Raw genomic sequence first — 72,089 nt, 5'->3', positions numbered from 1 at the left:
ACAAGAGCTTTTAATCATTTTAAATATAATCTATTAATAAGATTAATCACTTTTTTATGTATATATTTTAATAAGTAGAGGTCAGAATGCGATATCATTTTAATGGTATGCATTTGTAACATTTAATGGCATTATATTTTAATTTATTTATTTTATTTAAAGTGATTTGAAACAGAGTTTGCTTGCAATTAATGTTTTCTAAAATATATTTCAAATGTTAATTAAAATTAAAGAGAAAATAACAAAATAAAACATTTAAAATACATTAACTAAAAAGATTAAACTAAAATTATTACATTAAAACAAGTAAAATAACTACACTTTTGTAAAAAGAGATGTATCGTCTTTAACACTTTTTTTGTCTGTGCTGTGTGTAGTTAAATAATAAAAAAGTAAAAAATGGATTTAAATTTCATTTGCAAATAATTATAAATTAATATTTTATTCATCATTCAAACCTTTCTATCAAAAAAGTACAAAAAAGAGGGAAATAATTAGTTATATATACCACACCATAGAAAAATATAATTTCAAATAATTCAAATTGGTACAATTCATAGATTATTATTATTATTAATAATAATAATAATAATAATAATAATAATAATTTATTGTGACAAATAATAATCCCAATAAATTTGATTTGACACAATACTTTTAATACAATTTATACATTTATGACTTTTTCAAAGTTGCTTCTGCGATAATAAAACATGCAAAAACGTGCGGACCCCGGATCAGCTTCTTGACCTAATCAGCTTTGACTCTCCGACTATAAGAACTTCAACATGAGCCTGGAGCACCATCACTAATGCCAAGCCAAATGTTTGCAGCTAAAGTAACACATTTCATGTGTGTTTGCAGTTAGATAGGGTCGGAGGAGCATTCTGGGGATTTTTTTTTGAGGGGGGTTGAGTAAAACAGGCTGGAATGAATGCAGTTTGCTGGATGCCTGTGCACAGACCACTAATATGTGATTAAAGAGGCTAAACTAACTGACAATAGAGAATGTTAGGGTAAATTGTAATAAACTATCAGTTAATGAACAGTTTCCATATTGTGTGATTCACATGTGTTTATTTACTATTGTGAATTGCATTATGGGAGTTTGATCTCTGCACTGTCGACTTTTGGTGTTGAAAAATCAACTCAAAGTGAAACTTTTAATGATATTTTAGTAGTTTTAAATAGTATAATGGATAAGAAATAATATAGAGAGAAATAAGTCTGTGGAATATAACAGAACATGTACTGGCAGTTTATTACAACATTGCACTGTAATATACAACACCAACCCAGACAATATATCAGTTTAAACGATTAAAAATGTTAATAAAACTCTTTTTTTTTTTTTTTTTTTTTTTTTTACTTTTCAGGGTTAAAAAGTTGTTTGCAGAAAGATCAAGCTCATCATTGACAGTAATAATAATAATAATAATAATGATGATAATCTTTACATCATGTTTTTGCAGACTGATTTTTTAATAAAGGAACACTATTTACTCATGCTCAAGTTTTACTTTATGAGTTTCTTTCTTCTGTCAAACACAAAAGAAATGCTGAAAACTTGTAACTTGTAAAACTCAATGGTTTCCAACATTTTTCAAAATATCTTCTTTTGTATTTAACAGACCAAAGACACAAATTTAGCTTTGAAGTCAAGAGTAAGTGCATAATGACAGAATTAGACATTTTTGTGTGAACTACCCCTTTAAGCTCACTTGCTGAAGTTGATATGTGATGGCAACAAAAGGCAACAAAATATGAATATTTAAGGAATGAATTGATGAATGTTTACCCAAAATAGATTGTGAAGTATTAAGTATTTGACCACTTACATTTTAAAGGTTAGTATGGAGATTTATAAAACAGACATTTACAAAAAGGATTTTAGATAAAAGCAAAGCAAGAAACGTGTCCATATTAGTGTTGCAAAAATAATCTTTGAAAATAAAATGGCAATTAAAAAACATTATTAATAAAACTTATTCTATAGACACCATAACAGATAAATTAATGAAAAGAATAAAATATATATAGTATATATTGCTAGCCTGTACCCTATAAAACGTATTAGGGGGGTTGGTATGGGGGTATTTCATTTATAACTTAACTTTTGCATATGTGTATGCAAATGCATGCTATTACTTAATCACCTGATGATGACAATAATATTTATTTATTTATTTACATACATTTAACCATTATAATTAATATTTATTCATTCATTCATTTTTCTTTGGTCTAGTCCCTTATTTATCAAGGGTTGCCACAGCGGAATGAAACACTGAAATAAATTTTATATATTAAATAAATAAATATTATAAACACATTTATTTATTGGAAAGAAAGAAAGGTATAATGCAACATTCTTTGAATTTTTTGCCATTATTTATACAGTTATACATATTATTGGCTCTACATAATTTATAGTAATATTAATAAATATCAATTTTAAGAAATTTTACATGCATTATAGTAGATTTTCGTATATGCGCTCACTATAAAACCCTCACTATAACAAGGCCTCTTTTAAAATATAAATGCCCTTTATACAGCTGCACGCTGATCACAAAGCAATTTACATGACTCCTATTCCCTATAGAATTTCCTGTATCTCAGGCTAGAAACACACCAAGCTGCAACGCTTTTATGCATTAGCAAGCACATCAAACCTGACGCCGCTATATCATCTCTCCACCCTGCAGGTTCACAGCGGTTTCTTCCATCTCTGTGGTTTTGTGTTTCTCTCTCCACTGCATTCTCAGGCATGGCTCTCATGCATCAGATAGATGGATGTTTGGATTGCACTGTCCTTCAGTACCTGTGGTCAGTTCCTGTTGCAGGAGCTCTGTGCGCTGCTCATGGGAGTGAGCGAAACCACACTGCCACCTACAGTCCTTCTTCTCCTCCATCACGTTCCCTGAACCAGACTGAAGCTCAAATCCTGAAATGAAAAAGAGATGTATTTCACAGCTTCGTAAGCATGTTATCTTTAATGAAGTAAACTGAAGAATTCAATAATTAGTTCAAAAATACTGTATACCACACCATAATAAAATATATAACTTGATACAGTTCAATTTGATGCAAGAAATATATAATATATAAATGCAAATAATACCAAGCATTCATTCATTCATTTTCTTGTCGGCTTAGTCCCTTTATTAATCCAGGGTCGCCACAGCGGAATGAACCGCCAACATATCCAGCACATTTTTACACAGCGGATGCCCTTCCAGCCGCAAACCATCTCTGGGAAACATCCACACTCACATCCACACTCATACACTACGGACAATTTAGCCTACCTAATTCACCTGTACCGCATGTCTATGGACAGTGGGGGTAATCGTAGCACCCGGAGGAAACCCACGCAAACGCAGGAAGAACATGCAAACTCCAACTGAGCCAAGGATCGAACCTGCGACCTTCTTGCTGTGAGGCGACAGCACTACCTACTGCGCCACTGCGTCGCCTAATACCAAGCAACAATGTAGAAAACCTCTCACAGAGTTAAACGAGCAACTGCTAATGGTGACTGTCTAGTGCCAAAAGTGTAAGACCTCCTTTGGTCAATCTGTCTTCTCTGTAAAGGGAGCCAAACTGTGGAATGATTTACCAGGTAGCTTAAAATCAAAAGGTAATCTAAATATTTTTAGTAGTGTTCTCAAAAAGGGGATAAAAACAAAACAGCAGTGTTTGCACAAATAGTCTACTGTTAGTTTGTTGGATCATGTCGCCTTTGCTTTTGCCTTCAGTAATTTTATGTAAAGAATTGTAATGCTGTGTATGTGTATTTATTATATTTCCATTTTGCCAATTTTTAAGCCTCCTGTGGACATGTGTTGAGAATTAGCAAGTTTGCTAAAACACTTAAACAAATGCTCTTTTGGTTGTCCAGTTTCATAGATAATGAAAAGCTAGGGCGAGGCAGTGGCGCAGTAGGTAGTGCTGTCGCCTCACAGCAAGAAGGTCGCTGGTTCGAACCTCGGCTCAGTTGGCGTTTCGGTGTGGAGTTTGCATGTTCTCCCTGCCTTCGCGTAGGTTTCCTCCGGGTACTCCGGTTTCCCCCACAGTCCAAAGACATGCGGTACAGGTGAATTGGGTAGGCTAAATTGTCCGTAGTGTATGAGTGTGTAAATGTTTGTGTGTATGTTTCCCAGAGATGGGTTGTGGCTGGAAGGGCATCCGCTGCGTAAAAACTTGCTGGATAAGTTGGCGGTTCATTCCGCTGTGGCGACCCCGGATTAATAAAGGGGCTAAGCCGACAAGAAAATGAATGAATGAATGAATGAAAAGCTAGGGAGGAAAAAAGAGTGGAGGGGGGTCTTTAACTTAGAAACGTAATCACCTGATGATAAAATTTTAATTCCATAATAAGAAGAAATGGAAAACACTAGAGGCCCTATCATACTCCAGGCGCAATAAGGCTCAAGACGTGTTTTGCACGATTTGTTGGTATTTTCAGACTAACGCAACAGTAATTTTCATGTTTTACGCCACATTGTTTAATTAGCAAATCCATTTTGCACCACTTTGTGGGCTCATGGTTGTTGGGGTTTATAAAGGCACATTGTTGATGAATTGTTGGCGCATTGTTGGCTATTGAAATAGACCGCGCAATTGACCTACTAAAAGCTGCTCTAAAGTGCAGCGCAGGGCAGAGTGCATTAGTTATGCGCCTTTGCTGGTCCAAACGCTTCCACATTGCTTAATACACACAGGATGTACATCAATACACAAATATCTTTACATATGAACAAAAATTAAGGATAAAAATGTTACAAAAATGATTATTTACTACATACAAATGCTTTTTTTAGTCTATTCATGACAATTTACATTAGTATAATGTTATTATTATTATCAGTATTGTTTATTATATGCATATTAATATTTGTTTCAATAAAATCGAAGTTAGATTTAGAGTTTGGAGACGTCTGCATCAACATATGGGGCATATGAATAGGACGTGTGTTTAGAATGACCACATTTCATTAGTATTTATTTGTTTGCTGGAAATTACAACTGAATTTAGAGATAGTTTTGAAACAAATCTTGGCGCTTAACAAACTAAATTAATGGATGTCTTGTTTCTTAATCCACGAAAGTAACAGAGTAAGGTAAAGAGTAAAGTAAAGAGAAAGTAAAGAGGCCGAATGGAGGAGACTCGTTCTTTATCCTCACTAAGATGCTCTGTATAATTGTTTTCTCTCAAGTGAATTGTTCAGTTTTTCCACTTACAAAGACCGCCATGTAAATAGCCATGTCGCCATGGCGCGACACAACTGACTCTTAAAGGGAATGGGAGATGAGACTCTGATTGGTTTAATGCACAATATGCTCAAAACACCAACGAAATGAAAGTACAAAGACTGCCACCTGGTGGTGTAAAGCGAAAACGTATTGATATGAACTTTTTAAATCGCTTTAGTACAATTAGTGTATATAAAAATATACATGCACAATATGTGACTTTTTTTAAAAAGCAATAATAAATTTATGATTTGATGCTTTACAAAAGTTGCAGACGCCTTAACTAATATCAAAATGCTTTTGTAAACATCCAGTTATTCTTTACACTGATTAAAAACCAGGCTGCAATAATACTACTATAAAAAGGAAAATTCGCTCTAACTATAAAACTAAATAAATTGCTCTTGACACATGAAAGTGTAAAGCTTGCAGCCCACAACAAGGTAAAAAGTTATTGCGTATCATATTTAACAAACCGTTTACTACTAATTTGATGTAATTTTGCTCACATGGATAATTGAATATTAATCAGATGATGTCATTACGCTGCTGTGCCGTCACCCAATCGTTGCATTGCTGATCATGATTGTCCTTCACAACACACGCAGCGATCTCAGATCAGTTCATCCAGACATTTTAATCTATTTCACGAACTTGTTTGAAGAACCAAATTAGCCAGAGATCAGTTATCAAGATTAAAAGATCCAGGATCTGCCAAATCATCTTAGGTTATTTCAGCCAGCTACGAATAACAGACCCCTGAACTGTAAAATTATAAACACAGCATTTTAATGTTCTGATTGCGCTTCCTACTGTATGTAGAACCACTTCCTGCCCTCCAGTCTCGCACGTCATGTGAAAACGTATCGTAGGAACGATATAACAGATTTTTTTTTGGCAGTTTTAAAACCTTGACTTTTCCAAACTGCAGTAAACCTTGAAACCGGTTATTGTCCCATGCCTACTCCAGGCCTATTTCATACAGCACTAATCTAAGTCCAAACAAGACTTCGGTCCTCACGTTTACGTAGGCAAGTTTTGACAGCTCTGACAACAATATTTAGGCAGCTTAAAAGACTTTCCCGACATGAGTTTATCCAGCGCAACAGCTGACACGTGCTGCATAAGGACTTACTGTTGTTTTCTTTAACATCACCAGCTAACTGCTTACAATAACTTTCCTTAACCCCTAACACACACACACTCTCTCTCTCTCTCTCTCTCTCTCTCTCCCTGGACCAGCTGAGATCTCAGTACGATCTGCCGACGTGCATTGCTTGGGGCTCCACAAATCTCTTACGGTCCTTCCTGAGCAGAGAGACATCAATCTCTTCCTAATTCCATCATGTGTGAAAGGGCCCTTATGCGAGTGCGCCGGGGACACGCCAGCTCTTTTGTAGGCCGTAGAGATGGGCCGCACCATCACAATGCCCCTGCCCTGGACCCACCGTGATCCTGACAGCAGAGCAGATGGCGTCGGCACTAACCCAACAAAGGAGATCTAATTAGAGGAACAATGGAGGCGAGTCGCGCGGGACGACGGAACAGCGGATCAAGGCTTTCTGGCTTTGACGGAGGGATGGATAGGTGGGAGAAAAAGAAAAAGGAGAGCAGTCAGCCAGCCTTACTATCCCCCCCTGGCACTAATATAGGGGACTATGACTTTATTACCCCTCATTAACACAAATTAGGGCACTCAAAGCCCTCTGAATGAAGGTGACAAACTGAATTAAGCATGTGAAAACAATCCCACCCCCACCTCGCGCCAGGCTGTGAGCATATTGCGTTTACATTCATGGGGGTCCCTCTACAAAAGCCGGGACTGCTCTCGTGGGATTACTCCGTGGAAATGCAAAGGGAGAATTCCTGGAGAAAACAAGGGGTTATTTGGTCAAACACTGATTTTAGGATTTAAAAGTAGATACAAGTGAAGTTTTTGTATTAATTCTGTTGGGTTTTTGGGTTTAGAATTGAGTTTTAAAGTATTTGCTATTATTAAATAGTAACATTTTTACTCCTGGAACTTTTGGTAATACCGCACAGAAACCATAGATCCGGTGATCATACTTTCAGTGCTCATTTGTAGGAAAGGCTTGTGTTTTGTTGTTAAAAACATGATTTGTCTAGCCCCATTACTTTGTTCATTATTTGGCCAAAACCAAAAAAGTGTTACTTTGTGCCCCGCTCTCCCCTACATAAATTTATAGTGTGTATTTAAAAAATAAATACGTATAATAGGTATATATTAAATATGTGTAAAAAGAGTTGACTACTGAGCAATTCCAGCATTTATGGAAGTGACATTTGCAGTAAAAATTCAAAATATAAATTCACAGAGAGAGTATATGTTAATTATATTGAAACATCTGTTTATATTTAACTACTAACCACAGTTATGGGATCAGAAAAAATATATCTGTAAACATTTTATTTAGATTTTAAATGAGGGAAATCGTTGTGATGAAAAAAGTTAGCGATTTTACAGAACTTTGTAGAAATTGTGTGAATTAAATTGCACGACCCAAATGAAATAATGCTCATCAAAAGGATAAGAGTTGGCTCACTATAGAACAAAAAATGATTGACTGAGATTTATTTATTTGTTTTTTGAGGAACTACTTTCTTCCGCGTTGGATTGAAATTATAAGCTGACAGTTAAACAGTTGAGCAAGCATCTTTTAAACTTTAGATCTGTAGTGTCTGCTTTTTGCTGGCTGTATGTGGGCGGAGTAATACACAAAGGGTAAAGAGGCTGTAGGGGTGCTGATATTACTTAAATATATCACGGCTATCAGCCAATCAGATTCGAGAACCAGACAAAACTGTTGTATATATATATATATATATATATATATATATATATATATATATATATATATATATATATATATATATATATATATATATATTTTTTTTTTTTTTTTTTAATTTATTTATTTATTTATTTTTATTAACATCTATTCAGATATTTGGAAATATTCAGACTATAAAAAAGTGAAACTTAACTGAATTGAGTAAAACCCAACAAATCATATGCACTCAAATGAATGGCTTTAAACCAATCAGCTAGCAACATGCATTTAATAAAGTAATATAACATACCAATATCTGTTTGTTGGCAATGACACTATACCTATACTGGCATGTCCCCACTTTTCAGAATAAATACTGTAAATATATCAATCAATCATTCTCTTCAACTTTTATCAATGGTTAATTGTCAGAAACATTTATAAAACGGCTTTAAATCCTAATAGAATATTTAACACGATTTACAAAACTATACCTGACATCTGAAGGTGTATTTTTGTGTTTTACAGATGCATACTCCCAATACATTCTGAAGCAAAGCACAGTGGGAGTCTGGAATGTCCAAACCCATTTAATGCTGCATTTAATTCCATTAACTAAACCGAACAAATTATTTTCAGTAATTTTTCTCCAAATTCCGTAATATTTATAAAATTCATAATTCAGTAACAATTTCAAAAACAAAATTAACCAAGTTTAAGCAAAAAATTATACAAATATCTACTGTAAATAATAAATGCAAGCTGCTTTCAGTCAGAGGCAAAGGGAATATTTACTCCCTGATTTAAAATGCTATATTACAGTGACATTTATGTATGCTGAATACTTAATCTGCTGTAATTGTAGACAGCTTGTGTCCTGTTTCATAAACACACACATTCCAGAGAATTAATAAAATAATTTAAATAGTTTGCAATACCTGGGTTAATCTCTGAATAGGTCCAGACTGAAACATCTATTTTTTAATTCCAAAAAATAAAGCTCCTAACTGCACCTATATGTGCTAGTTTGGTTACTTAGTGTATGGATCAAATTATACTGTACCTATATACATTGTTTTGTTCAACACTGGATGATTTAAAATGTGCTCTATAAATAATCCGTAAATGAACTGAATGAATAAAATTATTCAGCCTGTAAAAGTCATCAGAGCTATAGCGATTATCGCTATAAATGTCCTAAACATAAATAAATATTCACAAACAACCCATATTTGATTGTAAATTAAGCATCCATCTTCATAAAGAACCCAGAAGGAATCGATTGATTGTATGAGGTGTCACTTAATCTTCCTTTAGTTATCAAAATTAGACAAGTTTCAGTGATAGATCGTGTTTTTCTCTTAGTAAAAATGGCCCATGTAACTTTTCATGTTTTCTTGACATGATGATATTACGTTAATACCTTGAATTAGCTTTGTCCTTAGGTGAAATGACTCATAAATTGCATATGTAGTAGGTCTATGAATTTTTAGGCTATTTTTTTTTCGCGCCAATTGTGAACAAATATGTCTGACGTCAAGTCGCGAGGTAACCTTCTACTCGGCGTTTTGGGTCTAGAATTGCTGTAAAATGGTAAAATCCGTTTAAGAGTACTTGTTTAAGCAAGGTAAGCATGGTTAATTTATCCATGTTTTCTTTTTCTCTTTACCTGCTTAACCAACATTTCCATATTTCAGGTTAGGCTGACTTCACCACCTCGGTTTTGCTGCTCGACCGGCGCTTGAGGACGCTATCCTGGCCGTATGTATTTATTTGCATTTATTCTCTAAACTCATTATGACCCTTTAATGCTAGTCCACTATTTAGACATTGGCTGATGTATACGTGCAATACTATCAGTCCGAATGAGAAGCGGTATTTCAGAGGATATGTTTTAGACTTAAGACCTTTACTTGCGCAACAGTGACATCTGCTGTTATTTGCGTTGACGTACAGTCTGTCTTGAATGGACTGAAATGTACTGAACGGCTTGAACCAATTGGGAATCTCTCTAGAATGCATCCTTTCTTCATATTTGCTGTAGTCAAATTTATGGTTCACCTCAAAATGAAAATTCTGTCATAATTTACTCAGGGTTTGCTTGTTCCAAACTAGTTTTAAGTAGCCTATTTTTTTCTTCTGTTGAACAAAACAGAAGGTAGGCTACACTCTAAAAGTATTGTTTAGACAAAACAAACAAAAATAAATAAATAAATAAATAACGCAACAGTTTGCATGATATATTGAAGTTAAGACAACATCTAACAAAATGAAGTTCAGACAACAAACTTTACTATGTTAGCTAAATATTTTCCTCTTCAATCAGAGGCATTTTCACATAGCAAAAACCTCAAATCTGTAAGTTGAGTACTCAAAAATGTTGTTTCAATTAGTTTTTTTATCTTAAAATTGAAAACAAATACAGTGTTATGTACTTAATTACATGCACATTTTCAAGTTTTAAACCCTAAATAAATTAAGTAGCCGAAATTGTTCCTTTTTTTGTTTGTTTTCAAATTTAGTGTGCTTGTAAGAAATACATTTAACAATAACATTTTTGTTTTTTTTGGGTGGTTTTTTTATTTGTATTAAACCACAGGTTTTCATTGATTTACAAAACAAAAACATGTACTGTACCATATTATCAGTGTAAAAATAACAAAAAACGTTAGTGTGTGGACTTAAAAATACAAAACAACTCCATTAGTGTGAGCTATCAACCCTGTATCTTTGGGTTGCTACAAGTTAAATACTGTTTTAAAGCAACTGACAGATATATTTACCTTTAAATTAGCTGCATTTTTAAATTGATGTAATTATCAATATTTTCCTGTTTTGAAAACTTAATAGAATTATTCTGGCAACTTAAAAGATTTAATCTAATCAGCATTTTAGAATTTTTAAGATACAATAATGTATCAAACTATGTAGTAGTAACAGACCTCTTGAGTTATTTTTTAGAGTGTACTTTGAAGAATCATTCATCTATAGGAAAAACAAATGCTATGGAAGTCACCAGTTTCAAAACACTTTTCAAAATATCTTCTTTTGTGTTCAATTGAACAAAACAAAACGATTTAAATAAAATGTAAGTGGTTTGGAGTAAGTAAGGGGTTGAGTAAATGATGATAGAATTTTCATTTTTGGGCGAGCTATATTATTTGATGAAATTGAAAAAAATTGCATTTATTTGAAAGAGAAAGATTACAAACATCTTGCCGTCACTTTTTAAACAATTTAATGTATTCTTTCTGAATTAAAGTACATGAAATAAACGGAGCTGTCAAATGATCAATCGCGATTAATTTCAACCGGATAAAAGTTTGTATTTATATAATATGTACAGCGTGTACTGTGTATATTTATGCATATATGTTATAAATACACACACGTACTGTACATTAAATACAAAAATATACAAAGATACACAATATGCACAAATATATTTTGCATATAGTTTTTTTTCCCTGATGCAATTAATATCGATAAATCTTTTCACAGGACTAGAAGTAAAAAAATAAGTAAAAAAAATGCTACTGTGTAACTGACCCCAGTCTTGCCCAGAATGCCATAATTTTAACATCTAATTAGAATAGCATTAAAATTGAATTTGTATTTGCTTAGATAATCAGTTCATTTAACTGCAAACATATTTTGTTTTACTGTCTTTACAGGCTTGGATCAAATAAATGAGGACTTTGTGAGAAGAAACGTTTTTTTAAAAACATTTAAAAAATAAAAGATTTAACAGAAAAATATTGACAAAAAATATTTTCTAATAATAACAAAAATATGTACACTGAAAAAATGATGTCTGCAAAATTGTTGCAAACAGTTTATATGAATTGAATTTAAACAAACAAAGTGAAGTTTCATAAACTAATTTCGAGAGGAGCACGTGATATGATTGTGCACCGCTGGCCACTCATCCGTAATCAGTAATAATCCAATCAGAATGATCCTAGCTTAGTATAAATGGATCACTTTCTCCTCATTGCACTATCTTCATTTTGGAAGAATGCTTCCCGCTACAAACGCTCCAGCATTTAAACTACGCTTCAGCATCATTCAACCTTCTGGCATGGAAGAACAAACAATCAACAACAACAACAACAACTTCTCCAACCAGAACCCCGCTCTCCTCAAAACTCCAGCAGCTGCCTCGCCAGCAATCGAGCCAGAATCCCCGCTAGAAGCCGGCATATCAACTCTTCCATCTTCTACTTCATCTGCCCCTCACTACACAAGCCACAACCTCGTCTAAACTTATGACGCCGGCGATTCAAGCCACCGGAATGAAGCCGAACTCACTGATCACCTAACGTTAGCGGTCCACTTTCGGTAACGTGCATGCTTTAAAGGGAAGTCTGGTGAGAACAGCGTGAATAGAACGCTTTAAATGAAGAACTCACCTCTCGGCCTCCCGCTGGTCAGCAGATCCATAACATTCCGACAGCTGAAATAGTTCGAACTTCGAAGCCAAATGACCAGGCAATCTCATCCATAAACATATGTCCACAACACCTTCATTCGTCGATATACATCCATGAAAAGGTGTACTGATATCCAAACCAGCTGCTGGCGAGAGTGGAGCCATACTTTCACGCATAAACATTATAGCGATCTGATCTACAAAATGGCCGCCGGCCTTTGCACTCTGAACTCTTGACCGTGACTCCAAGGAGCCAATAGCTTAAAGGAGAAGTATCACCATCTAATGAGCTTTCCAAAACTGGTGATGGTCCCACCTTCTCTCCCGACAAATTCATGAATGGACTGCGTGCAGAGACTTTGATCCCGGCCAAATAAGCTTAAGATTTCCAATCATGTTGAGTGAATACATGTTACATTGAATACATGTTACTTATCATGGATGGATGATAAACATTACATTCACACAGTTCCTATTAAGTGGCAACATCGTTTTTAAGTTTCATGTAGGCAGTTGATATATTTACATTTTATTAATAATTATATATATACATATTAAAAAAAAAAAAAAAAAAAAAAAAAAAAATTGTAAATAAAATTCTGAAATGAGTATTACCCAGGAAGTGATAGACAATCTACACATCAAGCAGTAACCCTTTTGTATCACACCAATTGTGACTCTTATATCAATACACCTGAACATCAGTCAGTTTTGACAGTAAGAATCAATTTCCTGCTTGACTGCAACAAACAAGAGGAGGACATTTCTGGCCATGGAGTAGCCTTTCATACTTATACTTTGTGTTAAATACATTCGAGTTTCAAAAACTTCTATATCAGTAAGGGGTATAAACTCCACTCCATCATCATCTCACCAGCTCTCCAAGAGGTTTCCAGGACTTCCAGCATAGAAACGCCCCATACGCTCAGTTCTCCTTCTAATTACCACCCTGCAGGAGGACAAATGCCCACTTCTACAACCCTGGCACATTGACATTAAGTATTGGAACATGCATTAACAAAGGAGCTTCCATTCACAATCATCCATACGCTTATGAAGACTCCTCCCACGAATATCAGCCAATACAATTAATCATGTCTGCTGTACACGTGCCATGTTGCTAAGATTTCATTTCTAATTCTCTCTTGTTTTCCATTTTAGAGTTCAAGACTGCCAGCTCCGGCTCCTGAAACTGCCCTCATTCAACCCATCACACTCTTCATCCATTCCTAATGCATTTACACTCTTCGCAAAGAAACCTCCCGCCCATACAGGCCACACCCTTGATACCATATTCATATATCCCCCCCCCCCCCCCATTTACTCCTCATATCACTATTGACAATATTTAGCACTCATAACGCTCCAATGCTGACTATCATTTGTACTTCCGCTGTAGCAGAGTCGCTCCGCCGAGCCTCATTCTCCCTCTGCAAACCCCCGCCCCTTCCTCTTCTTCCCATTTATAGATGACACAACCGCCCTGTCACACGATTCTGATTTAGAGACGCTTATAGCAGTTCTTTGCTCCACAGGTTTCCCCCAGATCAACTCCCAGTCACTCTTACACAGGGTGTCTCCGGAGTATCAGAAGGTGTTGGGGGCCGATAAGTCAATATAGAGGAGTTTGAGGGCTTAAAGTATTAGAAAGTCTTAGATTCCTTTACAAGGTAATACATTTATTGTTGTACAAGGTATCATCGTATGCTAAAGTTTGACTGTAATCAAGCCGTGAATATCAGGATACTAGGTAGTTACGTAATCAGTAAAATCCTACTATGTTTGACAGCTTGCTACTTGGTTACTGCAACACTATCAGTCTGCAGCTCTATAGTTGACAACCTGTCGAATCGGCTAGATTTTAATATACATGTTTCTGTATTCAAATGTTTAGTTGGATTCATTTATTTTAATATTTAGTAAATATTCCGTAAGATAAATCTCGCCAGCATTTGATTGAAAGTGGTGATAAGGTCTTTAAATGTGTGGGAAAAGTATTAAAGGTGTTGAATTACTTCTCTTATTCCTGTATACTATGTTTCAGAATATGAGCAGCCATCACAGAAGTACAAAGGGCAGCAACAAATCCAGATCCTAGGAAGGTGGTCACCTGATGCCTTCAAGACATGTGTCCTAGCCACTGGCCCCCCAAAGAAGCCCAGATGGCTCTTGTCAGCCATAATCCCACATCCACTCAGGGGCGAGGGCATGACCCAGCCACCTTACCTTCTTCTTTTTCTTCCTTCTAGCCTGAGTAACACTCAGTTTCCTTCCCCAGCCACATAGGTAATTGGAGTTTCATCCAAGCCCCCCGTCACCCCGCCACCCTGGCCGTTTCCGCTGGAGTCTTCACAGCCCCCTCCCATTTCCCGACTCCTGCCGGACCCCGCCCCCACTAAAGCTCTGACTTCCGCAGAAGTGTTACCCCGAGCTACGACCCCCGCAGGGGTCGTCTCACCGTCCCTTCCAGGCCTTAGCAATCTTTATTTATATATATATATATATATATATATATATATATATATATATCTATATACACCTGTACATAGATATATATATCTATAATAGCGCTGTCACTCCCCCGCTCCATCTCCTAACGGAGTGTTCCCGGAGCACCTAACTCATCCCGTCACCCTCTAACAGGAGTCTTCACCGTCCAAATCCCCTTTCCCAGACTCCTGCTAGAGTAGGCCAGCTTGCCCTGTTCCCCGGGCGCCGACCCCCGCAGGGGTCAGTCACTGCCCCCCCCAGGCCACTGAAACTCATTATATATGTATATCTATGGACTTTCGTTTATAGATATATATTTATATAGAGCGCTGTCACTCCCCGCTCTATCTCCAGTCAGAGTGTTCCACGAGCATTGACTCCAGCAAGAGTCTGGCCAAACTTGCCACTCACCCTCTAGCAGAAATCACCACCGCCCAAATCACACTTCACAATTTCTGCTAGAGATGGCAAAATAAAATAAAAAATTGCTGCACCCAACTCCCGCAGCGCCCATTCTGACTCACAGAAGTCTCCTGATCACCCCCTCCAGGCCTTAGATTACCCCATTATATATATATATATTTATATACTCTCTCATATATACATATATATTTATATATAGCGCTGCCACTTCCCTGCTCTATCTCCATTTGGAGTGTTCCTCGAGCATATTTTTGACTCTTAATGAGCCAACCCCGCCCACCCCTTATGGCCCCCCTTCACTAGTCTCCACCCAACCCCCTCCCCCGCTCTGGCTTCCACAGAAGTCAGTTTCAAACTTTGCTCCAACTGGAGCCCCCTACTCTTTCTTCATTCCTTAATTACTATATCCAGCAGCCGGATATAGTAAAAACTTTCTAGCTTTTTGGGGGAAATTCTTTGAAATACTCGGCTGCTGTCCCGAGCTAGAGGCATTTTTTGGGGAGCGATCGAGACCTACCTGATCTCGGTTCTCCTGATATGCTTCTAGACCGGGCGGGAGCCCTGGGCTCAAATATCTCCGAGCTCAGGGTTCTCTCCCGGGACAGCATGCCAAACCTGCTATAAGTGCCAAGCATATCTAAGTGGGAACTCTTGAAGTGAAGTTTCATAAACTAATTTCGAGAGGAGCACGTGATATGATTGTGCACCGCTGGCCACTCATCCGTAATCAGTAATAATCCAATCAGAATGATCCTAGCTTAGTATAAATGGATCACTTTCTCCTCATTGCACTATCTTCATTTTGGAAGAATCCCCCCTTCCACCCCATCTCCTCCTTTTTCTCCCCTTCTAAAGGGGGAGCGATCGAGACCTACCTGATCTCGGTTCTCCTGATATGCTTCTAGACCGGGCGGGAGCCCTGGGCTCAAATATCTCCGAGCTCAGGGTTCTCTCCCGGGACAGCATGCCAAACCTGCTATAAGTGCCAAGCATATCTAAGTGGGAACTCTTGAATTAAATTTAGTAATGGTTAACTTCATTTGTTTGTTTAAATTCAACCCAAATAAATTGGGCTATGTGTAATTACATATGTTTTAAGCTGATATTTATATAAACAGTCAAGCCTGAGATTATTATTTATACCCCATGGTAAATTCTTTATTCTTTACCCAAAGTTACTTTTATTCAACCAGAAAATCTTTTTTTTTTTTTTTGTGACCTGATATGACACAGGCCTATCCTAAAATATAATGAGATAATATACAGCAGTGATCATTGTGGTTAAAAAATAAATAAATAAAAATAAATATTATATATATATATATATATATATATATATATATATATATATATATATATATATATATATATATATATATATATATATATATGTGTGTGTGTGTGTGTGTATGTGTGTGTATCTATCTATCTATCTATCTATCTATCTATCTATCTATCTATCTATCTATCTATCTATCTATCTATCTATCTATCTATCTATCTATCTATCTATCTATCTATCTATCTATCTATCTATCTATCTATCTATCTATCTATCTATCTATCTATATATATGTGTGTGTGTGTGTGTGTGTGTGTGTGTGTGTGTGTATGTATGTATGTATGTATGTATGTATGTAAAAGCATAGTAAAGTGTATTAAAAGTACAGCTTCTGAGTGTTCCTTCTTCATAGATACATTAGATATAACATACGTGCTCTTTGCTGGGGGCATAAATAATTTCTGGATTTATTTTATTTTTTTCCTGCTCCTATGACTTTTTATCGGCGTGACCAGTGGGGTCTTTGCTGCATGTATTTTGTCATTCATCATAAGTCCCACTAGAGGACAGCAAAGCTTCGCTTTAAATTAAGATTCCACAAATCTCCAAAAGCCCCTCAAGTCAAGCGTAAGAACTGGTCATTGGTAAGACAGCATATTCAACAATATTCAATAGCAATATTCAACAGCATATTTCCTGCTGATTTATTTAGTGAGAGGATGGATGGACTGTTAGATTGACATTACAAATTTGAGTTGGTTAATTTTTCACTCTGTATTTTGAAGCCTGTATTATTACACTTTATTCATTCATTTTTCTTCGGCTTAGTTCCTTTTTTATCAGGGGTCGCCACAGCGGAATGAACCACCAACTATTCCAGCATATGTTTTACACAGCGGATTTCAGCCTCTACCCAGTACTGGGAAACACCCATACACACTCACATTCACACACTATGGCCAATTTAGTTCATCCAGTACACCTATAGCATGTCTTTGGACTGTGGAGGAAACTGGAGCACCTGGAGAACACAGGCGAACATACAAACTCCTCACAGAAACGGCAACTAACCCAACCGGGACTCGAACAATCGACCTTCTTGCTGTGAGGCGACAGTGCTAACCACTGAGCCACCATGCCGTTAGCTTCCTGTTATAGTTCTTCAATAGTTAGTTAATATGATTTGTGTTTTTTATCCTTTGCTGCATTAATAAGAACATTAATGCAAATGTATTCATGCTAATTATTTTACGCAAGGAGCAGTACCAAAGTAGAACATTATAAAACCAATTATCATAACTTTTGAATTGCTAGAGAAGTGTGTGCGTGTGTGTGTGTCTGTGTGTGGTTGTCTGACTGAACGCACAATAAGAAAGGTGTTTTTTTTGCTGGTATCAGTGCATGTGTTTTACTCACGCAGGCCACACAGGGTACAATTATGTGGGAAGTGTGTGTTTCCGCACTGTGAGCTACTGTTTGTGTGCACACTTCAAGGTTGTTCTTTACAGTTACGTTGGATGTGTGTGTGTCTGTGTGTGGTTTGTGTGCTGTTCTTGAAGACTTTATTTAACTTAGACATAAACTATATTTATTATCGTGTGTTTGCATGCATATGTGTGGGTATGTGTGTGTGTGTGTACCTGGTGGCACCATATTACAGGAAGCTGCAGTAATTTCCTCCATTCTGCATCACCAGCGCTCACGGTCAACCCAGAGCCCAAACCACAACCACATGGATCACAGCAAACACACACACACACACACACACACACGCACACACACACACACACACACACACACACACACACACGCTCTCTCTCTCTCTTTCTCAATTCAATTCAATAATTGTTTTTATTGGCATGAAAAATATTACAAATGTATTGCCAAAGCATTTATAAAGTTTACAATAAAATAACATACCTGTATATTAAAAACACAGTAAACACAGTAAACAGTAGTAATAGTAAAAAAAATACATAAATAAATAAATAAATAAGGGCGGTGCGGTGGCTCAGTGGGTTAGCGCTGTCGCCTCACAGCAAGGTCGCTGGTTGGAGCCTGTGGAGTTTGCATGTTCTCCCCGTGTTGGTGTGGGTTTCCTCCGGTTTCACCAGACAGTCCAAAGACATGCGCTATAGGTGAATTGGGTGAGCTAAATTGTCTGTAATGTATCTTTGTGAATGAGAGTGTGTAAATGTTTCCCTTTGATGGGTTGCGGCTGGAAGGGCATCCGATGTGTAAAACATATGCTGGATAAGTTGTTGGTTCATTCTGCTGTGGCGACCCCAGATTAATAAAGGAACTAAGCCGAAAAGAAAATGAATGAATGAATAAATAAACCAATAAATAAAATAAAAATATAATTATATTAATAATAATAACAATCATTAAATTAAAATACACAAATAAAAATATATATGCTACTAATAAATCCGAATAAACTGTACATTTACTAATCAACATTTATGAATAAAACAGTAATGACAGATAATAATTATGAGTAAATTTACTATAATTAATTTATATTCATTTAGTGAGTGATTGTGTGTGTTTGTGTGCGTGTGTGTGTGTGCGTATAGCACATCACTGATGTTTTTATTGATCTCCTCTCTCTTTTTATGACAAGCGTTAATGTATTGTGCTGCTAGAAGGAGACAGTCAGTTTTTTCCCTTAGTAAATATTGAAGTTGTGTGTTAATGTCTAACTCTGTGAATGGGTTATATGCACAGCTAGTGTTTTTCAGCCAATGATGAACTTCAGTGAAAGCTTTATGAGACTATTTTCAATTTCATAAGGTTCCTTTTACTGCATCGATGTTGTGATGTAATTCAAATATCATCAGCTAAATAGACTTAATCATCCATTTGGTTGTTAAAGCGTAAAGAGAGACGAAAGACTGTTTAAACACAGGTGCCAACATTAGCAGCAGGCTAGCGCGAATACTCCATGAAAAATACTGGGATAAATTAATTTCCTTATTTTAAAGACATAAAGCGGAAAAACATAATTTATTGCAGTGCTTCTTGTTTGGTCTGATATCCACTTTATATCGTATCTCAGCCAGGCAGTGAAGATCACTGTTTTTTTTAAAAGTAATCAGACCTTAAATGCAGCGATTTTGTATGGGATGTCCATTCACAGGAAGTCCTGGTACGATACGAACTGGATTTTTAAAATTATGTTGATTTTTAATGGCGTAAAGGCCCTTCTTTCTCATTTACAGCCAAATTTAGTTTTCCATTAGCGCTTATTTTCAACCCAAGTTATGTGTAGTTTGTGGCAGGTTCATATCAAGGGTGAAACTGTGTGTCTTTCCCTAATATCTGGGTTTTTTTCTGGAATATTAGCGTTTTGGTTTTCTTTGGGTTAATGGTCAGGGCCCAGGTCTCACAGAAGCTGTACAGGATATCCAGTAGACCCTCTTCTGTTGGCGACAACAGCACCAGAACTTTTTACTGGAGTCTGTAGTGTGAGAATCTCTCTCACTCTCCCTCTCTCTCTCTCTCTCTCTCTCTCTCTCTCAGTGGGAACATTCCAGAATTTAAAAACCATAATAACACTCAGTCCAGCTAAAGAACCTCAACTTCTATTTTAAGGCATATTCTGGATTCAACACAAGTCAATAAATACAAGTTACATGGTTGAGAGTTGTGGAAGTGAACAAGGCCAAAAACAAAGGAATGTTAAACTTTTGCTCTTATAAAAGCAGTAAGTCCATGCTAAAAGTTGAGTATTATTGAGGCTATTCTTTTGAAAAAAAATAGTGTTTTAATGATTATGGATGAGTGAGAATTTACAATTTGAGAGTCCGTGTGTACTGGAAGTTGCTGACCCTTTTATTTTAGTATGCTGATGTATTTTTAACCTGAAATGGAATATTGATTAGGAGGGCAGGACTTTCTTTTGTGCATCATTCCCTTGTAGAAAACTGACAATATAAAGGTGTGTTGAGGATATTGATACACGCTTACTGTGGAAGCCCTCAGGCTGATGTCAACCAAAGTCCCTTGAGGGCCATCTTTGAAAAGCTTTTTGCAGTTTTTGTTTTCGTGAGGCTCCTGTGTACGCTTTTTGAGATATCAAACTTTCTCTTGCAAGCGCCATTTGTGCCTGCTGTTCTCACATAAATCCACCAGAGGCCACTGTCGACTGACTGACTGACTGAACCCCTCGCCCCCCTCCTTCCCTAAACCCAACCGATAGTGTTTTCAAAAGCACTGATTGACCCGCTCACCCACTTCTCTAAACCCAACCAACAGTGTTTCTAAAAAAAACACACAAAAAAAGCAAAGCGCTGTAGCCTGATTTTTACCACATTTTCAAATTTTACCACATTATACCCCGTCATTTAATTGTTTGTTTTATTTTTTGCCTTTTGTTGTTGTCTTACTTGCTTTCTGGAACTGTTCTTTGCCGCACTCGAACCCTGTTGGCATGGTCAACTCCGCTCTGCATTTCAAATCTTCCGACATACAGGCGAGCCACTGGACAAACTAGTAACAGTGGAAAAGTCGTCCGCACGGAGGTAATCAATCAGCTGGAAATCGCAAAAAGGAACTGCGTCATATCATCCCATAGCGTTCAATTTAAAGATAAAATGCACACTTACTTCTGGCTACATAATTTGCGATCTCCAAAAATGTATATGGGGCTATGTTTTCAGAATGAGCCTATATTGAGTCTATTAGCGGTCGATGATTAGCTCTTGTACTAGAAGGCAGGGCTTCATTCGCCAAATTGACAATGAAACTTTTCCACATTCAAAACTATATGAGTGACGCATTGAGTATTGAATTGTCTTTGGGTGCTTTCACATCTGTAGTTCGCTTCATTTGGTCCGGACCAAGCATAATAAATGAAACATTGTTGCATCTTCTGCCGACTTTGGGTCGTTTTCACACCACACTGCTGGCTTTGGTCCGAACCAGTTGAAACGAACCAAAATGCAGTCATCTGACAAAATCCACATCTTTCATTGGCCAGATGTTGTTAAACATATTTCCTAAACTGCTTATTGATTGGTCAGAATTCACGTGCGGAAAAATGCCAATGAACTCCCGCAGGTAAACAAAACCTTTAACTCTGGAGGGACGACTGCGCTGGCTGATTGTATCCCTGCTTTAGACAAACTATACATTATGAAAATGAATTAATTTAGCTAAACTACAACATGGTCATCTTGCGGAAATATTACCAACGATCCATCAGGTAATGTTTTCCCCTCTCTCTCTGTTGGTAAAGTGCTGTCAACAAATATTTTTCCTCCATATCCTATAATGCACAGCGCATCGGCCTACGGCAGCTGAATTAGTCCAAAACGCGCAGTACTTTTTGCGGTTGGACCTGTTTTAGTACGAATCTTATTCTCACCACAAACTAACTGCTCCAGGGTTCGTTTAAAAGCGTACCGAGACCACCTCTTCAAGCAGGTCTCGGTACGCTTATTTGGTCCGCTTTTGGTGCGCACTCGAGTACGATTGCTGCATTCTCACCTGCCCAAACGAACCGTACCAAAAGGGAAAACGAACTCTAGAGCGATTCAATCAAACTAAATAAGAGAGGTGTGAAAGCACCCTTTGTGTCAACAGAAGTACCGCCAGAATAAAAGTGGAAGCAGATGGTTAGACTTGGATTTAAGATTACCGAATCAAACATTTTTTTTTTCAGTGAATTAGATTAATCATTCATCATATCATTTAAGTATCATATCGTATCATAAAAATATACAGCCATGATATCAAAACCTGAAAGATTTTCCTGCTGCTTTCTTCAAGATTTTCCTATGGGTTTTTGTAATTGTGAGTTTTCAGTTCATGAGGTTAAAGAGAAAATTTACCCCCCAAAAATAAACAAATAAAATGTACTCAGCCTCAAGTGGTTCAGCTTTCTTCAAAATATTTTCTCTCGTGTTCAACAGAAGAAAGAAACACAAACAGGTTTTGAACAAGTGAAGGGTGAGTAAATGATGACAGAATTTGTAGTTTTGGGTGAACTAACCCTGTGACCGAATGTGACATGATGAATAATATTTGTCTTGTGAAAATGTGCCCTGTAGCATCACATGCCACTTTGTATCCACACTGGTTGCTTTTATAACTTGATGAAATAAATGCTTGTTTAAAATGAGGACGCCTTTAGCTATGAGACTTGGAGGATGTTTTTAATGGTACAAAGACCTCCAACATGTCAAATTATCAAGACAAATTTGATGACCTGGTGGCACGGGGGGCACAAATATGTTGATGCCAGAGGTCAGAGGAGATTAGCCAGACTGGTTTGAGCTGATAGAAAGGCAACAGTAACTCAAATATCCACTTGTTACAACTAAGGTATGCAGGAGAGCATCTCTGAACACATCCAACCTTGAGGCAGATGGGCTACAGCAGCAGAAGACCCCACTAGGTGCCATTCCTATCAGCTAAGAACAGAAATCTGAGGGTACAATTTGCTCAGACTAACCAAAATTGGACAATAGAAGATTGGAAAAACGTTGCCTGGTCTGATGAGTCTAGATTTCTGCTGCGACATTTGGATGGTAGGGTCAGAATTTGGCATCAACAACATGAAAGCGTGGATCCATCCTTTCTTGCATCAACAGTTCAGGCTGGTGGTGGTGGTGTAATGGTGTGGGGGATAGTTTCTTGTAGCCCATCAGTACCAATTGAGCATCATGCCAACGCCACAGCCTACCTGAGTATTGTAGCTGACCATGTCCATCTATTTTTGACCACATTGTACCTATCTTCTACTTCCAGCTGTTCACTGTACTCAAAACGCCTCACCAGATCTCAATCCAATAGAGCACCTATGGGATGTTGTGGAATGGGAGATTCGCATCTTGGATGTGCAGCTGACAAATCTGCAGCTACTGCATGATGCTATCATGTCAATATAGACCGAAATCTCTGGGGAATTTTTCCAGTACCTTGTTGAGTCTATGCCACAAGGGATTAAGGCAGTTCTGAAGGCAAAAGGGGGTTCAACCTGGTACTAGTAAGGTGTAACTAACAACGTGGCAGGTGAGTGTATTTTACATCTTGTAATTATGGGAACAATTGGTTCACTTTAAGATATACGGCAAATGATTCAGCATTACAGGCTCATAACTTGTCTCTGTTAAAGCTTAAATTCTGTGGCTTTTATTCTGCACAAGTGTGTTATTACTTTTCCGAGTGACCAGAGCAGAGCAGATTTTGGCCTGCTGGATGATAACTCTAACATTTATAGACTTGAGCCAAACCGTAGAGTTAAAAGGAACCAGACAATAGGGACAGAGTCATTTCCGCTTCTCACATACATCATTAGTGAGTCTGATGGCAGTCGTGTGATATTTAGGCTTTCTGTTTGATAATGATCCTGGAAAGCATCTGATTACGCTGGAACAACGTGTTCGAGTCGGGGCTCTTTGTAGCCAAAACATCAAAGCGGAGATATGTATTTACCGCTGATTCCTCTGATCTCACGGTGTAGGCCACAGCTGATTGGAATCAAAAGCAGAGCTACATGAAGGGAAGAGTTTACTACGGTATTCACGCATGGATACAAGCTTCTGATCTCCATCCCCATTTATTCCGATTGACTGCACAAAATAAAATGATAAAACACCTATATGGTTGGTGTTTTCCCCTCCTGCAATTTCAGCTGTCTAAAATGGGGTTTTGGCAGCGTGCCAATATTCTAAGACAGGGGTGTCAAACTCAATTCCTGGAGGGCCGAAGCCCTGCACAGTTTAGTTCCAACCCTGCTCCAACACAATTACCTGTAGGTTTCAAACAAGCCTGAAGGACTCAATTAGTTTGATCAGGTGTGTTTAATTAGGGTTGGAACTAAACTGTGCAGAGCTGCGGCCCTTTTGGAAATGAGTTTGACACCTGTGTTCTAAGAGATACAGGTCACCCCCTGCAGGGCTAATGCAGTACTGCTACTAATAAATTAGATGTAGATACTGTAGTAGACAATGTTGCAATTAGTTACATCAATTAAACTACTTTTTCACTGAAATTATAAAGGAAGAGATTACTTTTCACTTACTCAGGCTGCTTTTGAAATCACCTACTACCTAGCAGGTACTGCATTTGAATTTCTGAATGTGCTACTCGACTGTTTTTACAGTATGAGTGTGAGTAGTAGGAATGGAACTCAGATGTACTACATCTGCTGTTTTGTCACAATCACGTGACCTACCCACGTCAGTTGCGTCGCTTCACTCCCATTTATAAATTCTCTTGCGGTGCATCATGTGATACCATAGCATCCATCAGATGCACACTTCTGAATCTCGCCAGAAGTAGTAGTTCATCCGGGTACACACTGTTTTTCGAATTCTACGAATTCAGACATACTACTCGACTCGACATACTGTTTTTAGCATACTGTAGCGGAATATGTGATTTGGGACACAGCCTCACTCACTGTTTATCAGGGGTCGCCACTACGGAATGAACCGCCAATTACTCTGGCATATGCGTTATGCGAAGGATGCCCTTCCAGCTGCAAGGGATTAATTACTTTTCATTTTTAGGTCATTTCATTACAGTTACTCACAGTACATACATTTTACAGTGTTGCATAAATCAATTCAGAGTATTTTTGTGCTAATTTATTTTCAATTCAATTCAATTCAGCTTTATTTGTATAGCGCTTTTACAATGTAGATTGTGTCAAAGCAGCTTCACATAAATGGTCATAGTAACTGGAACAGTGTGGTTCAGTAACTGGAACAGTGTGGTTCAGGTTTGACCACAGTATTTTGCACAATAAATGTTTTTCAATTAACGTAGGCTAAATTTATCAAGAAAATTATACATGAATTTTATCAGAAATTTGTTTATGGCAATATATATATATATATATATATATATAAGTCGCTTTATTTATCTGGGGTCACCACAGTGCAATGAATCGCCAACTGATGCCCTTCCAGCTGCAACCCAGTACCGGAGGCACTATAATTTTCACACATTAATTAAAACATTTCATGTTTTGGTACATTTATTCATTCATTCATTTTCTTTTTGGCTTAGTCCCTTTATTTATCGGGGGCACAGCAGAATGAACCGCCAAATTATCCAGCATATGTTTTACGCAGCGGTTGCCCTTCCAGAAACACCCCCACACACACATTTACACAAATACTCTACGGCCAATTTAGTTTATTCAATTCACCTATCGCGCATGTCTTTGCTCTAGGACTGGAGGACCCGGAGGAAACCCACGCGAACACAGGGAGAACATGCAAACTTTACACAGAAATGCCATCTGGCCCAGCCAGGACTCAAACCAGCGATCTTCTTACTATGAGGCAACAGTGCTAACCACTAAGCCATCATATCTCCCAGGGTGAGCATTAAACAACATAATTAAAATTTATGGGTGAACTAATCCTCCTAAATATTCTTTGCTATTGTTTAAAAAAAAAAAAACATTTTAATCTAAAGAACCATTAGTGGAATCTATTTATTACTGTTTTGGATATTAAAGGCTCGTCATAGAACCATTGTCAATGAAGGACCTTTATTTTTGATAGTGCTTTTCCACAAAAAAAGACTACTCTTTAGATTTTTGTTGTTAATTCTTATTATTCCTCCTGTGTTTTTTCAACCCATCAGGCAATCTTTTGATTAAGAAGAGGAGTGACCACAAGACCCACGTGATGTACTTCACTCCACCCTTATCCTGGTGAAAAACAACATGCAAAAATCACAGGTACATGTAAAATCAGTTTCAGTTTCTTATTAAAGGGAAAGTTCACCCAAAACAGAAAATGCTGTCATCCTTAACTCATCCTTTACTTATTTCAAAACTTGTTTCTTGATCTACACTTAATGTTCTTAATGTTTTTTTTGTTTTGTTTATGTGTGTGTGTGTGTAAGTTACACAGTATTTAACTGTAATAGGAATTGTATTTCACTGTAGGACAGTTATGCGGTATGTTACTGTATTTTAAAGTTGCATTGGTAACATTACTGTATATTTTACAGTTAAGATATACAATACTGTAAATACATCTAGAGCAAGATAAATGGTGCTGTTAATGTAAATACAGTATTTCTGCTGTAATTGATTTACAGTAAGTTCCTGTAAATTCTAAAGGAAATTGTTAACAGCTTTGAATGAAAAAATAGTATTTTGTATTTAGTATTTAAAAAGTATTTTGTAGAAAGTTTTAAAACTGACTTTGAAGTTTTTTCCTTTAATGGTCACCGTTTTTGAACATTCTTCAAAACATCTTTTTTTTGTGTGTTCAACAGAATAAAGAAACGTATTAAGGTTTAGGACCACTTCAGGATGAGAAAATAGTAAGTACAATAAATTCTGTGTGAACTATCCATTTAATTCCGAGAACCAATCACACACCAATGCTGTTTGTTGAACATTTTTTTTTATAAAACACTAAAACATTAGGACAATTGTAAACCTCGTCTCTGAAGAGGTGTTTCTCGCAATAGAGACAGTATTCATTGGCTCCACGGATCACGGGTCAGTTCATTTTGTTTTGTATTTGTGACCGCAGAGTGAAACTAAGACTCATGGGAAATCATTTGGCGGCCACCGAGAGGAAAAACTCATTTTAGTTACTTAAGAGTTCAAGCTAAAGCATTCAGACTTAAAGACTGCAGAGACCTTTCCTTCTGAAAAGAAAGAAAGAAAGAAAAAATTCCTGTTATTGTGTTGTAGCGTACAGCGCAACACATCAGCTCAGTGGCTTCTGGAATAGCTTATGACAGCTTCCATCTCCGAGAATGCAGATGAAAGTCTAGTTAACCCCGAAAACCTCTTGAGAAAACCATTGCTCGCCCACCCAAACTAATTCTTGGAGCGAGATCTCGAACTTGATCCAAAACATTAGACCACAGAAGCACGAGCGGTCATGTGATCGTGCCCATATGTTTCCATTCTGTTAAAAAAAAGACGTTTTTCCGTTCAACAGGATTCAGAGGTGCATCTGGCTGGCCCTCAGCCAAGTCTTGAAGGGCCGGATACCATGCAGACAGAGCCGGTTAGCTTGGAGGTTGCACCCCTGATTAGCATGTGCACTTCCACTGGGTTAGGAGGTCCCATCAAGCCTGCTTTTGTATGAAATGCACCTTTCCTTTTCAGAGTTGTCCCTTGTAAATGGGGTCACTTCACATCCTTTTTTACTGAATTGTGGGTTGAAAGTCTTGCTGTGACAGATACCGTCCCATCTGTCTCATATCGACCCTGCTGACTACTTTATATTCTGAAATAGTGACTGTAAGAGTTTGTTTCATAATGTACGGACAGCAATGGAAAAAGTTGAAAGTAAACAAATTATGACTTGGCGACATGGTGGCTAAGTGGTTAGCACTGTCACAGCAAGAAGGTGGCTGGTTTGAGTCCTGGCTGGGTTAGTTGGCATTTCTGTGAAGTTTGCATGTTCTCCCCGTATTGGCGTGGGTTTCCTCCGGGTGCTCCGGTTTCCCCAACAGTCCAAAGACATGTGGTATAAGGGAATTGAATAAATTCAATTGGCCATAGTGCATGATTGTGCATGAGTGTTTATGGGTGTTTCCTAGTACTCGGTTGCAGCTAGAAGAGCATCCACTACGTAAAACAGATGCTGAATAAGTTGGCGGTTCATTCCACTGGGGTGACTCCTGATGAATAAAGAAAATAAGCTAAAGGAAACAATAGTATCTGGATGCAGCCTTTATGATGCAAGCTGAGACTGCATCACTCAGCGATGCAATGTCAGACACAATGCACTCAAATGGAGCTAGTGACGTCACTGTGACGGGTAGGGTTAGGGGTGGGGTTAGGTAAGCCCATTAAAAAGCATTGGTGCAGCCCAGATTGCACTGCACCAGGTCTGCATCCAGACCCCTCTCAAAGGAAAATGAATGAATGACTTTTCATTAAAGTGACAGTGTGCCTAAAATTGTAAATTTGCTCACTAATTTATTGCTCACTATTTATTCATTCTAAATTGGTTTTAAGTCTTTATGGATGTTTTCTTTTCTGTTCAACACAAAGTACGATATTTTGAAGAGAGCTGAAAACCAGTAACCATTGCAACATAGGCTCATTCTGAAAACGCATATCTCTAAATGCTCCTGAGACCCAAAGAAAATTTGTTTATCTTTTTTCTGTAATTTCCAACATCCTTTGGGTTAAAATAAATATTCTACAAATTTAGAGTTTTTCCATTTTGTTTTGATTTTTAATTTTACAGCATGCTTACTGTAGTGGACCACAGGACCATTTTAGTTTGAAATGACTGCTAAAATCAGACAACAAAACTGTACAGGATATGGCTGTAAAGGGATATTAATCCAACATTTATGTGACAAAAACTTAACAAAAGCCATCTTTTCCTTTTGTATTAAAATTCCTGAAACAGATTAGTCTGAAAGAGAGCTGAACCCCCATAAAAAAAAAGAAAAAAAAAGAAGTGATGTTAATAAAAAAAAAAAAAAAAACTGAACGTAAAAGCGATTTAAAACTGATTGTCATTCTCTAATTGTCTCTAATTTTCTAATAGTCAGACTCTAAACCAGAGTCTCCCTCAACTGTCTTATATAGAATCCTCTCTGCTTCAGTTCTGCCTCCTACAACATGCAGTCATTAATTACATTAAGATGGTCCTGGTGTCCAATAAAGTGGACATTTAAAAAAGGATTTTGAAACATAAACAAGTTAACAGCTTTGAAAGCTAAATGTATTGTTCCTGACACTTTAATAAACAAATATATATATATATATATATATATATATATATATATATATATATATATATATATATATATATATATATATGTAATAATAATAATAGTAAAAAACATTTAAAAGCTCAATTTTGCATCTCTCCTTCCCATAAAATGTACTTTTTTTGTATGCTGGCAATTTTGGATGCAGTGTAAAGCCTAGTTCACACTACAGGATTTTAAACATCAGCAGATCGCTGTGCTGTTCACACTACATGACTTGACTTTGTGTCTTTTAATCTCTGTGGTGTTCACACTACGCAACACTCCGTGAACGATCCACAAGAGGGGGGTCACACACTTCATGATCTGACAACATCTCATTCCCCATCAGCTCATTCAAGCTACCAAACCACAGCCAATGAAAATTTGAGGGAGGAGTCGTCAGAAAAAAACTGAACACTATTGGCTGCTTGTGTGCTGATGACATCACTGACAGCTTTTCAAGCTTTGGAGAAAGCATTTAAAAACATCGTCAAATCAGCTGATTTATCAGCGCATTAATCACTCATCTGCAAGGTTTGAGTGGATAGATACACAGAGAGTTTTTAATTTTTGTAATTTTATAACTCTTTGAAATAAAACTAACATATTTATAACACCCTGCCGTTTTCTAACTATCAGTGTATTTCTTTCTGATATTGTTATTTTTTTTTTATTACAAAACAGTAAAGAACTGAGCATTTCTGCCTTAAATTACCATATTGGTCAACATGACTGCATGCATGTCTGATACTTTTCGCTGTGGCTTTAAATATGTGTGCATTTTCTTGCCTGGCAACTTCCTGCTAACATAAACAAAACTTTCTGATGGCAAAAACATCAATTTACTTCAGATATCTTTCAAAACTGCATATTCTGTGCTGTTAAATAGCTCCTGTTTGAAAGTGAAAATGAAAGCCAAGACCTTTAAGTGTTTTAGTATCTTAACTACATATTTATAGGCTGTATTACCAAAAAAATATTATATTTTTAGGGTAATGGTGTCATTAAATATGATGGCAGACATTCAAAGCTTAATTTTAATATCTCAATAATAGCTTTGAATGTAAATATGTTGTGACAGTATGGCGTTTTATATGAGAACGGTCAGAATGAGCAGTATGGTAATTCTAATAGTTACAGAATTCTAGTTCCACTGTTAATATATCCTACTCTCATGTCTGTGCTAACGCAGAATGAAGCGAGTGCACTGATGCCCATTCTGACCAATCACAGATGTTTCTGCTGAGCTCCTGAACACACAGGCACGCGGCTCATGCTGATATGCTCTCTCATTGGCTGCAGCTCGTCACTACATCTGACCACACGTGGGGTTGAGTCGGCCGACTGCTCTGGAATATTTAGCATGCTGAATGTTGGATTTCCGTCTGCGAGGTGTCGGCGACGCGTCAGCGAGCCTCGTTGATGCGTTGCTCAGTAGTTCACACATAAAGAGCGGCGAGCGCCGAGCACCCGCAGATTTCTTCCCGATCACAGCCCGATCTGTCGGCGAGCTCGTTAACTTTCAAATCGGGCTCAAATCAGGCTTAAAATCCTCTAGTGTGAACCAGGCATAAGAAGTAGTTCCTAGCATTCCAGCCAGTCAAATGACATATCACTAGAAAGCAAGCGGCAACCTCCCGCTGTCCCTCGTGAAGCCAATACGGAAGTAACTAAAACTGCAATTCATCGACTCGCCTTGGGGGGCTGGCTCCAGGAAGTGCAGGTCATTTCTGACTGCAATGGGAAATTAGCCATTTTTACAGCTGATAAAAACATGTTTAAAGCCTGGTACATTTGATGGTTTTAGTGCATATAGCTAGCGTTACCCTTCATGACAACTCTGAGGGGGGTGAATTTTTTTATAACTTATTCGTTTGGTTTATATTAATGATTTTTTCTTTTGCATAATTAAGGGAGTGGTCACTTGAGTGACAGCCGTGATTGACAGTTTGTCAGCTGCAGCTAGCCCGCGTGGTCGCGTCACGTCTGCTAATTCCGTCTAATGAATATGGCTTCTGCAGTGTTTGTGCTTTAGTTGTACATGGTTTTATGCAGTCTGTTCAATTTGTTGGTTTTATTTCTTACATTTATCAAATAATATGGCTTGTTGTGCAGTTAATTGTACTAACAGACCGTCCAAGACGGGGCTCCATTTTTTCCGGTGAGTGATATTCTAGTACAATGTTATACATAAATGCATGCAATGATGTCTTAAATAATTAATTATTTAGAACTTTATTTTAAAATTTACTGGATTAAATCCTTCATATTGTGAGTAATGTTAGCTGCAGGCTTAAACCAGAAGATATCTGAAACGATAACGGTAATATGCGCCTGCTTTTCAAAAAATAAGTTGGCTTAATGATTACTAATATTGTACAAACGTGATATTATATTGTACAAACGTGATATTATATTGTAAGAACGTGAAAAGTATATTGTACAAACGTGATATTATATTGTACAAACGTGATATTATATTGTACAAACGTGATATTATATTGTAAGAACGTGAAAAGTATATTGTACAAACGTGATATTATATTGTACAAACGTGATATTATATTGTAAGAACGTGAAAAGTATATTGTACAAACGTGATATTATATTGTACAAACGTGATATTATATTGTAAGAACGTGAAAAGTATATTGTACAAACGTGATATTATATTGTACAAACGTGATATTATATTGTAAGAACGTGAAAAGTATATTGTACAAACGTGATATTATATTGTACAAACGTGATATTATATTGTACAAACGTGATATTATATTGTAAGAACGTGAAAAGTATATTGTACAAACGTGATATTATATTGTAAGAACGTGAAAAGTATATTGTACAAACGTGATATTATATTGTAAGAACGTGAAAAGTATATTGTACAAACGTGATATTATATTGTAAGAACGTGAAACGTATATTGTACATACGTGATATTATATTGTACAAACGTGATATTATATTGTAAAAACGTGAAAAGTATATTGTACAAACGTGATATTATATTGTACAAACGTGATATTATATTGTACAAACATGATATTATATTGTAAGAACGTGAAAAGTATATTGTACAAACGTGATATTATATTGTACAAACGTGATATTATATTGTAGAAACGTGAAACTATATTGTACAAACGTGATATTATTGTAAGAACGTGAAAAGTATATTGTACAAACGTGATAAAGCTCATATTTTTTTTACCTGGGTGGCAGCTCTACGCTTCTGTAATATCATAATATGTTATATTGAAAGTATTTTTTTAATTATTGAAATGTGTGCGCCCAGAATACCAACGCCCCGCGTTTTTAAAAATGGTTAAGTGTTACAGAAAGCTGATATAAGAAAATGCAATAAATATTTGAATTGGCCTGTCACAATAATTAATATATCTTCGTAATACTTGGATATAAGCTCAATAATTTTTGTCATTGCAATATATATATATATATATATATATATATATATATATATATATATATATATACATACATACATGTATATATATATATATATATATATATATATATATATATATATATATATATATATATATATATATATATATATACACATACATACATACATACATATATATATATATATATATATATATATATATATATATTTACAAATTCACAAATACCATTCAAGCCATTTTACAGTGACATTTACATTCTACCTCACTGTTGTCAGTTTATAATTGTTATTTATTTACTTAATATGATTTTATTTGTATGTATACATGGACATTTACACATTTTAACATAAATTATAGAATTCAAGCAAAGTATTGTAAAGTGTTTATCTCTTTGCATTATTTTGCAGTTATATAATCATTATATAATCCGTAGCATAAACTGATCATAATAATAATAATAATAATAATAATAATATCACAATAATATCACTTATTGCAACAATTTCTGACAATATACCGCACAACAAAAATTCCTTATTGTGACAGTTGAATTAACACAATGGTGTTTTTAAAGAGTAACATAAGAATTTGTGGCTTTTCCTTCATCAATATTTATACACACAAATTTAATTCATCTAATGATATATAAAAAACAGACTTTGTAGAATGTTTTTAGAATTTGCAATTGTAAATTAATTTGACAGTTTAAAAAGCTATTTGTTACACTTTGTAAGTAAAATAAAATATGTATATCCAAAATATTTTAAATGGGACCAACTACATGAAAAACAGAAGCAAAACACATTTATTATGTCCTTTAAGTTGTATTATTTGCATGTAAAGTAGTCTGTGAAAGAAGTAACTATTTGTCTGTGTAAAGTTTTCCTCTAGGTGATTATGCCAGACTGGACCAGTGGATGCTCAACATCAAACGACAGAACTGGACTCCTAACAAGACTTCTCGCTTGTGCAGTGAACACTTTGAGAGTCACAACTTCACCACTGACCCCAGGGTACAGAAACCTTGTTTCATACTTTACTGTAAAAAAATGAGACAGCCTGAATATATTGATATATATATATATATATATATATATATATATATATATATATATATATATATATATATATATATATATATATATATATATATTCAATATAATGAATATATACAGTTACAATATTTATTTTAATGTGTAATTTGTACATTCATACTAAAAAGTTACATTCACACATTAATGTTAAATAACATAAAAACATCTCTTTTATTAAAAACAACTGTTTACCTAGCAGTAATGTTTTTTTTAATGTTTTTGTCATTTTATTAGGGAAGGACTTGCCTGAAGGACACTGCCGTGCCAACCATTTTCAGTTTAGAAGAACCAAAACCAAAAAGAAGATGCTTGGTAGGTATTAAAGATACGGTAAGTGGCATCCCTACTTCTGCTGTACATAGTTATGATGGGGTTGCATATGTTGACAGTGGCAGTATTGACAAACAGAGCAATGTCATGTTAATCGAGGATGCATCTAAACACGCTTTACTTGCTCAAGATGTCAGCCACAATGACACTGCTTTTACAGCAAATGTGTGTGAGGGTGTTGTTTTGGGTAGCAGAGTTCAAAACACAACTCTGAGTGATCACTGCTACTATATTTTAGATTCTCCAAAAACACTGAAAAGGAAAGCTCATGTGTTAAAGGAAAAGCTATATGTAACTCGTAAAAAGCTTAGGATGAGAAGTCAACAAACAAGAAGGCTAAAGTCAAGAGTTACTTCATTGAAATGTGTAATTAGCGAGGTTCAAAAAAAACTTCTAATTTCAACTGAATGTGCCTCTCTTCTTGAAACTCTGGCTGATGTTCCACAGGAGATTTTTCAGAGAATCCAAAAGAAGAAAAAGTCTGTGTTTTGTGAAAGCATGAAGCAATTTGCAACTACACTGCACTTTTACTCTCCAAAGGCCTATGACTTTGTGAGAGAGAAATTTCTCTTGGCTTTGCCTCATCCTCAGACCATACGAAAATGGTATAGTAGCATCTCTGCAGATCCTGGATTTACTGTTGCATCATTCGCAGCTTTAAATAGTCATGTTGCGGAGCAGAAGAAAATTGGAAAGGATACAGTTTGCTCATTGATGATGGACGAAATGTACATTCATAAGCAAACTGAGTTTGATGGGGACCAAATTCATGGCTATGTTGATATCGGTGGTGGTGAGATCGAAAATGTAGTGGCAACACAAGCACTGGTCCTTATGGTTGTTGCAATCAATGGCTCTTGGAAAATTCCCATTGCTTACTTTCTCATCAACAGCATGACAGGACCAGAAAGAGCAAATATTATCCGAGAGAGCCTTGTAAGGCTACATGCTGTTGGAGTTAGGATTGTCTCCTTGACATGTGATGGACCCTCCCAAAATTTAGCAATGATCAGGGAGCTTGGTGCTAGCTTGGACATCATGAATATGAGACCTTACTTTCATCATCCTGAAGACAACACACAAAAAGTCCATGTGCTTTTGGATCCATGCCACATGCTTAAGCTGCTTCGGAATGTGTTTTCAACAGTACAGGTTCTGTTTAGAGAAGATGGCCAGGAGATAAGGTGGTGTTACATTGAGGAGCTCCACAAACTTCAGGAGAAGGAAGGCTTGCGTCTTGGAAACAAACTAAGAATGGCGCATATTCAGTGGCGTAATCAAAAAATGAAGGTCAATCTTGCAGCCCAGCTCTTCAGCAGCAGTGTTGCCGATGCCCTTGAGTACTGTGAGCAAGAGCTGAAGTATTCCCAGTTCTCTGGTTGTGCAGCCACAGTTCATTTCCTGCGCACAATTGATGCAGCCTTTGATGTCCTTAACAGCCGCAACCCACTTGGCAAAGGGCACAAAGCACCAATCAAGCCAACTACTAAACATAGAGCAACAGTTGTTTTAGAAGAAACAGAATCACTTCTCCGTGGGCTCAGAATAAAAGGTAAAGACAACACACTTGTACATGTGTATTCCACACAAAAAAAGACACCTATCTATGGTTTCATTGCTTGTGGCAGAAGTGTGATGGGCATCTATGAAGACCTGGTAGAGCAGCCAGCTGCCTCATGCAGATACCTTCTGACCTACAAACTCAGTCAGGACCATTTGGAATTGTTTTTTTCTGCTGTCAGAGCAAGAGGAGGATATAACAACAACCCAAATGTAAGGCAGTTCCGAGGAGCATACAAACGTCTCCTTGTAAGGCACCAGGTGAAAAGGGGCACAGGCAACTGTCTCCTTCGTGACAACACAACCATCCTTGACTCAACTACTGCAAGTGTAAACATCGCTCGCCGGGTGGATGTGGAGCCTGTGGAAGTGCTTGTGCCTGAGGAGGACTCCCTCTCTGACCTTCCAGATGTTGACAATCTGTCTGAGTACAAGGAAGCAGCAATCTCTTACATCACAGGCTATATTGTGAAAAAGATGAAAGAGAAGGTTACTTGCATGCCTTGCTTACAAGCATTGACTTCAGAGAACTTGGTGCATCCATTCCTTGCTTTGAAGGACAGAGGTGGCTTACAGAAACCATCTCCAGACATCACTGTAGTTTGCCAAGCAACAGAAAAATGCTTTCAGCAGCTTCTAAAAGCCAATGGGGGAAGGCCTCGGCCTGGAAGAGGAACAACAGCAGCTATTGTCACCCAGGTCCTTTCAGATTGTTCTGAGAAGAATCTCTTCCCTCAGCTGCACAGTCACATGTTTGATATGTGTGTTGAATCTAACCATGTCCATGTGCTGGTGAAGATGGCTGCTGCATGGTATTGCAAAGTTAGATTAAACCATATAGCAAGACGTGAGACAGATAAAATTAAAGAGGGAAAAGTGGTGCGCAAAAAACTCACAAAATTAATACATTTTTATGGTGATTAATGAAAAGGTAGTTGGTCATTTCTGTCTATGTTTGTTATTGTATACATGTGTGTTTGGATTTATGCAGATATGGATGTTTGTATGTATGTTTCTGTGTATGGATGTATATATTTTTGTGTGTATGTTTGTGTATATATTTTTATGTTTGTGTGTATGTACAGTATGTGTATATATATATATGTTTGTGTGTATGTATGTGTATATATATTTATGTTTGTGTATGGATAGATGTGTATATCTATGTATAAATATATACTTGTTTGTTTTTTTATGTCTATGTGTATAGATATATGTATGGTTGTTTGTATTTGCATGCATGTATATATTTCTGTGTATGTATGTATATATTTCTGTGTGTGTGTGTGTGTGTGTGTGTGTGTGTAGCATTATTTTCTATGTGTGTCAGAATGTGGCCAATTGACTTTTTGTTGTTGTAGTTTTTTGACTTTGTACGTGGTTCTGAAACTACCTCTCTTTGAGTAACATTGTAAATGTTACTTGGAGCCTGCATGAATGGGGCCCAAGTAACATTCAATGTCTACTATAAACAAGCCTTTAAAGTAAGGACGTACGTGTGTTTGCAATTTAAATATCCCTGGATGGCAAAAAATAAATTAAAAGGAAAAGAAAAACCCACTGATAACCAGAATAATTTTAAGTTGGAGTCTGCATGAACGGGGCCCAACTCTTACAAATCTTAGGATGCTGTGAAGCCAGAGTTATCCTTTACACATGGTGCTTTCCTTAACCCACACAGACATTGCTGATTAATTTGCTGTTTTTGCCCTGTAACATAGGAATTTTCAATCAATCTTAGAGTCTGCATGAATGGGACCTAAGTGATATTGATCTTTTATGTGAAATACATATGCAACCTCCCTGGTCCTTGTTTATATAGATAGTTTCTGTAATGTAGTGTTCAAGTCAAGAATCATTTAATCACATATTTACAAAAAAAATGTAACAATAAAAATAAATTTCTTATTCACTCATGTTAAGTTTGAAGTTTACGTCCATGGTTAGTTTGACTTTATATTATAGATATTGAGTTACTGAAGTGTTATAATAATTCAGTCATTTGCATTTTAGGTTATGTTATAAAAAAGCTTTAAATAAAGTTCTTTATTCAGAATTTATTCTTATGGGTTTTTTGGTGATCTTACTACTGTTTTGTTAGGGCTGATATAAAGTCTTATGTGTTAGGTTGTTCCCATCACCACCCTAATGTTTTACCATTGTATATTGTTTCACCAGTGTTGTTTGGTTGAATGTTCTCCTTTTCTTACATGTCCTGTCCTGTGGTTTGTAGCGTCTTATATGTTTGTCCCATGTTATATGTTCCCACTCCTGGCCTGCACCTTGTCGTGGTGAGTGGGCTTTTAACCAAGACAGGCCATAGTGAATAAATTATACCAGTCTTTTAACCTTGTCATCTTTCTCTCAGGTATTTCATGTGACATCTCGTGCTTGTGTGTTGATATTCCATAGCTGATCATAGTATCCATCCCCCAGATGTGGAGCGCTCCGGTAACAGGTTCCATAGTGAGTCTTTAACTTCTGTACCTAGGTGAATATTGTGCTGCTTAGTCTTTTGTTAAACTTGTAATCTACTTAAAACTGTTATCTATAAACCTCTATATGAAAACTATTCTTAGATTAAATGGGCCAAATGTAAAGTTAAATTTAATTTATTTTCTGAAAGCAGTGTTCCCAGATACTGAATTGAAGAACTCGTTGTCATTCAAGAATGAAATGAATTTATTTATAAAACTAACAATATTTCAATAATTTGTGAATGATTAAAAGTAATAATAATAATAATAAAATAAAAAAATAAACAATATGAAAAGCAGAGGTTAACAGTGTTATGCCTACAAATGGCACTTAAGAATAAACATTAAAAAAAACTCTACATTAGCCATAATGGTCAAGGCTATTTAAATCAAATGGGCCCTAAAGCCCAAATTCAAAAGCAGTGACACTATTGGCTGTTCACTGCATTTGAATGTGGTCTTTAAGGCAGTTGGCAATACTGCTTAAAAAAATATCATTTCCCATAGGTGTGAAATGAACTCCATCTTTTAGGAATAGCCCAGGACTGTCATGTCTAATGTGAGGGTGCATAATCATGGCACCATTTAGGCTATCAACAAATGTAGCCATAACACTGTTAACAAATTTCCGGGCCTTGTCAAGTTTAGCTGGCTTAGCACCAGCCTTCCACCAGCACCTCTGTGTTAAAGATGAAAACAAAATTTTCATATCAGGGTGCTGGAGCTTCATCTGGAGCAAGTCCTCTTTCATTGAGTTCACCAACAGGACGCTGGTGACCTCCCCAATATCATTTCCTCCACAATGAAGGACAAGGACATCTGGTACGACTCTTCCTTTAATCAAGTCCTGGAAGTATTTTGGAAGTCGTTTCCACCTTAAACCGCCCCAGCCAAACCAAGAGATATGGGCCCCAGGCAGCCCAAGGTTGTTGCCCACAGTCTCCTGCGCTCTCTGGGCACCTCGTCGGACATAACTGTCACCAATGATCCACACTGTGTCTATGGAAACAAAATCAGTGATTTTAATAAATGCTGTCAGTTTTTTTGTTGACAATAATGTAACAAGTGAGAAAAACTAGAATAATGGAGCAACAACTTAAAACATATCTTTTTAAACTAAGACTACAACTTACAGTTTAATTTTTGTGACCTAACAGACGTGGATGAGGATGTTTCAGAGGAGGCCATGATGTAAGCAGCAATCAATAACTGAAAGATATAAACATTGGTAACACTTTAAAATAATGTTCCATTATTAAATATTAGTAGATGTAATTAATAAAATGTGATCCTGGTCCACAAACAAGAGTAGTCAAAATGCATTGTGTGAGTCAAAATTAGTGATATTTAGTGACAAGTTTTGAATATTTTCTACTGTAAATATATTATTGCTAAGAACTTTGGACAACTTTTAAGGGGATTTTCTTATGGAAATATTTGACTCCTTAAAATTCAAATTGTTGATTTTTAACCAAATATCATTCTATCCCAACAAACAACACATCAATATTAACTAATACTTTTGTTCCAATATAAATGTTATACTCACAATACTTTAGATAATGTTAACAAGCTCAAATTAAATGCATTACTAAATGTTGAACTATTATTAATAAATACATTATTGTGTTAGTAAATAAACCCAAGTCACATTTTACTAGCATTACTTATCACATTTCAACCAGTAAACAATATCAACTGCCAACATTGAACATACAACTGTTAATTGTTGATATAAAAAATATTTAATTTAAGAATTTTATATAAAGAATACTTTTTGATGTTAACAATTAAATAGTTGATATCAACAATTCAGTTATTTCAAACGAAAGAAATATAATGAATGCTGAATGTTGAAATCAATAAAGCATATCCTAAGAATAAGTCAAAACGGCTTGCCACAGAGAGCCATAATAATATCAACAACATTAATTATTTTAAGTTTTGTTGTGTAGTTTCAGGTTAATTTACCTCGATAGTACGCTGAGATGTTCAAATGATTCAAATGTCGCGGGTGGTGGAATGGTCTCTATGGTTTCAGCAAACAGTCATCTTAACTCCGCCTAAGATCCGCCTCTGCCCATTTTCGAGTATCCGGGAATGACGCACTTCCAAGATGGCGACGGCTGACCACGCCTACAGTAAGCTTCATTTGCGCTCTTCAGAAACCTATGGGTGACGTCACGGACACTACGTCCATATTTTTTACAGTCTATGCTAGAAAGCCCAGAATGTCCTCTGAACAATACAACAGGACTTGACAGAGTAGCTAAAAAAAATCAAAGAAAATTCATGAAAACATAATGTTTACTACAGAGGACACAAGTCAATGGGCGGGTCTATATGCATTTCTGGAGATAGTGAATTATGTAGTCAGAAATACGTATGCTGCATTTCATCTCATCTTTAAATCGAACGCTAGGAGCGGTATGACACTGTTCCTTTCTGTGCCTTCAGTTGACTGCTTACCTCCATATGCATTGCTTTTTCACTGTTACCAGTTTGTCCAGTGGCTGGTCATGTGCGTTTGGCGCATTAACCTGCCCCCCCATTTCCATAAACCCAACTGACAGTGTTTTCAAAAGCGATCCAGAAAAGAAAACATTTTATCAAAATCTCACCCTGTTATTTAAATGTTTATTTAATTTTTTGGTTTCTGTTTTCGTCGTACCTGCTTTCTGGAACTGAGACTCAAACCCCATCATTGCGGTCAACTCCACTCTGTATCTCAAATCCTCCGACATATGCAGTGAGCCACTGGGCAAACTGGTAACAGCAGAAAAGATGTCCATATGGAGGAAAGCGGTCAACTGGTAATCTCCAGAAATGTGTATAGGGTTACGTTTTCAGAATGAGCCTATGTTGTCTAATATGTCTAAATAGCATTTTTATTTTTGGTATATTATTAATATTATTATTGAATTTTTTTATATAAAGTAGATTTCAAGGAGATTATAAATATGTTTTCACAGAGGAACTGTGGATGAAATGATCAAATTTTGAACAAATTATTCAATCTTTAAATAAAAAACACTAAGCTTTTTTTCTCAATACTTGGGACTTTGTTTGAAATGTTTTTGTTTTTATTAAGTGTTTTTATGTTTTAAATCTGCAGCTCTTACGGTTTATAACCCGTTATCACACAATACGATTGAAATCTTTTGTAAATCATAACTGATGCATTATTTTATCTATTTAATAATTATTTGAATTATATAATTAATTAATTATTTAATTAATTATATATATATATATATATATATATATATATATATATATATATATATATATATGTATACACATGTATGTGTGTGTGTATATATATATATATATACATATATATATATATTATATATTATAGATAGATAGTTAGATAGATAGATAGATAGATAGATAGATAGATAGATAGATAGATAGATAGATAGATAGATAGATAGATATATAGATAGATAGATACATAGATAGATAGATAGATAGATGAAAACACATTTCATTATCACAGACTCTAATTGTAATGCCGTCTAAATGGCATTTTGACTTGTTGGTGACTGAGGTTTGGTACAGGGTCTTGAAAAACACACACTGAGTAGATTAAAAACATTACACGAGTGCAAAACCTTCCATTAATCCATAAATGTCTAGAAGAGAAATCCGAGGGGAGCGAGTTCAAGGCAGTGTTGTAATAAAAACCATCTTTCCTTCTCCATTGTTCTGGCTAAAATCATATGAGACTTTCAGTATAAATGGTGGAACTAACTTAATTATGAAAATCCTCCCGCTGCATTGAAAATGGGCTGCAGTAACAGGGGAATAAAAGCTGTTATCCAGACGTGTGTGTGTGTGTGTGTGTGTGTGTGTGTGTGTGTGTGTGTGATACCCACCGGGCTTTCTCTGCAACTGTCTGCTGTAATATAAATCCCTATTGCACTTTGTATTTATCCATTTTTAATGAAGTGTCTCAGCTGCGTGTGTGTCTGAATGAGATGAGAAATGGAAAAAAGGAGAGGAGATGGGAGGAAAGATGTGGACGGCCTGTTGACGAGAAAGAGAGGGAGAGGGAGAGAGAGAGGATCAGCGGTTATGTGATGACATCACTTGTGACTCAGGTGCTTTTGGGATTTAGCACTGGAGACCTCACTATTATATTGGAAAAAATGGATTTTTGAGGTAGTAATTGAAAGAAAGATTACAGAAAAAACCTTCATTTTTTTTCAAGAAACCTATTTCGGGCTTTTGCATTTAAAGTCTGTGTGAAATCAAAATTTGCAGTGTTTATTTTTGATAGCTCGCATTGTTATTCTTTAGCTGAAAAATGAATATGTGCAAGTTAATCCACTAGAACAGTGGTTCTCAAACTGTGGTATATGTACCACAAGTGGTATGCAGGCTTCCTTCTACTTTCTACCTGCGCTGGCCCGCGTGGGGCCTACCTGTGATGGCCCATGTGGGGCCCACCTGGGCTTGCTGGAGTGGGGCCCACCTGGGATGGCCCACGTGGGGCCCACCTAGGCTGGCTCGCTTGGGACCCACCTGGGATGGCCCGCGTATGGCCCACCTGGGATGGTCCGCATGGGGCCCACCTGGGATGGCCCGCTTAGGGCCGACCTGGGATGGCCAACGTGGGGCCGACCTGTGATGGCCCGCTTACGGCCGACCTAGGATGGCCCACGTGGGGCCGACCTGTGATGGCCCGCGTGGGTCCCACCTGGGATGGCCCGCTTAGGGCTGACCTGGGATGGCCCACGTGGGGCCGACCTGTGATGGCCCACGTGGGTCCCACCTGGGCTTGCCCACGTAGGGCCCACCTGAGATGGCCCGCGTGGGACCCACCTGGGATGGCCCGCATAGGGCCGACCTAGGATGGCCCGCGTGGGGCCCACCTGGGCTGGCCCGCGTAGGGAACACCTGGGATGGCCCTGGTAGGGCCGACCTGGGATGGCCCGCGTGGGGCCCACCTGGGCTGGCTCGCGTGGGGCCCACATGGGCTGACCAGTATTATTATTCATGATAATACTTTACATGTAAGTACAGCAGTTTTCTTTTTGCGTTTTAAGAACTGTGCCATTTTTAAATAATTTTTAAAATCACATTTCAATTTAAACAGTGACGTTTTATTTATCTTATTTATCTTATTTCATTTATGTTATTAAGTGTGATAATGTTAAAACTATTTATTATGTTTAATGTGGCTGACAATAATAAATTTTCATAATAATTAGATTTTATCTGCCACGTTTGTGAACTGTGCAGAGCTGTAGCCGCTTTTTAAGGCCTATTTTGTATTTCAATACCAGTCATTATGGTGGAGCTTGGAGAGACATTTTTTTCTGAGGTGGTACTTGGTGAAAAAAAGTTTGAGAACCACTGCACTAGAAAAACTGTTTGCTTTGGTCAAATCTGACCAATCGGTGTCAGCCTATCTCTGATGATGCCAGTTGGCTTTAGTCACAATATTCTTAGCCACGCCCCTCTTACTGTTAGTTTGCTTCAAGGAAATGATGTTCAAAAAGAAAGCCATACCTCCTACCAGGGTGTCCGTGGGGTCTTTAAAAAGTATTATTTTCATTTATATAAGTTGATCAATCAATTATGAGAAAATAAAGGCTCTTAAAAGGTATTAAAAAGTCTTAATCACGTTTTTACGAGGTCTTAAATTTAGTTTAAGCATTTTCCAAAGTGTTTGACTCATAAAAAAACATATTTATTTTCCTCCTAATATTAACAACGGCGTTCTCGATTCACACAATTGGTTTACGCCGTGTTGCGTCTGGCCAACCTCCTCCGTCCAGGTGAGGGCATCCGCTGCGTAAAAAATATGCTGGATAAGTTGGCGGTTCATTCCACTGTGGCGACCACAGAATAATAAAGGGACTAAGCTAAAAAGAAAATGAAGGAATGATCATGTGTTTTTTACACATAGAAAATATTATATTGCACCACATATGGGACTATCTTCAAGGTTGTTTTGTTTCCATTAAGTAATCGACAGCTGTAATTTGTATAAGACTAATGGATACAATTTCTGTTTCTTGAAAGTGATAGAAATGCAGCTATTGTTGGAAAGTATCTTACATTTGACACCATGTTTTTCCTGCTCTTGTGTGGGTTCATGAAAATCTCATAAAATTGTGTTTATATGTCGGTGAGACTAACAATTCGCATCATTTACTACTGCCTTATTACCTGCCTATAGTCAAGATGTGAATTGTTTATTAGCACTTATAAAACCTAATTCTACCCAATACCTAAATTCAAATATTACCTTACTAATTGTTAGACAAGCAGCTGACTAGTTGAGCAAAAATTTGTAGTTAATGGTTTGTTAATAGCGGGGATTGTACATTAAAATAAAGTGTGGCCTTTTTAGTATGGAAACAATTAGGATGAACAATATAAAAAATCCTATTACAGGTTATGCTGCATTGCGTTCACCTTGGAACCTTTGAGTTGGGAATGATGTTACATCTGAGTGTACTTTGTTCCAAGTGAGAAAATAGCAATACCAATCAATAAAAACACTATCAATAAAAAAGCTATATTTTACCCATATTTCAGTATCATGTACACATGATAATTCCATGGGCACCACAGTGTGAAACAGACAAACAGAATTGCTAATAAATAATATATCAGCACTGTTTCACTTCTGCTGATGCACTGAGCAGCCATGTAGAGTCTAAAATCAGGCGTTATTGCAAATCCTTTAAAATGGACTTCCATGAGTTCTGGTCAACAGTTCCTACTGCAAACTCAGAATTTCTTATTTTCTAGATAATTTGTTGTATCTCAAGATGTTTGTTGTTTTTTGCCCTTTATCTGCTCCTGTGTGTAGGACTAGTTTCTTACGCATCTCTTCTGAAGCCTTCTGTTATGTTTTGATTCGATTTTGGACTGTTGAAATGTTTTTTTTATTTTTTTTTTATTAGAACGTTCAACAAGAATACAAAAATCTACAGAAAAGGTACAAAACCTAAAACAAAAATACAAACTAAAGAATATGCCAGGGGGAATATGAATTACAAAAAGCACTTTAAATTTACCTTAAAGCAAGGTCACAGTGATGTTTACAAGATCACATACAATACAGTCATCTGGGTATTATAAAAAAGAGAGAATATTGTAAGATTCACATAGTGTTACGGATTTTAAAGCTTTGACATTGCTGGAGGTAGAGATTGTATTTAAATAATATTTCAAATCTTTACAAAAAATAAGAAAAAGGTGCTTTACAGACAAAAATTTGCTGTTGAAATCATTCAGTGAAGTGACAGGGCACCTTTACCTGTCTGTTTGAAAATAATTTCACGCCTTAGAATTTTCATTATCCAATCAGAATCAAGCATTGATTGGCTGTTAAATGCTTGATTCTGATTGGATAATGAAAATTCTAAGGTGTGACATTATTTTCAGGAAAAAGCAGGCTGGTATATATATATATATATATATATATATATATATATATATATATATATATATATATATATATATATATATATATATATATATACTGTTTTATGTCTGTTGATGCACTAAGCAGCCATAATGAATTCTGAAGACAGGGTTGAATGAGTTGCAATTTAAGCTGTAAGCAAAGAGCGTAGAATCACCAAGAGGCGACACCAGTGCCACCATTCTCCGCGGCCATTTTGGAATGAAAACTCCAATAGAACAACAGCATATTATAAGACTGTAAAATAAACTATTAAAAGTGCTGATGATTGTGATAGTAAGTGTTTTATTGTCATCTTTCAGGTTGTATCTCAGCTTTAATGCGCTTTTAAAAAATAACTAAATGAAAAACAAAGCAGCTGCTTACCATCGCGACAGATCCAATGGACGGCCGATCGCTTTTACTCTAAAATGGCGGAATCAGGAGCTGTTGGTGGGCGCTCTGTTGCAATGGAACGTTCTACTGAGTGTCGCCTCTTGGTCATTCTAAGCTCTTTGCTATAAGGAATGTTCCAGAAATCTTCACACAGAAAACTTTACAGGTATGAATGATTGGACCATAAGTCAGTTGTTATTAGTTTGATTAACATGCTTGTAGAGAGCATCGGATTGGATGAAAATCTGTGTAGTTCTAGATGAATCATCAAGATTTTTGTCTCGTTTTGGATTTATTTTATTTATTTACTTATTTATTTTTTATTGTTTATCCTGATTTAAAACCCAAATCACGGTGGCTCAGTGGTCGCCTCACAGCAAGAAGGTCGCTGGTTTGAGCCTCGGCTGGGTCAGTTGGCATTTCTGTGTGGAGTTTGCATATTGTCTTCGCGTTGGCATGGGTGTTCCGGTTTCCCCCACAGTAAAGACAAACGCTATAGGTGAACTGGGTAAACTCAATTGGCCTTAGTGTATGTGTGTGAATGTGAGTGTGTATGGGTATTTCCCAGTACTGAATTGCAGCTGGAAGGGTACCCGCTATGTAAAACATATGCTGGATAAGTTGGCGGTTCATTACACTATGTCGACCCCTGATGAATAAAGGAACTAAGCCGAAGTTAAATGAATGAATGAACATCAAAATCAGTAACAGGACAGTCCTGTAATGGATTTTTGACATTTTTGATGCCAGTGTTAGACGTCAATTTGATGTCGTTTTGACATTAAGGTAGTTTACATGCTTTGTATCGATACAATTTTTTTTATTTGTAATCGAAGTTTTCGGATGAATAACGTTTTTTCTTATATTTAAATACTTTTTTCCTTAATTGTTTTGGTGGTCAAAATGGCATCAATCTTTGGATGTCAAATAGACACCAATGTTTTGACATCAAATCGATTAGCATTTTTGACATATTTTTTATGTTGTTTTGACATCATTGTGCCAACTGGAAAAAGACAAAAATCGACAGTAAGAGTTGATGGATTTTATAGAAAGTCATATTGTGTATGTTAAACAATTGATCAATAAATAACAAATGATGAAATTTATTGCATTTTTAGACATTTAGGGTGCTTTCACACCTACACTTTGTTTCGGAACGTATCTCGTTTGCCCAGTTAGCGCGGTTCGTTTGGCATATGTGAACAGGGCAATCACGCTCTGTTCCGCGCCAAAGTTTTTTTTTTTTGCGCCAAAGTAATCGCTCCGAGATCGCTTGAATGAGGTGGTCTCGGCTCGATTGAAACGAAACCTGGAGCGGTTCAATTGCAGTGAGAAAGCGATCTGATCCGAGCGCGGTTATATCACAGTGTTTTATGGATATGTAATAGGCTTACGGCTATATAAAGAGAGAATTATGAGTAGGGCGGGAAGTTTCGCGAGTCTCCGGATGCCCGCAAACGAGTGATGATCTCCCGGTAATCTCGCGTCCCCCTCCCGGTCCTCAAATAGGCATCGTCGCGCACCCTTCTCACCCCTCCCCACCGCGTCTCTCCTCAGACACGTCGCGCGCACCCTGTCAATCACCACCAAACCACCACCTCTCCTGACAGCTGAGCGGGACGCTGCAAAATAAACCCTGACACTCTGACCAATGTGAGGAGAGTTTACTCACACGTGACTTGTTTTAGCTCTTTTGGTCCGATTAGAAACTTTGAAGTGTGAAAGCGAACCGCTCCAAGAGCAAAGAGCAACAATGTAACATTTGTAATCTCTGTTTCGGAACAACTGAATCGATTCACAGGTGTGAAAGCACCCTTAAGCAGGTCGCACACCAGAAGTGCCGCTCGGCGGCGCACCGCGCAGCGCCACGCAGCGCCATGCATTTTAGAATTCTAAACATAGGTTTCTATCACGATACACACACCGGCGCCGCAAGTCGGCGGCTGTCGGCGGCGCCCGGCCACGGCTCAGGAAGCAGTTCATTTTTCAGCCGCGCCACAGAGCGCCATCTGATTAGTTTCATGTTAAATATCATTCGAATGTGCGCGTCTGGTGTGTGATACTTTAAATTGTCATGTGCGCGCCGTGTCGCGGCGCCGAGCGGCGCTTCTGGTGTGGGACCTGCTTCAGACGCACCAGGTAATATGAGGAGATTTAATAAAGACTTTTACTCATGCTGAAACTTTTACATATAACAGATAATATAAATTTATACTCTTTTATCAACTTTTTATTTCCTCTTTTTTGTGGTCAAAACGGCATCAATCTGTGCATGTCAAATAGACGTCAGTGTTTTGACATCAAATTGATTCACATTTTTGACATCTTTTTGTTTATCTTGCTTTGACATCATTGTGCCAACTGGAAAAAGACAAAAAACGACAGTAAGAGTTGACAGATATTAAAAAAAGGCATATTGTGTATGTTAAAAACAGATAACACTGTCAACAAACATTGCGTTTACCTCAAAAAAGCCATTAAGTGTCAACAGTTACAAATAGTAACAATTTACAACATACTGTAGGTCTCAAACTTAATTCCCAGAGGGCCACTCCTCTGCACAGTTTTGCTCAGCTGATTCAATGATTGAGGTGTTCAAAAGAGTCATAGACACCTTCATTAGTAGAATTAGCTGTCTTTGATCAGGGTTGGAGCAAAACTGTGCAGAGCTGTGGCCCTCCAGGAACTGAGTTTGATGCTTTACAATATGGGAAATGTAGTGAATTGAAGGATTTAATCATGTTTTGTTAGTTCATGCCAATTGATGGTTCATTAACTAACAAGCACAACATTTGACTTGAATAATCCATTAGTAAAAGTTGACGATTAATAAATGCAGACTCTACGTTTGATGTTTTGAGAACTTATTGTTTTCAATAGTTACAAATCGCTGGAATAACTTTAATGTCTGGAAGTGTGCATACTGTAATGTCCTTTGTTTTTAATACAATTTATTGTAGGAAAATGGCTTGTGTTTTAAAAGTATGTCCTCAATTAATATAGCTGAAGTCAAAATTATTTGTATTTCTTTTTCAAATTCTTCCCAAATTATGTTTAATATAGCAAGGAATTTTTCACAGTATTACCTATAATGCTTTTTTTCTTCTAAATAAAGTCGTATTTGTTTTATTTAGGCTAGAATGAAAGCAGTTTTTATAAAAAAAAAAAAAAAAACGTTTTAAGGTCAATATTATAAGCCCGATTAAGCAATATTTGTTTTGATTGTATACAGAACAAACCATCATTATACAATGACTTAATTACCCAAATTAACCTAGAAAAGCCTTTAAATGACACTTAAAGCTGAATACTAGCATCTTGAAAAATGTCTAGTAAAATGTACTGTCAACATGGCAAAGACTAAATAAATCAGTTAATAAAAATGAGTTATTAAAGTTATTATGTTTAGAAATGTGTTGAAAAAATCTTCTTTCCATTAAAAAGAAATTGGTGGAAAAATATACGGGGGGCTAATCATTCAGCAGGGCTAATAGTTCAGACTTCAACAATGCACATTTAATGTTTGTTTTTCAAGTCATCAGAGGAGCTTCTCTTTTGTTCTCCTCGCCTTTGTCTCTGTTTTGTAACATTTATGAAGAGAGGAAAGGGTTGTGTTGGTGATGAGAGGCCTTGAGTGGTGATGGGAATGAGGTGGGATTCACAAAGACCCTTATTGTGACACTGACACAGGCTTCACACGGGCCTGCCGAACACAATCCGCAAACACCAGTTGAACCGTTTCATAAGCTGTTTATTTCTCTAGTGAATTCATCTCTTTATTTTCTGCACAGCAGCATACAGGGAAATTGTGACAAAATATAAATAAAAAAATTCAACAGTGTGTGTTTTTTTTTTTTTTACTCTTTCAATTTAATTACAAACCGCAGTTAAAAGTGGCAAACTGGCCCATGTCTTCAACATTTGATTCTTAGTCTTTCTCACAAACCAAGAATGTCACATTGAACAACAACTTAAAATGCATATCATCATCATCATTATTTATTAATATTATATACAGCTGTCACCTATTAGCAAACAATGCTTGGAGCTTATTGGGATTTCACTTTCCTCCGCAGAATGCACTGAAGAAAAAAAAATACAATTATGTTATACAAAGATCAAAAATACTATTATAAACCCTTGTTATAAATGGTACACTATATTAATAAACCGCTGTCCACATTTTACATGTAAGTACAAAAGTCTTGGTGAGGTAGTTCCCTCTGAAGTCACTTTTAAACGGCAAAATACTGAATAGACATCACTTAATTCTCATTTGTTTATGTCGTTATTTACAATACAGCAAATCTATGTTCCTTACTTCATTCAAATCGACTTACTTTGGTAAACATAACTGTCAGAAATGTGCAGTCCTGCAAGAGTCAAATTGTACATTCACAATATGTTTGCATCCTTTTTTTTAAAGTCGTGTATTTTGGGGTTTATTATTGTACATAATGCAAAAAGGGGGCAAATACATTGTTTTTACAAAAAAAGCTTTTTATTAAGAACATTCATACGTGCTATATTCCACCGTGGACCCTTGAAGAGCTGTTTCTTGTAAACCTCTCTCTTGTGATGTTTTGGAGAAAGGTGAACTTTGTATCGAGCTGAAGAGAGGCACCCATAGGACTTTTGTTTTGTCTCCAGTGTGTGTTCCCCTTAGCAGGGGTGTAAACATTGAAAGGGCACCTCATGCAGAAGAATAGCCTGCGGACGCACTTTACATTACAGCGCTCATCTTACACGCTTTCTGGAGCTGCTGGAAATCCCAAAATATTCGGTATGCGTCAAACAAGAACCTTGTAATGTAAAATGCCCGTCTCTGTCAGTGGGTTTTGAAATAATTAGTCCGATTATGAAGTTATGCTGACAACACGAACGCGCAACAGAGCCTCTATTGTGTTGCTCTGCTCGCAGACGTCGGGAAGCCGCGGAGTGGACTTTCAGGGGAATGGGATTAAAGTTCATAAACGAAGACATGTGGAACATTCTTCAAAATCGCTTAATGGCAAAAAAATAAACTTTGGTTTAAAGACAAAAAAACGAGGTGCAAGCTTTGCTTACAGTGAAGTAAAATACTCGAGCTGAACAGAAGAGCAAATATTCCTCTGGTGCCAACATTCACGTTTCCCATTTTCGACAAAAATAACATCTCATCTCTCTGACGCGCGCGCGCGCGCACACATAAACCGTGACTCGTGAATAAACATCTAAAAACCTATGCGTGAAAAGGAAACAAAAATAGCTTTTTTATGAATAAAGTATGCGATAAACTATGGAAATAAAGTATCTATAAAAATATAAGAGATTTTTTTTTGTGTGTTTCGTTTAACAAAAACATTGATATCATCTTATTTGTTTTGCCTAGTAGTTAAGACTCGGGAAAGCCAGTCAATCAGAACAGTCATCTGAAAGAAAATGTTCAGTGCAATACATGTGAAGTCTATAGGAGTCTCGTGTCGTTCGTTTCCTTTTTGTTTTAGAAGATTTTCACTCGCTTACCGCCCACAGCTCTGCCTCCCTTCAGCACTCTCTGGGCAGGCTGGTCTTTGGAGAGAGGGCAGTATTTTATTGTGTGCGCGTTGTCCCCGTTGGCACTGCACAGGGGGCATGTGTACGCCCGCAGGATCGGGCACACGACCCTCCCGTCCGGGGTTTTCAGCACGTGCGAGCCGTACACCTCCTCCGGAGCGCCGTTATTCCGACAGAAGACGCAGATCTTGGGCTCCTGCTTATTGCGCGCGGCAGGTTTCCTCATCTTCCTCTCCACGCCGAACAGGTCAAATCCTGCAAATCCCCCTCCTATGCCAATCTCCCTCTCCTGGGAGGAGGACAGCAGCGAGCCTTGGTTCTGGTTCTGGAAGGGGCTCAGGATGGAGAAGCGCTCCTTCAGGTCCAGGATGGAGATGGAGGCGGGCGGGGGGCAGCAGCAGGAATCCAGGTGTCCTCCGCTGTCGCCTTCGCCCATTACGCACGGGCACGGAGGGCTGTCGTCCAAGCCCAGGGTGGCTTTCAGCGACTCCGTGATGGAGTTGGGATTCTGCGGGACGCTGTGCTTGCTGTTCTTGGTCACCAGCGTGGACAGGCCGAGATAGTCATTCCAGAAATTAAAGGTGTAATCGTAGGAGGCGCGCGCGCTCAAGTAGTTGTGGTTCAGAAAATCCATGTCTGCTTCGCTCAGCTTAACAAACACGATGTATGTATATTCCGTCAGGTTTGGAAGTGCGCTCAAGTCCAGTGCGTTTCTTGGGTATGTGCGTCTGAGGAGCAGCATCTGGTTATAAGGCTCCAGGAGAGGCAGGAGGAGGGCGGGGCTCTGTTTCAAAGCAAGTTTCTGAGCAGCGGATCCACAGCGTGTTTTCTTCCTGCATGACCAGCGACTGTTCACTGCGGTGGAATGACACCAGACACTGCTTTGTGATGGCGTAAATATAGCAGGGCTCGTTATAGAGAGATTGCTCGTTGATCATGGCTCGTTTTAAGGGACAGTGACACGTCATCTGGTCTAAGATGATGATTATTATCATTAATATCATTTTCAAATTGTAAGTTTAACTTTGTAGTGCTTAGAAAGGTAAGCTTTGTGTTCTGTCAGATTGACAAAAAATCAAGTAAATACTACCAAAACGCTAGCATTCTAATGTAGCTAATACTTCATGTGCTCATGTCAACATTTGACATTATAATGATAATAATAATGAAAACAACAACAACAATAATAATACATTATTTCACTGTAGTTAAAAAAAATAAAAAAAATAAACATATATATATATATATATATATATATATATATATATATATATATATAATTTATATAATGGCTTAAACTATTTATATACACTAAAAATATGACTCAAAGATGATTCCTTGGATTTGCTCATTTTGTTTTTTAAGTTAAGTGGTTATAAACAATTTATTTGGGCTAAATTTAGACAAACAAACAAATTTTAACATTATTAAATTAAATTTGTTTGTTTAAACTCAACACATAAATTGTTTGCAACAATTTTTTGCAGACATAACTTTTTTTCAGTGTAGGCTGAATTAAAAATAAATAAAAAAATAGTTGAGCATTACTAAATTGAATTCAGCCCATACAATGCAAAATATCTGACCTTAAATTTACAGTAAATTAATGGTTAATAATTGCATTACTTTCACAGTAAGGTGTGTAAATCCACAGTAAACTATTGTAAGGTAGTTCATAATACCAATAATTCATAAAATATTTTTTAAATATAAAAAGGTGCCTGTAATAGCATTAAAGTTAATGTGTATTAATTTCTGTGTATAATAAAATATAAATAGTGTTTGAATTCCTATAACTAATGCGCAAAAGATAAAGCATTTTTACAGTACTTTACTGTAATCATGATGCCTGCCTTAATTTCACATTAAAATGCGTATAATTTAACAGTTAAACCCTGTAAAGTGGCACTTAGTTGCAATGTACACTGTGGCAATGTAATTTACTGTGAAAAATTACAGTAACATGTAAAATCCTTGGAATTTAATACAGTGTATAAATTGTTTGCAATCAGTTACCTTTAAAAAATATAGTAATTCTTTAATAATAACAATAAAATTTTTAAACAATTTAATTTTAATAATTATGGTTATGCTTATTGTTTTATTATCATTAATATTATTATCATCATTAATATTATTATTATTATTTGAGAATGCGAATACTATGCAATTTTTACACATCCCATGTATGTAAAATTATACTAATAAAAATATGCATATTTTTATGCCCAATTAACAAAATCAAATTATCTGTATTATATTTACCTTGTTTAATTTAGTTTAATTTAATTTAAGTCAATTTAATTTTACTCTTGCAATAAAACTGCTACAAACAAAATGTTTCAAAGTATAACTGCTAATACAAAAAGATAGGTCTCACTGAACAGATCCAGCCCTTGTTCAACAATATCAAATGGTCCTCTGGCAAAATATGAAGGGAAAATGAGCATTGCAGTTTCTTCACAATGATACATTATTACGTGGGATTTCCTCTCTCAGTGTCATCTCGCAGTCACAGAGGGCCTCTTTCTGTGCTCTGCTGCTCTGTACAGTGCAGTCTGGATGTGTTCAGGATCACATTACATGTGTGTCATTAGAAACAGAGGGTCGTGGTGCACATGGGCTCTTTGTTCCTGCAGAACATGCCATGTGCACACCTGCAGGCCAGAGACATTGTAGATCTTACTGTTCATTCGCACGCTTTCCATGAGGTTTCAGACACTTTTCAATTTGAATCTACTAACTAAACTCATGTTCTCTTGAGACTGATTTTAAGGAATGCTGTTGTATTAATAAGACACAATTAGTTAATATGTTAATGTTTTAATAATTAACATATGTTTCAGAATTCAGTCATCTTTGTTATTTCAAAATGTGTTGAATGTTAAAAATAAATTAAAGTATTTTTTCATTATTTATTCCTTATATGGTAGCTAACATGGATATCACTTAAATGTGAAAACAATCTGCATAATAGATCAAGTAATAGATCATCTATTAACTAATCCATCCATCCATCCAAGCAAGCAAGCAAGCAACCAACTATCCATCCATCCATCTCTCCATCCATCTCTCCATCCGTCTATCTATCTATCTATCTATCTATCTATCTATCTATCTATCTATCTATCTATCTATCTATCTATCTATCTATCTATCTATCTATCTATCTATCTATCTATCTATCTATCTATCTATCTATCTATCTATCTATCTGTCTATGTTAAACACATTATAAAAATAATTTTCTTCGAACTATGTAATAAATCTGCCTTCATAGTCATTATAAATAGTCATATGCTCTGCTTATACAAATATTTAAGGGAGTCTATGCTACAAACAAACATCTCTGTCCAGTGCAACATGTTATGTATAAACAAACAACTTAACAAACAATTTGAAGGGAAGATTTTTTTTTTATGTTGTAAACATAGAATGGAATAGAAGAATATGTTTCACACAAATGTTGCATAGGAATTATAAAAAATAAAGATAAATATTTTGTAATGTGTAAATGTTTATAAAAAATAATAAAAACAAAAAAATTTGTAACATATATATATATATATATATATATATATATATATATATATATATATATATATATATATATATGTTACATATGTAAAATGTTAATCAAATTACTACACAAATATTTCAGTTAAAAAAACTTAAAATGGGTACAAAAGTATTTCAAATGTGAAAAAAGTATTTTATAAAAGAACAGCACTTACTAATATATATATATATATATATATATATATATATATATATATATATATATATATATATATATATATATATATATATATATATAGGCCACTTTATTAGGTACACCTATCCAACTGCACAACTTAAAATAACGCAAATTTCTAATCAGCCGATCACATGGCAGAAGTTCAATGCATTTAGGCTTGTAGTCATGGTCAAGACGATCTGCTGCAGTTCAAACCGAGCATCAGAATAGGGAAGAAAGGTGATTTAAGTGACTTTGTACGTAGCATGGTTCTTAGTGCCAAACAGGCTGGTCTGAGTATTTCAGAAACTGATGACCTATTGCAAATTTCACACACATCCAACTCTTTTTTGTTTTACAGAGAATGGTCAGAAATAGAGAAAATATCCAGTGTGCGGCAGTTCTATGGGCGGAAATGTCTTGTTAATGCCAGAGGTCAGAGGAGAATGGCCAACCCGGTGTTGGTAAGGTGTACCTAATAAAGTGGCTAGTAGGTTTATATATATATATATATATATATATATATATATATATATATATATATATATATATATATATATATATGAAGGGTTCTGATGCAAAAACCTTTAAATGCCATCTGAAATGTTCTCCTAAAATGATATATTTTTTTGTCAGCCTCCTCTGTTTATGTTCAGTTATTTCATTTTAATTTTAATTATTCGTCACAAAAAAAGTAAAATTACTAAGCCAACACACAGGAGTCTGAGAAATATGCTAATTTTAGACGAAAATATTTGATGGCTTTTAGAGGTTTTCGCATCTAAACTCTTCATATATATATTCATTCTTTCATTTTCCTTTCGACTTAGTCCCTTTGCTAATCTGGGGTTGCCACAGCGGAATGAATCGCCAACTTATTCAACATATGTTTTACGCAGCGAATGTAAAATAAAATAAAAACATATATAAATATATACAAATACTGAGCTAGAAAGTATTTCTTGCAGTGCATTATAAGCAGCTTCAGTGTGAATGCAGTGTTATTACAAGTGAAAGTCTCCAGCTGATTGTCAGTGAATGCAGACCCTCCTGCTGGACTCTGCAGTGGGCCATTATTCCACAGACTCTTGGCTCTTGGTCCTGGATCCAATTCGCTCCAACACACACACACACACACACTGGCCAAAAAAAGACATGTAACGAGCGTCTCGCCAAATTAACTCATCTCTCGGTAAACAAAAGGCTCATTTGCATTTTCGGTGGTTTTATTCAAGACCCCGTGATTCGGGAACACAGGTGCGCTGCAGCTGATTTCTGCACCCCGCGCACATAAATAACAGCCCTGGCGTGTCTGTCACACAACATCCCTGCAATAAATTAAGTGTGGTTATATTACATGATTGATTTAGAACTCGCCTACAAGAGACGGGAAATTATGCTCACGACTAAACTTATTTCAAGGCGTGATATTTTTACAGCTGCAGTAGCGCAGTGCGGCCAGCGGGGGTCTGTGTGAGCTCAGTGGAGCTGCTTTTGGGCATGACGTCACCTCGTACTCGGAGTGCAGCAGCTTGTGTAACATCTTAAAAGAACAATACAGTAAACAAGTCTTAACAGTTGCCAGAAACAGAGCACATGCCGCAGATGTGCATTACAATATTCATTCAGGAGAACATGCAGGTCAGCGCGGTATGTTTTCACGCCCTCCTCTTTGTTTTTGGGGTTCGTGTGTTACATTAATGCATTTAGCAGAAGCTACAAGAGGGATAAAAGCAGCTGGTCAAACAGCCAGCGATGTTTGCAATGCACAATAGCAGTCTACACTGTAAAACACGGCTTTTAGAAGATAAATAAAACAAGGGTTGTTGGAGTTCATTTAACGAGAGAGTACCAATTGTGGGTTTTATGTTTATCTTTTAATTTAACTGCAAGGGATTGTTATTTTGGGCATGTTGCCAGATTAAGAGAAAACGTCAAAACCCCTGACAATTAATTAAGAATTAGTATTTTTTTTCGTCATTTTTAATAACATAATCTTCTTGATAATGAAGCTAATATTAAACAAATAAAAAAAAAACAAATAGGGTTTTAGAATTTCTTCAAAAGCACTAACTTGTCTTTTCAAACTAGCTTCTTCTTCTTTTTCATTTTAATAACAAATCATTCTCCAGTATATATATATATATATATATATATATATATATATATATATATATATATATATATATATATACACACACACACACACACACACACACACACACACACACACACACACACACACACAGTTGAAACTAGAAGTTTACATACACTCTAAAAAAGGAATATATATATATATATATATATATATATATATATATATATATATATATATATATATGATGGTAAATCATACTTAACTTTTACTATTTTAGGTCGTTAAGATTACCTAAATGATCTACATTTGTTAAATGCCAGAATAATGAGAGATTTTTTTTTTTTTTTGAGATTTTTTATTAATTCCTAGACAGTCAAAAGTTTACATACATTTCCTTTATTTATTTATTTTTTTAGCTTTGCTTTTAAACTGCATAACCTTGGTCAAATGTTTTGGGTATCCTTCCACAAGCTTCTCACAATAGTTTGAATGAATTTTGGCCTATTCCTCTTGACAGAATTGGTGTAACTGAGTCAGATTTGTTGGCTGTCTTACTCGCACAAGCTCATTTTAATGAATTTGGCAGTATGCTTAGGGTCATGATCTGTTTGCAAGACCCATTTGTGGCCAAGTTTTAATTTCCTGGCTGATGTATTAAGATGTTGCTTCAGTATTTCTACATAATGTTCTTTCTTCATGATGCCATCTATGCTGTGAAGTAGACCAGTCCCTCCTGCAGCAAAACAGCCCCACAACATGATGCTGCCACCCCCATAATTCACAGTTGGGTTGGTGTTCCTAGGCTTGTAAGCTTTCCCCTTTGTCCTCCAAATGTAACACTGGTCGTTATGGCCAAACAGTTCAATCGTAGTTCCATCAGACCACAGGACAAGTCTCCGAAAATTAAATACTGTAAGAGCCATAACTTGATTTAATAGAATTTATTAACAGTGCTTGAATTAATGTACAGTTTACATCTTGATATGTTTAGATGTGTACATCCATAGATTTCACCCCTACTCTTTTGTTCGTAAGGGTTTGCTCCACCCTTATTGGACTGTTTAAGTTATAGTGAAATATAGAAAAAGGGGAAGAAAGAAAAACAGAGCAACACAGTCTTTTGACCGGAGTTTGTTATACTGTTGGAAAAATTCAGTAAACATCTTTAAATGGAAAGAAACCCGACAGTTTATTGCCCGACTGATTTAAAAATTCTGAAAGTACAGATATCACAACAAAACATCTAATTTTAAGACAATCTGTGTTTGTCACACATTAAAATATGCCATCTCGTTTGTTATATTCAATCTGTAAAATCACACAAGTCACTATTACTATTCTATTATAACCCATCACTTTTATCATTAATGGTATTACATTTACTTTTGTTATCATTATTATTATTACTGTTCTGACATGTCTTCCTGTTAACTTTTAATTATCATTGTTATAAGTATTAATACCATTAACATTATTAAGGTTGCAGTAGTTGTAGTAGTAGTTGTAGTAGTAGTTGTAGTAGTAGTCATTGTAGTAGTTTCGATCGTAATTGTGATTTATTGAAGTAGTAGTTCCTGTAGAAGTTGATGTCGTTGGTATAGTGGTAGCAGAAGTAGTAAAGGTGTCGTTGTAGCAGTAGTAGCCGTTGTTGGTGTAGTAGTACCAGTAGTAGATGTTGTTGATGTAGATGTTGTAGTAGTAGTAGTAGTAGTAATAGTAGTAGTAGATGTTGTTGTATTAGTTGTAGCAGACTCTGTGGTAGTATCAGTAGTGGTAGTCATTGTTGTGGTAGTATATTTTGTGTTAGTAGACATTATAGTAGTAATAGTCCAGCTTGATCTCACAAGAAAACGTAAGTATTTTACGTTTTGGCAATTTAGTGGCTAATAACGAGTTCAGTCGTAAGAAAATGTACGATTTTAAAAAGGAGGCGTGGCACCTAACCCCACCCCTAAACCCAACCGTCATTGGGGGATACGCAAATCGTACTAAATTGTACGAATTAGATCGTACAAATTTGTACGAATTAGCCACTAAATGAAAAAGTTACGAATTGACGTGAGATTGTGTTGAATAGTCGTGGTTGTGGCTGTAGTAGCAGCAGTAGTAGTTGTAATATAAGTAGCTTTCTGTAGTAATAGTTGGTGTAGTACTTGTGATTTATTATCATTGTCAGTTATTATTACTGTTGTCCTTTCTTTCTTTTTACTGTCATTATTACAATCATACATTACTAAGCATTGTTGTTACTCCCTACCTCTGACGGGTTTCTTTCTGTCTGTTTTACTTATGTCTGCGATACTTGCTTCATTTATTGACTGTTATTGTTCCTTATGTATGTCATAATCTGACCTGTCCACCAAGTTACCTTTACATGGACACACACACACACACACACACACACCTAACAGTACCTGACTATATTGTTTTTGTTTTGTTTTTTTTGTTATTTTGTTGATGTTTCTTTGTATTTGTATGATCCCAATTTATGTACCTTTTTGCATATTCAAAAAAAAAAAAAAAATAAATAAATAAATAAATAAACAAGTCACTATTACTGGCCGTGGTTTAAATAATAAATTAGGATTTCTCTGAAACATCCCAGGTTTATTCTATGGAAGTCCTCCATCAATTGCGCAAGCATGTACATGTAGTTAAAAGGAGTGCAAATAGCGCAGCATAACAGGAATGACCCATTTATGATTTAAAAGCATAATTACCACTTCAAGCAGGATTGTTAGTTGAGAGATCTCTCGTTTTTCAGCGGTGAGTCATCGCACAGATTACTGCGTTTCAAGGTGCTGTAGTGTTTGTGTTTGATTTGTTTGAAGGCTCAGGGTCATCCGCCGATGCTTTTTACAGGAAAAGAAAACATTATAAGAAGTCTCTCAGTAATGAAGTAAGAATCTTTGTAATGACAGACCATTAGTATTCCCTGCAGGGAGGAGAGCGAGAGTTAGATTTCTATCGATAGCTGTGTTTCCTGCCACAGCGTGGGCAGAGGCCACACTCGACCGGGCTGTAGTACAAAAGGCCTTCTTCCATTCTGATTAATTATATTCCTTCAGGAATGTGGACACCGGGCTCCTCCAGCACAGCTACCATCACCAGCCACTGTACGTCTAATTAAAAGTGGAGGAGAGCTCTGTGAACCTCTGCCAGCGAGGAGGATTAAGTCTATTTAAAGAGGGAATTCAATAGAATGCCGTACCTAGCTGCTTATCCGAGCGGAAAGTGTGCTGCAGAAGATGTGCTTTGTGTAAATTTGCACTCGGCTTAGTGGCTTTTCTTTCTTATTGAGCATTACATTGTCTGGACTTTTGACCCGTTCGCTAGCGGTTGAGTTTTGGCCTGTGTTGTATGTGGAGGGCAACAGGTGCAGGGCCTTGTTTTAAAATGACCCTTTAGGTGTTTGCTTACTGGAGACCATGACTTGCTGACTTAGTTCTCAAAGGCAGGTAAAAAAAACTCTGAGATATTTGATGAAATATGTGATGATGATGATGCCTTGTATGTGAAGATTCAGCTCAAAAATACTGCTCAGGCCATTTAATAAACAATGCTGTAAAATTCATTGCTGATTTTTGTGTGTCTTTTAAGGAACACTTCACTTTTATTTTTGAACATAGGCTCTTTTTACAACTCTCCTACAGTTAAACAGTTAAGTTTTAACATTTTTAAATCCATTTAGCTGCTGTATGGGTCTGGTAGAAGCACTTTTAGCTTAGCATATGGCCCGTTTCCACTAAGTGGTACGGTACGGTTAGGTTTGGTACGCTTTTATGGCTGCTTCCACTGTCGAAAGGCATACCGAACCATACCGTACCACTTTTTCGGCACTCTTTCAAAAGGTTACCAAACATGAGAAAGGGTAACAAAAGGCGGAGCTAGACACGCAGCTGAACGCAATTGGTTTACAGAGATACGTAATTCGCTTACGCAACAAGCCAGAATGAAAACAAAAGAGCCATGTTTAAAATACACAAACAGCCCAGAGATCTTTTACAGTGTAAATATATATACATATTATAAAGAGCCATGGCTGGCCCAGGCTCAAACAAACCTTGTCGTCATCTTGATGAACAGCCACAAAGCCAAAAGGAAGAGCAGATTTACCCTGTGCTCCTTAGTTTTTTACTAGCCAGTCTGAAGCTTTCTTTCTTGCGCTCGCTACGCGTCTATATCTGAACAACAAACTCCTTAAGCTCATGATAATAACTTGCGCTTGATAATTGACGTGCTTTTGAAACCCGATCCTGTCAGAAACTGACAAACGCAGGAGTGAAGCGCAAAAAAAAGGAGAAGCCGGAAAAAAAGGAGCACATTTTTTCTTCAGCAAACTGCCATGATTAACTATTATCATCACCTTTTGGACTTTTATGAACTTAGGATGACGGAATGACTCTCTAACAGAGGCCACATGTGCTGCTGAAGATTAAAGACACAGATGAGGGGTTTTCACTGACTGTAGGCTATATTTTGTGTTGTTTTGAACCTAAATAAGGACTAAATGTCTGCTGTATGTATTTCTTTTGTAGTTGGTAACATATCAGAGACTATAAGGGGCTGTATGTGTTCATATATGTTGCATTTATTTATTTATTTATTTATTTAATATAATTACAGACGTTACAGTAGGCTATTTTGCACTGTCATTGATCTGCTGTTATAATCAACCCATGTACATAGAAAAGTTAATAATAAACATTTATACAGCAGTATTTATGTGTGTAAAGCATCTGTTTTGTGAGAAGTGCTTCTCATATGATATGTGAGCGACCTGTACAGTTTTACTGTAGACATTTTCTCAAGCCAAAATGACGTCGACTGAAACTTTGTCATACACCACTCCTACTAAAAGGGTATCCTTGGTAGTGGTAACGCAAGCCTGATAGAGGTGACCTGTACTGACCCGAACCATACCAATGTGCACCAGTCAGTGGAAATGAGCCAATAGATCATTGGATCAAATTACACCAACAGCATCTTGCATAAAAAAGACCAAAGAGTTTTGATAATTTTGCATTTAAAGGTCACATCGGAATACATTTTTACATATGTAGATTTGTTTAGTCAGGTGTCTGCTGTATCTGCAAGCTGTTATAAACAAGTTTTAAACTATCTGAGTGTATTTATCCGCTGTATTTCAGGTACAACTGCGTGCATCTGGAAAACATGAGTGCATCACTTCCAATATGCGCTCGCAAGCCACTTGCCTCAATTGGAAATTATGAACTTGGCGGTGGAAAGACGCAATAGGTGAACAAAGCCGCTTTCATTTGCAATCTGTTGTATTTGACCTGTTTGAATTCTGTGTTCATACTAAGCCAGCTACTAAGCCAAGTCTCAGAGAGGGGCGGGGTGAGCAGCAGCTCATTAGCATTTAAAGAGACATGAAACAAAAGTGTTTTTGACAGGGAAAAAAAATGATTTACACTACTATTAAGACATTAAAGAAAGTTAGGCTTTTCATTAAGACCGTAAATAATCATATCAATGTGGAAAGTGGGCATCTATTGTCAACTTTAAAACTTGACTCTCATGTAGTTGTAATGTATTTTAAGACTGACGGAAAGTAAAAAAATTGCTATTTTCTAGGTCAATGAACTTAGAACTGTTTTCTTTGGCTGCATTTACACTGCATGGTTCAAGTGACTCAATTCCGATCTTTTTCTCCTATTCTTTTTTTTTTACAAGTGTCATAGATCGTAAATTGTACACATGCGATCATACGAATTCACAAAAATTAGCCCCTAAATCAAAAAGTTACGAATTGATGTGAGATTGTGTTGGATAATCAAGAAACTTTATTACCATAAAGTTTTTCAACACCGTGCCACAAAATATTCCCCTGCTAGGTAACTTCCAACGTAATGGAAACAAGCTCCCTTTGCAAGCGGGTGATTAAAGTGATTGGTTATATTGACAAAAGTTAGCCTATTTTCAAGTCATAGCACCTGCTGCAGCCATGGATGTATTTGATTTCTAAACAACGGGTTGAGTAGTTTCTAAGATGTTAAATGGTGGTTACTGTGGTGTCCTAAGTGGTTTCTTGGGTGATATGGATAATTTTTACACAGATTTATTAAGCAGTTACTAGGTTGAATTGCGTGTCAGGTGGTTGCTCCATGTGGTTACTATGGAATTACCTTATTTTAAGGGGCTCTATTATGCAAAATCACTTTTGTAAGGGTTTTAAACACAACTGTTTGTAAAAAAAAATGTATGAATATAACCTGCTTTTGATGGTAACAATTAATTAATTAAATTTTTGTATAATCACACCTGATAAAAACTGTCTGCAGAAACACTTTGATTGACAATCTCCCTTTGTACGTGTCACCAGAGTGGGAAAGCACCGCCCATTAGTAACAATCTCTCCCTCATTAGCATAAACAGCCCTGAGTGAGAAGCAGCTGTCTGCCATTAGAGTTTTGAATCTGCCACTATGCTGACACACAAGCATTTATAGCTCCACTCTCTTTTGAAAAGTGCACATCTCATTCATTTTCTTGTCGGCTTAGTCCCTTTAATAATCCGGGGTCGCCACAGCAGAATGAACCGCCAACTTATCCAGCAAGTTTTTACGCAGCGGATGCCCTTCCAGCCGCAACCCATCTCTGGGAAACATCCACACTCACATTCACACCCACACTCATACACTACGGTCAATTTAGCTTACCCAATTCACCTGTACCGCATGTCTTTGGACTGTGGGGGAAACCGGAGCACCCGGAGGAAACCTACACGAAGGCAGGGAGAACATGCAAACTCCACACAGAAACGCCAACTGAACCGAGGTTCGAAACAGCGACCCAGCGACCTTTTTGCTGTGAGGCGACAGCACTACCTACTGCGCCACTGCCTCGCCAGTGCACATCTCATTTGAATTTAAAGTGACAGTCACCAATTTACATCAAAGCCTAAATATCTGTGTGGTATTTTGAGCTAAACCCTCACATACACACTCTAGGAACATCGAGTTTTACATGTTGTAAAAAGTTGCAAAATAGGTCCCCTTTTAAGTGTGTGCTTTGTTTTCTATTTATAAGTTTAATAATCAGTGCACTAAGTGCTAACGTTACTGATTCTCGCCTTGATTAATTACAGAAACTTAACTTGAAAACAGAAACTTTTCTCACGCTCACTCCTGTTTCAAATCACCCCAATTAGGGGTCTCCCGCAAGTGTTTCAGAAGGTCATTTTAACAAATTAGATCTTCATGTTAGATGCGTCCTCTGTGGTGCGACTTTCTCCACGCATCAAGAAACGAACCCAGCGTCATTATCGCACGCCGCATTCATAATGCTGCAACATTACATCATAAGACAGGATGAGGAATTAGAACGGGCTCGGTTTCTCCCTCGGCATGACTGTCTGATTTATCGGCATCATCAATTATGCAGCGGTATATCCAACCGGGAGTCTCCACGGGGCGCTGCTCTCCATAGCACCGAATGATGCAGTGCATCGCAGGAAGACTCTTATCGGGACGCTTTCTGCTCCGTCAGAGTTTCGGCCTTTACACTGTTACCCTTGAGTTGACAGAATCGTTTAAAGAGTTGCAGAGTTTTGTAATATGTTCTTCCCAGCGTCCCTTGCTTTTCCCTCTGGCTATACAATGTCCACTATTACGAATGATTGAGAATCTTTTGGGTGCTTTTTCCCTCTCTCTCTCTCTCTCAGACTGAAATATTAATGGTCACATTATTACTTAATTTTATTGTGACTCAAAGGAATTAATATCCATTCATTAAATGCTGCTAATTCAGCCCCTGTCTGGAGAAAGTCTGCCCGCGCCGAGCAGCGAATCACATTAGCCTGTGAATGATCTATGGCTCCGGCATGGTGTCTGTTGCTGGAAAACTGATTTAGCGGTTTGAGCTGACAAACTGATGAGTGCACAAGCACTTGCTGACCAAGGGAAACATTTACTTTTAATGAGATATATTGTTGCAGCCGTCACTCGGAGTGTAATGTTTGCATTAGCTTGATGCATAACCTGACTTCCATATCTAGTTCTAATTGCAGCCCAGTTGACATAGGTTGAGGAATGGGATTTAAAGCACTTTATAAATACAGGGTTTTATGCATTTGTAATCGCAGCTATCTTTCTGGGAGTTTAATCATCATATTTAGCTTGCGTATTATTGAACAAGGTTGTGGGTTTCCTTTGGGTGCTCCGGTTTCCCCCTCGTTCCAAGGACATGTGCTATAGGTGAAGTCAGAAATATTAGCCTTTGATTTATTTTGAATTTTTTAATTTAATTTGTTTTTTACTATTTCCTAAATTCTGTTTAACCGAGCAAGGAAATTTTCACTGTATGTCAGATAATATATTTTCTTCTGTAGAAAGTCTTATTTTGGCTAGAATAAAAGGAGTTTTGAATTTTTACAAAGACATTTTAACGTCAAAATTATTAGCCCCTTTAAGCTATATATATTTTTTTAGTAATCTACAAAATAAACCATTGTTGTACAAAAACTTGCCTAATTACCCTAACCTGCCGAGGTAAATTAACTTTAAATAAGCCTTTAAAAGTCACTTAAAGCTGAATACTAGTGTCTTGAAAAATATCTAGTGAAATATTATTTAATTAAAGATAAAATAAAATCAGTTATTAGAGATGAGTTATTAAAACTACTATGTTTAGAAATGTGTTGGAAAAATCTCTCTGTTTAACAGAAATTAAGGAAGGGAGATTTTTTATTTTTCAATTTATATATATATATATATATATATATATATATATATATATATATATATATATATATATATATATATATATATATATATATATTATATAAACCCTTTTTGTTTATATTTAAGGAATTATATGCCTTTTTAGGTGTAATATTTAAATCTGAATTCAATCATTTCTATATAAGTTTAACTTAGTTTTTTCTAATTATTTTTGCATTTACTTGTTACAACATAGTCGTTTTTTTATTTAGTTATTTTTCTATCATTTTAAATAAGGTTTATTTTGTATATTTAAGTCTAGATTTAATTTATTTTAGTTTTAGTGTAGTTTGTTTATTTTCATTTAATGTAATTTAGTTTCAGCTCACTTGCAGTTACTAACCACAGCTGTTTATTTTCACTTTAATTTAGTTTCTAGGGTCTCTTTTATATATATATATATATATATATATATATATATATATATATATATATATATATATATATATATATATATATATATATATATATAGAATTTTTTAAAAACATTTAATATTTAACATTTTTATTTATATCAGCTCTTTTGCAGTTACTTACTAGAGTTGTAATTGTTCCAGTTGTAATTGTAAATCATTTATAAACTATCAAAAACACATAAACATCCTGTTTTTACCTGTTTTTTTTTTTTAGTAAACCAAATGTTTATATGCACAACTGATGAAAATACAATTTCTGTTTTAAATTAGTTTTTTTTTTTTTTTTGTATTTAAATCTAATTTTAATTTATTTTTATTTTAGTATTAGTTTTTTTCTCCGTTTAGTTTCATTTAGCTCCTATGGTAACATTTCTAATATAATTTAAATTATTTCAGTTCTAGTCATCAAAAACAATTTTAATAGTTCTAGTAAACCATAACAAGACCGGTTGCTTCATACAGTGTCAAAATGTCAGTTGCTTCCAAACACACTTCCAAATTTAAACCTTACAGCAAACATGGCGTTTCAAGCAGAACACTCATTGATATTTTAGTCTCAACTATATTTACCTAACTCATGCATTTCGCCTCTGTGTCACTCCATGCTCATGTTGGTGCATGACATAAATAAACATGGGTTTTTCCAGCTCTTTAGAGCAGATGGTTAGTTTTTATAATTAGTCTTTTAAAGATGTGCACAGCTAGAAAAGTCACAGTGGTTAAATCACAGATGAATAATCCGTACATTACTGCTATCCAGAACTCATTAAAGACAGTAGCATTTACATTGTCATAAGTTTCTGACTGCCTCAAACTGTGGTTTGACTGAACTGCATAATATTCTGTATCCCATCCATACTTATATTTGCACTGCAGAAAAAAAAAATCTGTAAACAATAAAAAATATACTAAATGAGACAACCTTGTGTGCTTTATGGGTAGAATAGACAAATACATTGTCACCATCTTGAAAAAATAAATGCTTTGAAAACAAAATACATTTACATTTAGTCATTTAGCAGACGCTTTTATCCAAAGCGACTTACAAATGAGGACAAGGAAGCAATTTACACAACTAAGAGCAACAATGAATAAGTACTAAAGGCAAGTTTCAGGTCTGTAAAGTTTAAGAAGGGAAGTATTAGTAATTTTTTTTTTTTTTTTTTTTGTACAGTTAGTGTGATATTCAAAGAGGCAATTGCAGATTAGGAAGTGAAGTGGAGACTAAAGTTTTTAGTCGTTTCTTGAAAATAGCGAGTGACTCTGCTGTTCTGATGCAGTTAGGGAGTTCATTCCACCAACTGGGCAGATTGAGCGTGAGCGTTCGCGAAAGTGATTTTTCCCTCTTTGGGATGGAACCACGAGGCGACGTTCATTCACAGAACGCAAGTTTCTGGAGGGCACATAGATCTGCAGAAGTGAGTGCAGATAAGAAGGTGCTAGGCCAGAAGTCACTTTGTAGGCAAACATCAGAGTTTTGAATTTGATGCGAGCAGCAACTGGCAGCCAGTGCAAACGGACTAGCAGCGGAGTGACATGTGCTCGTTTAGGTTCATTGAAGACAACTCGTGCTGCTGCATTCTGGATATATACAGAAAATACTGTTTGATGGTGCTATTTTTAGTATAATATGCTGCTCACTCCCAAAATATTTTGCTGCTTGTTCAAATTACTTGTTTTAAAAGAGCTGAAGTGACACAATTCTTGAGTTTTTCTTGGGATAACTTAATTGTTTTAGGTTCAATCCACTTAATTTTGTTAAAATAATTACGCTAACGTAATTGATTTGTATTGGGATGACATAAAGGAATTGTGTGAAATCCAGCATTTCTACAGCATAGACAAACATGAATAGATGACAGTAAATTGTCTGGTTTCATGAAAATTTTAATTTTTAAAATACATAATTTATAAACCATCAAAAATACATAAACATCCTTTATCTTTTTATCGTTTGCTAAGGAAATCAAAGTTTATGCTGAACTTCTGATGGAAATCAAAATTTATATTTTAAATAAGGTTTATTTTGTTTATAAACAAATTAATGTAGTTAACGAAGCAATTCAGTAACTAGCGAACAACTAGAAATTATATAGGCAGTTTTGCAATATCTATTATATATACACTTCATTTTCTTTTCGGCTTAGTCCCTTTATTAACCCGGGGTCGCCACAGCGGAATGAACCGCCAACTTATCCAGCATTTGTTTTACGCAGCGGATGCCCTTCCAGCTGCAACCCATCACTGGAAAACATCCATACACACTCATTCACACACACACTATGGTCAATTTGGCTTGCCCAGTTCACCTATACCACATGTTTTTGGACTGTGAGGGAAACCGGAGCACCCGGAGGAAACCCACGCCAACATGGGGAGAACATGCAAACGCCATACAGATATGCCAACTGACCCAGCCGAGGCTCGAACCAGAAACCTTCTTGCTGTGAGACGATGCGCCACCGTGCAGCCCCTCTGCAGATATCGAAAACAACTAATAGTTATAGTAAACAATAACACTGTTTTCTTCATACATTGTTACAATGTCAGGCAAGTAGTTGCTTCTAAATACAATATATATATATATATATATATATATATATATATATATATATATATATATATATATATATATATATATATATATATATATATATATATATATATATACACACACACACACACACACACACACACACACACACACACACACACACACACACACAGAGATACATTTTAAATATATCAATTTCATACTTAATTATTAATTAAATTATGTTTAGTCATTTATATTAGATGTCAATAGGCAAAAATATGAAGGCAATCTCACTGCAATTCATAAGTAAATTTTATTTAGTGTGTAATTTGTATTAATTTGAACAATTTCATAGGTACATTTTAGTACAATTTTCTTGTTGGAAATTAATGATAATTATATTTATTTATACAACCGCACTAATTAGCATTACTGTGAAGGTTGGGCGTTAATACAATGCAATTTAATGTGTAATTTAATAAATAATATAAATAGTACTCTTGATTATTACTGTTTTTACATTACTGTGAGAGTTGGGTTTAGGTTTGGTCTAGGGGTAGACGTTAATAAAATACAAGTTAATAGTTAACTTAATAAAATATTTTGAAAAACACTCAATATAATTACTGTTTTTACAATACTGTGTGGGTTAGGGAAGAAACGCGCAGCAAATTAGTCACAACACTTGCAAATATGCACGTAACACAACAGAAATGTTTCAAGGGGACCCAAAACCATGACGGACCCTGCCGAGATATGGATTTGTTATATCATGTAATCATGATATTAAAATAAACGAAAAACAACTCACCCTTTAAAGACCACCAATCACTGAGCAACCGTCACGGCTTAATAACACATCCATATCTCAGCAGGGTCCGCCATGGTTTTGGGTACCCTAGAAACATTTCCGTTGTGTTCTGTGGATATTTGCAAGTGTTGTGACCAATTTGCAGCGCGTTTCTTCAGTTGTTTGTGTTGTGACCAATATGCAACACGTGTGCTGTCAAATTGATGAAGATCGTTTCTATATTTGCTGGTGTTTTGTGTAATTGCTTGTGCTTTCTTAAATTGCAGCGCGTTAAGCTCTCTCGGCCACCGTAGGAAAGGCTAGAAGTTAATAAAAGACAATTTAAAGGGTAATTTAATAAATAATCCGAAAAATACTCCATATTATTACTGTTTTTACATTACTGTGAGGGTTGGGGAAAGGGTAGACCTTAATTTATTGGTAATTTAATAGTATAAATAATTTCCGGCTGCAGCTGTATCCCTTTTAACAACAGCCTGTAAACGGGCTCAAACAAGATGGTGTCTGTATAGGAGGGCTCACCGATGGTCATTAATAAGACGTCTGGGTGGTGATGTAATGTTGTCCCATCAACCTTAAAAAAAACATTAAGCGGCTGTAGCATTTCTCTCGCTCGTTTTTTTCCTCTTTCCTTCCTTTCCTCTCGCCTCACAGCGCTCTCAAGACATGCTTCTTGTTCTTGTATTGATCAGTGTGACGCGCCAGATTAAGTCTAATCCCTGCTGGTTACGTTATCGATTGCAGACATGAGGATGATTATGGGCTCAATCTGAGGGGGAAAAAAGTTACTTTTCATCGCTTACTATGTTTTTGAATTGGTCTTCTTCAGTATATCCAGTTTACAGTAAACAAATAGGCCAATGCTGTGGCATATGTGCTAATCTAATCAGGAAGCTAAACTCGATCTAGATGATGCCGTCCTGTGGCTCCTCGTGTTGCACTTATACCAATATTGCACTTATACCAAACTGTTCAGGCTTTACCAGCTTCATTTTTATCAGACATGCAGGAATGACTGAGGAAATCAGTATATTCAAGGCGCTAAAGTCTCCAGCCAAGGCTATCCAGTGACATTTATGTGGATGGCATTTTCACAGTTGCCTTGTTTGTGTCCTTTGACATATTTATAGATTGATTTTAAAGGCAAAAAAAAAATGACATTTATTAAGCACAAAGCAGAATAACCTGGCTAATGATTTTAGCTTATAAACATTCTGTTAATATTTCCATTGAGGTATATAATGTTGTTATTTTATAGTCCAAACATCTATTTTTTAAGGCAGTGTACTCATTTTAATTATATTGTTGGTTGTAATAATTCAGAATTATCCTGCTGCTTTTGTCAGCAGTCACTTCATCAGTAAATACAAGAGACATCAGTTTCATTGACACTACCACCACCATGCTTCACTGCATAAGATAATGAGCAGTTCCTTTCCTTCTCCATACTTTTCATCTGTCCATAGGATGTTGTTCCAGCACAGTTTAAAAACTCTAATCTGGCCTTCCTGTTTTTGAGTCCGACCAATGGTTTATATCTTGTGTTCACTCTGGTGTAGTCCTCTCTTGATTGTTGACTTTGACACACATACACCTACCTCCTGGAGAGTGTGCTTGATCTGTCCAGCTGTTGTGAAGGGTTTTTTCTTCACCAGGGAAAGAGTTCTTTGGTCGTCCACCACAGTGGTTTCCGTGCTCTTCTGGCTCTTTTGGTGTTGCTGAGCCAGGCCCGGATTGGCTAATCGGGAAGACCGGGAGAATTCCCGGTCTGTTTTTTTGGCCACCAGGGCCGGTGTCCCTAACTACTTGCACTCTAAGCAGTAGCCTTTGATTTGATATTTCAAATCAAATAAATTTTAATCAAATTTTATTTATTTTTCTTTATTATAATTTGTGATGTAATATTATAGTTTATATATATATATATATATATATTTTGTCATTTGATTTGAAATATCAAAGCTATAGACTATATGTGAATGTGTATACATGTATTCATGTGTATATATGTATATGTATATATGAATGATTGTGTATGTGTACATATGCATGTATGTATATGTTGGCATATATGCGAGAGGAGATCATGTGATCCGGAAGTG

General features: G+C 36.4%; 2 protein-coding genes and 3 long non-coding RNA genes across 9 annotated transcripts in view; 3 read left to right on the top strand and 2 right to left on the bottom strand.

Moving 5' to 3' along the window:
* The first annotated feature begins 30,680 nt into the window (after positions 1 to 30,680).
* On the top strand, positions 30,681 to 37,363 carry LOC137491471 (DNA transposase THAP9). 2 transcript variants are annotated; one of them, XR_015507040.1, is made up of 4 exons: positions 30,731 to 31,550; positions 33,704 to 33,836; positions 34,152 to 37,210; positions 37,257 to 37,363. XR_015507040.1 is itself a non-coding variant. In XM_087281060.1 (3 exons), the coding sequence occupies exons 1-3, from the start codon at positions 31,489 to 31,491 to the stop codon at positions 36,729 to 36,731; spliced, it is 2,775 nt and encodes a 924-aa protein (XP_087137186.1). In that variant the 5' UTR covers positions 30,681 to 31,488; the 3' UTR covers positions 36,732 to 37,363. The 2 variants fall into 2 exon arrangements, 1 of the variants encoding a protein (XP_087137186.1); XM_087281060.1 differs by having other exon boundaries at positions 30,681 to 31,550; positions 34,152 to 37,363.
* Positions 37,364 to 38,471: 1,108 nt separating this feature from the next.
* LOC101882873 (uncharacterized) lies at positions 38,472 to 40,287 on the bottom strand. Its single transcript, XR_015507158.1, has 3 exons — positions 40,256 to 40,287; positions 39,418 to 39,493; positions 38,472 to 39,283 (listed from the first exon to the last, which is right to left on the bottom strand). It is a non-coding gene; the product is annotated as an uncharacterized LOC101882873 (long non-coding RNA).
* Positions 40,288 to 49,855: 9,568 nt separating this feature from the next.
* nanos1 (nanos homolog 1) lies at positions 49,856 to 52,281 on the bottom strand. Its single transcript, NM_001305661.1, has one exon. It carries the CDS (start codon positions 52,279 to 52,281, stop codon positions 51,595 to 51,597), a length of 687 nt encoding a protein of 228 aa, NP_001292590.1. The 3' UTR covers positions 49,856 to 51,594.
* Positions 52,282 to 55,744: 3,463 nt separating this feature from the next.
* Positions 55,745 to 72,089, top strand: part of LOC137487507 (uncharacterized) — a 214,880-nt gene continuing 198,535 nt past the window's right edge. For 3 of the 4 annotated variants that reach the window (XR_015507159.1, XR_015507160.1, XR_015507161.1), the window contains exon 1: positions 56,884 to 57,033. This is a non-coding gene — a long non-coding RNA (uncharacterized LOC137487507). Of the gene's footprint in view, positions 55,848 to 56,883; positions 57,034 to 72,089 lie in introns of those variants that run through there. The other variant, XR_015507162.1, reaches the window with a different exon arrangement.
* LOC147833838 (uncharacterized) lies at positions 57,829 to 60,013 on the top strand. Its single transcript, XR_015507217.1, has 3 exons — positions 57,829 to 58,805; positions 59,115 to 59,308; positions 59,559 to 60,013. It is a non-coding gene; the product is annotated as an uncharacterized LOC147833838 (long non-coding RNA).

This window comes from Danio rerio, chromosome 14 (genome assembly GCF_052040795.2).
Source record: "Danio rerio strain M-AB ecotype USA chromosome 14, GRCz13ab, whole genome shotgun sequence".
Taxonomy (NCBI): Eukaryota; Metazoa; Chordata; class Actinopteri; order Cypriniformes; family Danionidae; genus Danio; species Danio rerio.
This window is presented reverse-complemented; position numbering and strand designations above follow the sequence as displayed.

What these genes read in the sequence shown, in the direction of transcription:
- LOC137491471 (XM_087281060.1), top strand. Translation starts at nt 31,489, where the DNA reads ATGGCTTGTTGTGCAGTTAATTGTACTAACAGACCGTCCAAGACGGGG. An exon ending in ACGGGGCTCCATTTTTTCCG is followed by an intron (nt 31,551 to 33,703) that starts GTGAGTGATATT and finishes GTCTGTGTAAAG; the next exon opens with TTTTCCTCTAGGTGATTATG. An exon ending in ACTTCACCACTGACCCCAGG is followed by an intron (nt 33,837 to 34,151) that starts GTACAGAAACCT and finishes TCATTTTATTAG; the next exon opens with GGAAGGACTTGCCTGAAGGA.
- nanos1 (NM_001305661.1), bottom strand. Translation starts at nt 52,281, where the DNA reads ATGGATTTTCTGAACCACAACTACTTGAGCGCGCGCGCCTCCTACGAT.